At 32.4% G+C, this 72,089-nt stretch overlaps 3 protein-coding genes and 1 pseudogene across 3 annotated transcripts; 2 read left to right on the top strand and 2 right to left on the bottom strand.

Moving 5' to 3' along the window:
- The first annotated feature begins 39,853 nt into the window (after positions 1-39,853).
- On the top strand, positions 39,854-41,267 carry LOC125818827 (zeatin O-glucosyltransferase-like; annotated as a pseudogene).
- Positions 41,268-41,426: 159 nt separating this feature from the next.
- LOC125818617 (zeatin O-xylosyltransferase-like) lies at positions 41,427-43,027 on the bottom strand. The gene is made up of 2 exons (XM_049498119.1): positions 42,334-43,027; positions 41,427-42,251 (listed from the first exon to the last, which is right to left on the bottom strand). The coding sequence occupies exons 1-2, from the start codon at positions 43,001-43,003 to the stop codon at positions 41,509-41,511; spliced, it is 1,413 nt and encodes a 470-aa protein (XP_049354076.1). The 5' UTR covers positions 43,004-43,027; the 3' UTR covers positions 41,427-41,508.
- A 1,091-nt stretch (positions 43,028-44,118) lies between these two features.
- Positions 44,119-57,990, bottom strand: LOC125818611 (nuclear pore complex protein NUP93A-like). The gene is made up of 15 exons (XM_049498111.1): positions 57,810-57,990; positions 57,631-57,722; positions 56,609-56,675; positions 55,890-55,949; positions 54,216-54,305; positions 53,677-53,946; positions 52,734-52,829; positions 52,502-52,636; positions 52,095-52,148; positions 51,860-51,943; positions 47,079-47,165; positions 46,102-47,001; positions 45,560-45,741; positions 45,141-45,432; positions 44,119-44,622 (listed from the first exon to the last, which is right to left on the bottom strand). Exons 1-15 carry the CDS (start codon positions 57,909-57,911, stop codon positions 44,545-44,547), a joined length of 2,589 nt encoding a protein of 862 aa, XP_049354068.1. The 5' UTR covers positions 57,912-57,990; the 3' UTR covers positions 44,119-44,544.
- Positions 57,991-63,440: 5,450 nt separating this feature from the next.
- On the top strand, positions 63,441-68,474 carry LOC125818631 (uncharacterized protein At2g39795, mitochondrial). The gene is made up of 3 exons (XM_049498137.1): positions 63,441-63,576; positions 66,470-66,801; positions 68,134-68,474. The coding sequence occupies exons 1-3, from the start codon at positions 63,463-63,465 to the stop codon at positions 68,306-68,308; spliced, it is 621 nt and encodes a 206-aa protein (XP_049354094.1). The 5' UTR covers positions 63,441-63,462; the 3' UTR covers positions 68,309-68,474.
- The last annotated feature ends 3,615 nt before the right edge of the window (positions 68,475-72,089 follow it).

Here is a 72,089-nt window from a genome sequence, read left to right as displayed (position 1 = left end):
GAGCCTCCAGTATGTATTCACCCAGAAAGAGTTGAATCTTCGCCAGAGAAGATGGCTAGAGTTCCTCAAAGATTATGATATGAGTGTGCATTACCATCCTGGTAAGGCAAATGTAGTAGCAGATGCCCTTAGTAGACTATCTATAGGTAGTGTAGCACATGTTGAGGAAGAAATGAGAGAGCTAGCAAAGGATGTTCACAGACTTGCTCGCCTAGGAGTTCGTCTTATGAGCATATCAGATAGTGGTGTAACGGTTCAGAATAGGGCAGAATCTTCTTTGGTAGTAGAGGTTAAGGAAAAGCAAGACAGTGATCCAATCTTGCTTGAACTTAAGGGTGCAGTCCATAATCATAGAGTGGAGGTTTTCTCCCAAGGGGGAGATGGTGTACTTCGCTATCAAGGTAGATTGTGTGTTCCTGATGTGGGTGAATTGAGACAGGATATTCTCGTAGAAACCCACAATTCCAGATATTCTATTCATCCAGGCGCCACTAAGATGTACCGTGATCTACGGGAAGTCTATTGGTGGAATGGTATGAAAAGAGTTATAGCAGATTTTGTGGCTAAGTGCCCCAATTGCCAGCAAGTAAAGGCAGAACATCAGAAACCAGGAGGTATGACTCAAGAGATTGACATTCCTAATTGGAAGTGGGAAGTGATCAACATGGACTTCATCACAGGTTTACCTCGTACTCGCAGACAACATGACTCCATTTGGGTGATTGTTGATAGGGTTACTAAGTTTTCTCGCTTTTTGGCGATCAAGACTACAGAATCGGCGGAGGATTACGCCAAGCTTTACATTAATGAGATTGTAAGGTTGCATGGAGTTCCTTTTTCTATCATCTCAGATAGAGGTCCTCAGTTTACATCTCATTTCTGGAAGTCATTTCAGAAAGGTCTTGGTACTCAGGTTAATCTTAGCACAGCATTTCATCCGCAGACGGATGGTCAGGCAGATCGTACCATTCAGACCTTAGAGGACATGTTGAGAGCTTGTGTGATCGACTTCAAGGGTAGTTGGGATGATCACCTTCCTCTAATAGAGTTCGCCTACAACAATAGCTACCATTCCAGCATTCAGATGGCCCCTTATGAAGCATTGTATGGGCGTAGATGTAGATCTCCAGTTGGTTGGTTTGAAGTAGGTGAAGCAGCCTTGATAGGACTAGATTCAGTCCTTGATGCTATGGAGAAAGTGCAACTCATTAGAGATAGACTTAAGACTGCTCAGAGTCGCCAGAAGTCTTATGCAGATGTGAGAAGAAGGGAACTAGAGTTCCAAGTTGATGATTGGGTTTTCCTGAAAGTGTCACCCATGAAGGGAGTGATGAGATTTGGCAAGAAAGGGAAGCTCAGTCCCAGATATGTAGGCCCTTACCGGATCTTGAAAAGGATTGGTAAAGTGGCTTATGAGTTAGAGTTGCCATCAGACTTAGTAGCAGTGCATCCATTTTTTCACATTTCTCTTTTGAAGAAGTGTGTGGGTGATCCAGCATCCATAGTTCCATTAGAAAGTGTGGCCGTGAAAGATAGCCTTTCTTATGAGGATGTACCAGTTGAGATTCTCAATCGTCAGGTTAGAAGGTTGAGAAATAAAGAAGTCGCTTCAATCAAGGTTTTGTGGAGGAGTCAGTCAGTAGAGGGAGCTACTTGGGAAGCAGAAGCAGCCATGAAGTCCAAGTATCCTCACCTCTTTCCTTCCGATTCCATTCCAGCTTGAGGTAATAGTTCCTCATCAGTTTTTCAGTCATTCATGCGAAAATTCAGTCTTAGAATTATGTTCCTTCAGTTTGTACTTGCATTTTCAGCGTATTTGCATGTCCTTGGAGCTCAGTTCAGTCAGAAATTCAGTTCTCAGTGTTTAGTGGTAGGGATTGCAGCCCTTTCCCTACATTTCAGCTAGATTAGTTTTCATTCGAGGACGAATGGTCCCAAGGGGGAGATAATGTAACACCCCGTATCCAAAAATAGAGATTTCAAATTTCTGGTGTCACAGGTGGCACTCACGGACACCATCCATGGACCCTAGATGGACTCACGGTCCGTGGCTCGTGACAGAAAACTTCCCCAGAACTCAGTCAGAAAATTTGGCTAAGTATTGACCCACGGCTGGACTTACGGTTCGTAAGTCAGGTCACGGACCGTAGTTCGTGTCCGTGGATCGATGCCCCAAAAGCCTAGCTTCAGTCCCGAACTACGGTTGACCAGCACGGACCGTCATTCGATCCACGGTCTATAGGTCTGACCGTAGATCGAAGGTTAGCAGCAGTCAGCTGAAAATTCTGATGGGTCAACTTCAGATGGTCATAACTCTTAGCACAAAATGAATTAGGTGTTCCATGACATATTATATGATAGATAATTGAATTATCTTTCCAACGCCACCGAGTTTGCTAAATTCCGACCTCCGAGTAAAAAGTTATGCTCGTTTTAGTGAAGGCCTGTCGAGCAGGCTTGACTTACGGACGCAATCTACGGACCGTAGATTGACCTACGGCCCGTAGGTCCAATCCGTAGGTCACTCCGACAGCAGTTAATTCAGGGGTCCTTTGGTCTTTTCCTATTTTGTTTAACCCCTAAGATACATCGTTTAGACCCTAAATCATGAGGTTTTAATTAGTTTAAGCCTAGAAACATAACTAGAACTTACCTAAGTCAAATTCATTAATCAAAACTTAGAAAGTTAGAAGCAAGAAGGGAGAAAAAGGTCAAGAACCCTAGTTCAAGAACGCAACAAGGTTCCATCAAGTCCAGCCTCGAAATCGAAAGATTTCTCCGTGGAATTCGTCACCAGGTATGTGGGATTTCACAAGTGGGTTCCTTTCGCCCATTAGGTCCCTAGAATTCAGTCATATTCTTGATTCCATGATTATGAACAGACCTAGGGTTTCTAGAATTATAGCAGATCATCATGAATTAGTTATTTAAATGTTCAAAATCAGATTATCATGTTATTGCTCAGTTTATCGCATGAATTTCAGAACCCTAGCTATGTATTTCTTTAGTTCTTGAATTACACATGCTAGGTCAGATATTTCAGTATTCAGTTTTACATGCCTCAGTTTATGAATGCATCATTATCAGATTAATTGTTGCATTCTCCGTTTGCATGTTCAGTTTCGAGCTATCCAGTATTTACAGAAATTCAGTCATAACTAGTTAACCACTTAATTCATTGGGAGTAGCATAATACCGAGTTGGACTAGGGTTTCAGCGTACCCATATAGTCCCAGAACTACGAGCCACGTAGGTGTAAGTCCCCTCTGTGGGCAACATCAGTTTAGTGATCACGCCAGCATGCCTCTATACCTCTGGCAGGGTATATTGGGTCCTCTCGATGGGGCGTATACATCGGACTCACATTTATCTCATGTGGTTTTATGTCGGTTATTAGTAGCTCCCACAGTTCAGTCAGACTCTATTGCATTGACCACATTTACAGTTCATTCAGTATTCAGTCAGCATGTTATAAATTGGTCATTGCATTCAGTTAGCTCAGTATTCAGTATCTATATCATGTTCAGATTATTTCACTGCTTTATTGCTTTGTTCAGTTATATGTTCTTTCAGCTTTACTCTATCCTGCATGCTCAGTACCTTACAAGTACTGACGCATACGTGCGCTACATCTTCTCGTGATGTAGGTTCAGGTCCTCAGCATCCAGATCACGCTTAGATCAATTTCTGATCTTCAGTTCAGCAGAATCAGTTGGTGAGTCCTCATTCTTCGGGGACAATAGTCATGAGTTTCTTTTCAGTATTTTAGTCCTTTAGTTTCAGTTTTGCTAGACTTAGCTGGGGCCTGTCCCAGCATTTCTAGTCAGTTTAGAGGCTTATTTCAGACATAGTTAGATTCAGCTTAGTGTTTTGAGTTTGATATTTCTTTTGTATTAAACTCTCAGATTTGATATATTCAGTTATAGTATATGGGTATTCCCCATCTTTTCAGATTTAATTATGAATTAGCTTCCGCATCAATTTATTATCTTTAGTATGTTCATGATCATGCCAGCAGGGTTAGCTTGGGATCACTTGTGGTCCTAGGTCCCGTGTCCGCGTCTCGGGGGTAGCTCGGGGCGTGACAAAGGGTTTCATTGAATCCCAAAATAAATATTAAATGAAAAAAATAATAATTTAAATAATTTCAAGAAAATAAATTAATAGTTAAAGGGTATTTTCGTAATTCAACTTTTGACTTAGGTTCTTCCCACTTTTAGTATAATATGATATGATATGATATGATGATATGATATATGATATGATACACAAACAAACGAATCATATGACACAGTACCGTCTCATCACTTCTAAAAGTACATAGAATTGTACTTGGTGCTTCTCAATGGCCCTTGAACCTATATGGCTCTTACACTACCTTTAGAACATTGAAAACACCTGAACTTTAGTTACAATGTATTGAAAAATCAAGAACAAATCAAACTTTAGAATTTTCTAATTGAAGGCAATAAAGATTGGGGAATTGGGTAACATAAGGCATCTTAAAAGATACAACTTGAAAGTTTCAATTGTGTCAGTGTTTTTTTTTTTTTTGGTAACAAATGTATATACTACCATTAACAACACAAAAACAATACACCTAAAGAGAACCTAATCGATCTCATGACCATCTTTTAGGAAGAGTATCATAAGAATTAATCCTCCAACAAGTCACTAATTACACAAAGAACTTTTATCATTAGCCATGACCAAGTGTTACATCAACCCGGCCACCAGTAGTGTGGTTAAACTGTTTGATAAATACGAATGTGGTGAATATTTACCGTGATAAATGACAGGAGAGGCAGAAAGTAGAGTAAAGCCAACCTACAATAATGCATTGTCTGAAATGCCTTATAATCTGATACCTACAGCCACAACTTATGAGAAAAAAACACAATTAGGTAACCAATAGCTGCACCAAATGCCAACCACAATTACTGAATATATGCACATAACCAAGAAATTAACATACATAAAAGTCATGAAAATGTCTGAACAGCAACTCGAGTACATCCTTAGTTCAAGGCATATATTAACATTTTTTGAATATTAGCTGCTGAGATCATTTCTTTAGCATCAACATAACACATGAATCAACAGGCAAAAATCACATGATAATCAACCCATGACAACACAATTATACACAAAGCAACCAGATGATATTCATCTCTATTCATCCAATACCATCAATTACATACAACTTTATATCCATAAATACCACAGAACACATCTTACGTCGCTTGTTTATGCTTGGTAAAGTCTTCTAGGTTCCTGCCTCTGAATTGTAAAGTTCTGCTGAGCTAAGTATATATCTCTGTGAGTCACAATGCAACTACCAGCTAGAATGACAATCTCCTCAAAGTTGGCAGAGCCAAACAAACACAAGCAGTTATTTCTCAACTGCCGAAGACTCTTTGTATGAGAACACAAAGCCTTCATAGGGATTAAATAATGGTAGATGCATCCAACGGCAACGACTGGGGTCAAAAGCTTCCCATTCAAGTAGATGACAAGAAAAATAAACCCAATGCTCAACCCCACCATGTTGATGTCGCAGCCTGTAAATCTACCTGACTCCTAATTAAAAAGTGAAAGCTCTGATTCAAAGATGCAATAGCTGCCAATTACTAGTTCCATTGTTTAGAATTGATTCCAAAAAGAGTCTAAGTTACTAAGTTACTGAGTAGGATAAATTATTTACTGTGAGTTTGAATAAGTTTTTTACTAGAGTTTAAAGAGTCTTTGTTAGGTTGCTATTTAGTAGTTATTTTTCTGGCACTTTCCTAGTTTCTAGTCAAGTGGGAGAGATATTATCTTCCTGAGTCTAAGAACCTCTGTTTTTCCTACATCCATTGCGCGGTTTCATCGTATGACTTCATCTCGAACTTTAACCTTGATTTCCCATGAGAATTTTTGTTAAAGTTTCCCATGTCTCTTTTCTCTGCCATTTAACCATAAAGCTTATGTATCCCACACGCATAAGTGGCTTCAAAAACCAATAAATTGATTCCAAATCCATCATTTTGATCTGAGTTGTTGAACAGTCTCGACTTTCTAGCGCACACTATCAATCCATCATTCATTTTGTTCTGAATTGAAGTCCAAATCTCCAACACCTTTGTTGTGGGAAATCATACTTGGATGAAACTAAAATAACCCTAAAGGGCCGAACCCGGTCCCTCCATTAAAAGGCCAGGCCGGTCCAGGGTGGAACGGTGAACATATTGGAAAAAATCCGGCTTGTGCATGGTAAGGATATTTCGGTCGGGCCTGATGGGCCGAGCCCAAATTCTATTATGGACCGGGTCGGGTCGTATTGTTCTTTTTTTAAAAAAAATCGGTTTATTAATTATTAATTCAAAGTTTGAGTCAATTATCAATATAGTGTATTGTCATCTATTTAATTTTGTAATAATTATAACTATTTATGACAATATACTATCTAAATATATATATATATATATATATATATATATATATACTTATAATGTATACCAAATACAAAAAGGCATACACGCTATATAGTATATAATATCTATTATAGTAGAATACTTATAATGTATACTAAATATACTACTTAATATATAATATTTTCAAGTATTTGTTTAAGTAAATAATTGTTAACTTTATTTTTTCAAGTATTGACTTATTATAGTGACTACAAATTTAATTTCAATATTAAGTAATAAAAATTATTTAATTGAAGACATAGTAATTTTATGAAAAAAATAATAATTAAGAAATGCAAAGACTCCATGAACAATTGACTTTATTAATATATTGATAAAATTCAAAACATACAAAGTTAAAAAATTACAATTATTTGTGTCTAATAAATTGTAAAATGTAAATTCTACCTATTTCGAATCATTTTTTCCAATTCATATGTATTAACATTAACAGGAATTGACTCATAATTTTCAAAATCAACTAATCTGCAATTTGGACTTGCTTGTGATGAAGGATCCCCAATTGACATTATTTCTTCAAGTTCTTCTTCTCCCGTATTTTGTGTTTTTCCTTTGTTTCTTGCTCTGATATAATCCAATTTCTGAGGCAAACTAAAAAATTCATGGCATTTCTTCCCAATGAATGACGATTATCTTCGATCTGTTGTCTTCCTTGACTAAATGCACTCTCTGATGTAACAGTTAACATTGAAACACTTAGCACATCCCTGGCCAAGGGGGAAAGTACTGGAAATTGTTTTTGGTTGTTCTTACACCAATTCAGTGTGCTAATATTATTTTGATAGTTCTCTGAGGCCTGTCTCAAATAATAAGTAAGCTCGTCCCGATTTATGCTACTTTGAGATGTAGGTTGTATTCTATTCCAAACAGATAAATTAGTAACACAATTGGCAGGCATACCATATGCCTGTCTTTTAGAAGATGATGACTCGTTTGAAGGATGAGATAGAGGAACAGTATAGCATAGCATTATCAAGTAAAGTGACATAATGATTATATAAGGATTGAATATGATCATTTGTATAACTCATAGTCTTAAACATACTAGGTTCCTCATCAATTTGAATATCTAAACCACTATATATAATACGAACAAATTCAGACGTAGTAGCAAATTACATACACGGCATAGCATCAACCAAATAAATAGGAAGAATAGGGGAAAAAATTGAATTTTTCAATCATTTCAGGAATAGCCATTGTATAATCTTCATTAAGTTTATATTCACTAAGCAATATAGCAAGGTCGACTACATAAGCTAAAATACTTCAAACGGTAGGATAATAAGCACCGAAAAATACAACAGTATCGGCATAATTTTTTTGTAAAAAACAACATCATTAATTTTAACCCAATCAGATTCTTGCAACATGACTTCAGGAAATTATATGCATATTGGTTAAAGTTATAGTTATAGGCAATATAAATGTAGCAAGTTTTTAAAAACCATATGTAGAACTCCACATAGTCTCTATTTCTTCGGGCATTAACCTTGCTCTAAGATTATTTTCCTCACATTTTCTTTTGAATTCTTTAAGTCTAACCTTTCTATTATTCTTCTATACCATAATTTTTTTGTAACTCGCGTTCATTCATATCGTGTGCACCTACACTTATTTCTCCAATTTCACTAGGTGGTGCGTTAGGCATACGAGCACAAAATTTACTTGTACAACCTCTACTAGAAAAAAATTTTTCTTACTACTACCTCAAGGACACAAATTTTTAAGATTTCTACCTACTTTTTTTTATTGTTTCCATTATACAAATTAAAATAATACAAATTATAAACACAAAAATAATATAATTAAATATTATAGAATTTAATATACTAAATAAAAGCAAGAGAAGGAGCGGATATACCAAATTGCCGGAATCCAAAATTAAAGAAAGAACCGTAAAATTTATGAAATGTTGAACACTTGAAAGTTGAAAACTTTCACTTGATATTGTTGATTGCAAAATATAATAAAAAATTGTTATAACAAGAGAGAATTGAGAAATTGAGAGAGAATTAGAAGATTTGATGTAGGAAAACTAAAGAAATGTGTTGGTATTTATAGAAAAATAAAATTGTGTATTAAAATATTTTTTCAAAAAAAAAATTCATTTGACCACTTTTTCCAAAATTGGCCCAACAGATATAACCCAATAAAAGAATTATTTTTTAAAAAATTACTTACCGGGTCAGTGCACTGGTAGGTCGCATACCGATCCCTTACCGGGCCGCCTAATCGATCTGGGCATATTTTTTATTCGGACCGACCCACCCAACTATTATAAGGGGTCGGTCTGGGCCTTACCGGTCCTGGGACATTATTGGGTTTGCCTTAATAGGCCAAAACCAGACAGACCTGCTCAATTGACAGGTTTAGCAAAGCAAGTAATCAACTACATTAGTGATTCAAGCATTACCAATTACATAGTAAATTCGAGACAAACAAAAGCAACTAATTATACATGAATAACCCATGAAAACAAGTAAATGATGAAATGAAAGTAAATTTATCTTTCATTACCCCATTACCAGCTAATTAAGTATCATGAAAACAAGTAAATTCATTTTTCCCTCTTCCACAACTACTTTTTCACTGATAGTGGAAAGCAATCAAAAAGCAGCCACAAACAATTGTCTATCCTATTTAAAATATTTACGTATTTAACCCGCAAACGCAGCCACAAATATGATTTCCATTTGTTTTCAATTTCATGCGCGCCGGTCAAATAAATATAAACTTTTCCATTGTGCTTGTATAGACTTGGATAGGCAATAATATTACAAGCTATCCAATATTACAAGTTTTTGAATAGATCGTCCCTATTCAAAAGGACCATAAATATGAGAGTTTACCCTAACTGCATCACCAAGACATTCACAAACACCTCTTTCCATTTTGAAGGATACCTATCCTCTTCCACAATGTCGTGATGCATGGCAAATTCGTATGCCAGTTGAGTGTAGGGCTGGGCATTCGGTATTTCGGTTCGGTTTCGGTTCTTTTTTTTCGGTTTTTTCGGTTTTCGGTTCTTGTATCATGTGTACCGAACACCGAACCGAAATAATTCGGTTCGGTTTATATTATTTCGGTTCGGTTTTTGTTAGTTCGGTGGCTGGTTGTTGCTGGTCGGTCGCTGGTGGTCGCCGGTGGCTGCTGCGTGCTGCTGGTCGGCTGCTGCAGTGCTGCGTGCTGCCTGCCTGCTGGGTGTCGCTTGCGTGTTGGCCTGCTGCGTGCTGGTCGGCCGGTCGTCGTTGGCTTGTTGCTAATCGGCCAGTCGCCGGAATTGGGAAGTGGAACTGGAAAGTGGGAAAATAAAGTGACTGATGTGCGGCTAACAGCTAAGAAAAGATTGAAAACAAAAATCTGAAAAGTCAATAGTTTAAAAAGTAAAAGGCTAAAAGCTGAAAAGTGAAGTTTGACCTAATTTTGTCTATATTTTTATTATTTAATATTACTAATTAATATAATATTAATAATATTATAAATATAATATAATATATTTCGGTAAACCGAAATACCGAAAAATACAAAAATTCATACCGAAAACCGAACCGAAATACCGAAAAATATAAAAACTCATACCGAAAACCGAAATACCGAAACCGAAATACCAAAATTCTTCGGTTCGGTTCGGTATTTCGGTTTTTCGGTGTTTATGCCCAGCCCTAGTTGAGTGGGTCATTTCTTTTCCTTTAACTTTTTTCTCAATCTCAGCATTTGGAAATATGTGAAGCACACAATCGATTAAGTTTTATTTGGATAATGTTTTATAGCATGTAGGGCAGTTATTGTACCAATAGTGGCACATGCCCAGCAACAACCTTCAACTATGTACGTAAATCAAACCCAGTGGACTATTGTTACTTATTTTCTGTCATCATTCATACTTAATTTGGATTTTCATTACCTTTACAAAGTATTCATCATCAATAAATTTTGGATTTTCAGCACATGAGATTTCTCTTACTGTCATGACTACGAAGGCAAAAAAGGAAGGAAAATGGTACATATTTACATGTAGAAAAAACATAATCACATAAAATAGATTTACCATGCATAATGTTGCTCTAAAAAAGTGAAACTTAAGTGGTTGATGTAGTTGCATGTGGTTGAATCACATTCAATGTAATACATAAATTAGAGATTATAGAGATGGGGAATTGATCAATTAATATCAAATACATGTATTAAGGATCGATAAATATAGACTTAAATATGTTCACTAAACCATGAAAATGTTTTTAAACCCGACATTTGTAAAAACAACATCAAAGCAAGTAAGCAACTAATCGAGCCCAACGGATATAACCCAATAAAAGAATTTTTTTTAAAAAAATAATTACTTATCGGGCTGGTGCATTGGTAGGATGCGTACCGGTCCCTTACCAGGCCGGTCTGGGCATATTTTTTATCTGGACCGACCCATCCCACTATTATAAGGGGTCGGTCCGGGCCTTACCAGTCTTTGGTCATTACTGAGTTGGTCTTAATGGGCTGAAACCAAACGGACCGGCTTAATTGACAGGTTTAGCCAAAGCAAGTAAGAAACTACACTAGTGATTCAAGCATTACCAATTATATGGCAAATTTGAGAAAAACAAAAGCAGTTAATTATACTGAATAACCCATGAAACAAGTAAATGATGAAATAAAATTAAATTTATCTTTCACTACCCCAGTACCAGCTAATTAAGTATCATATGAAGTATATACATACAAAAACCTAGAAAAACAAGTAAATGATGAAATTATGGAGGAGCATTTAAAAACCTGTGGAGGTAGAATGAGAGAATGAGAGTGAGTGAGTAATTTGCCCCTTTGGATTGGAGAGCAAGTTAGGAGTGTTATTTGCATTGATACAAAAAAACATGAACAGAGAGTGAGTGGAGGTATTTGTAAGTTTGTTAGGAGAAATCTACCTTCTTTTTTTCTTTTCTTTTTTTTTCTTTTTAAAATATGAATTGTGTAAAAAAAAATCTTTATTTTAACTCAACATTCGGACACACAACCTTTAAGATTTTTGAAATATGATTTATACATTTAAAAATCACATAAAAAGTAAATATAAGTCACAAGAATTAATAATTTAAAATATTTAAAGGGCAAGGGAGTAAATCGTGATCAAATTTGATTTTTTCCTCTCAAAACTTAAACAATGTGATATAAATTAAGACTAAGAGTGTAATATATTATGAATCATCCAAATTGAATTGTTCTCGGCTTTGATATATCACTATAAGAAAAAAGAAATGAATCTTTCTTTTCAACAGGAAGAATATCAAATGATTAGAGTGCTACCAAGTTTGTTTTTGGTTGCAACCAAATCTGCCAGACAATGAAATTCTAAAGGTTGAAGAAAAAAAGAGAAATCAAATGCAAACTAAGGGTATGTTTGGTATGAAGCAAAATGTTTTCTAATTTTCTCATGTTTGGTTGACTTAAATATTTTGGAAAATACTTTCCAAATCAATTGATTTTCCTCAAATTTAAGAAAAAATGACTTCCCTTAAAAAGGTACGGAAAATATTTTCCAAAATTATTTTGAACCTTAACCTCAAATTTCCATCCGAACTTGAGTCTCGGGTATTGATTCTCATTATTAATCCTAGATCCGACTCTTAATTCTCAATTCGAGACTCAACTCTTGACCTCGATTTGAAACCCAACTCGCAAGTTTTGAACTTGGGCTCAAATCTCAAATTAGAATTAGAAGACAAATTTTTGGTCGAGTCTAGGTTGAGTCTTGGTTCAGGTTTAGGTCTCGAATCTCAAGTTAGAATTCGCATGCACTATCATTGAATCTTAATGAAAGAAGGCTCTTTCATCCCAATCCCATATTTACTGAAAAGAGGGCAAGGGAGAAGCCTGATGAGATAGACTCCCTCGAAAACTAGCATCTTGTAAGTTGCTGGGAGAAAGACTCGAAAGTGGGTATCAATAAAGGATAAAACCTCATTCTCCGGTGATATCCATTCTAATTGGTTACTATGAAGATGTTAGTCACCACAGAATTTTAGTTATAAGGATGCAGCAAATTGTTAAAGCATGTATTTTGTATAAAAAGGACAACTTAATTGTACATACCTTTAGTAGGAATTGCCATTTTTAATTCTCCATTAGAATTTAGAAGCATGCCAAGGCCATTAATATTGAAATATTATATTACTATCACAGTTACACATTTTGTACTTGCCTATTGTAAGTTAACTATATTGCTTATCGAACTAATAAAGATAGTATTGAAGAAAATCTTGAATCAGATTGAAAATAAAATTACTCAAATCTGTTGTCGGGAAAGAAAATAAAGATTCCTTCACAAAATAGGTGGGTCTGAGATCTGGGAAGGATATCGAGCCCAAGGCCTGTGTAGTTCTTTCTGCAACCTTAAACTTTGCATCATAAATAAGAGACCTCATAGAATATGATATGTTTTTGGACATTACGTTAACGAAGTCTTCTTATTGATCAAGCCTTATGAGGACATGTCTATTGCGTAATAGACCTATCTTACATTCATTCCCTTTTAATGTTGCATTGTTTTGGGATAAGCATCGTGAGTTCTTCCAACTCCGGCCAGCCATATGAGAATTTTCCAACTATTGTGTATTAGAGATTCTCAGTGATGTTCATCCTCTTCACTTCATTCTCCGTCCATACCACCCGACTTACCATGTCTTTAGTTGCTTAGTCTTTTTAACTATTTAACTAATAATAGGAGTAGATTCATAAATACATATGTATAACTAACATAAATTCATTTTTCCCTCTTTCGCAGGTACTTTGGAAAGCAGTCAAAATGCAGCCACAAACAATTGTATATCCTATTTAAAATATTTATGTATTTAAACCGCAAACGCAGCCACAAATGATTACCAATCATACACGCGCACACACATTTAGCTCACAAAGATGTTTCAACGCCATCTCTGCCTGGTATATATATAAATATGGTTGGATTTTAGCAAGGTGTGAATGGAAAATAAGAAGAGAAAATGAAAAATGTGGGGGAACCAATTTTGTAGGGAAAATGAAAAGTCATTGCAAATTGCAAATGAAAAGTCATTTCAAATTGCAAATGAAAAGTCATTTCTCCCATATTGGTAGAAGAAAGGAAGATTGTTGTCCTTATATTAGGAAACACTTTCTTTAGTTCTTAAGGGTTAAGAAGAAGGTGTCCCCTCGTGCCGTCGTCTTCGGCTTCGGATTTGGCAAATGATGTGATTGATTAATAATATTTTTGGACAAAATTTATTTAATCAATCTCATTAATTGATTTCCTTTCTCTTATAAATTAATTCAGGATGTTAGTTAATTAACAAAATTAATTTCTCGTAACGGGATTTATTTGAAATTCGCGTGTAACGATAACGTCGTTCTGAAAGGACCTGTTCCTTCCGAAAAGACGTTATTTTTTTCCAAAAGACACAACATTCTGGAACGACATGTCTTAATAGAAGCGTTCACACCATTGTCGAACAGACGCGTTCCTTGTTGCAAGTGGCTATAAATAGAGACTCTTTTTCCGTTTTTCAACACTAAAATTTTTTCCTCTCTACATACATTTTCTTACAAAAACAAAATTGTCGATCGATTGAGTCTGTGTGTACTCTCGTTGTTGTTCTTGCGTTCGCTGAAATTATTGAAGTTTGAGGTACCGCTACTTCTCTAATAGGTTAATATGTTTTTATCTTTGGAGGAATTAATCTGCAACCTCGGGTACTTGAGGGGATTAAATTTCTTAGGGAAACATAGTAGGTTCTGTGGACTCGGATTATTTATACTCTGTCTGTTCATCTTTTTTCTGTTTCTGTTTTGCTAACCTTAATTCAGGGGATAACTAATATGTAAACTCAAATCTCAAATTTACCATAAATTTTGTAATGGTAGTTGAATCAGCATCACCACAAACATTAAACTCCAAGAAGAAACCAATCAAGCTAAGATCTATCAGATTTCGAAGACTGTCTTTCTCGAAGAAAAAAAAAACATCTTCAAATTGCTCAAAAAAATAATGGAGAACTTTGATAGCACAAGATCATCAAGAATCATAATCCTCAAAATGCATCTTCAGTTGGTTTTCAGAATCATCATCACCACATTACAGAAAATCAACAAGTTCCAAGTTCTCAAAATCATCAGCACCACAACATTACTGAAAATCAACAAGTTACAAGTTCTCAAAATCATCATAACCACAAAATTACTGAAAATCAACAAGTTACAAGTTCTCAAGGTAAAAGTAACAAGTTGTCAAGGTCATGGGTGACTCAATGCCTTTAAAAATGAGGCATATGTTTTAGGCTCCCAAAATCGAAGGGCCTAATTTTTTAGTAATAATAAAATTATTATAAGCTTTTTTTAACAAAAATAATATAATATATTTTTTAATTTATTTGTCATTTTTTAGTTTATTTCGAAACATTAAAGAATGTTTATTTTTTATGGATCAAACTTTAAATTTAACTTCCACATGATATGTTTAAGACCACAAGATTAAAAAATATTTTGGTATATATATATATATATATCTTTAGTTTAAGACCATAAAAAAATAAAAATAAAAATTATTAAAAAGAAAGAAATAACTTGAATCTCAGATATAAAAAAAATTAAGTATTATTTGGATAATGTTTTATAGCATCTGGGGCAATTATTGCATCAGTAGCGGCACATGTCCAGCAATAGCCTTTAATTATGTATGTAAATCAATACGAGATACAATCAGATCGGAGTATCATAATACATGGTATTAATAAAGACAGACTTAATTACCACAATATGGTTGATTATAAATGCGCAGGAGGACCTCGTTTCCCACCCATGTAAACTCAAACCCAATGGACTATTTTACTTCTTTTCTGTCATCATTCATACTTAACTTGGATTTTCATTACCTTTACAAAGTATTTATCATCAATAAGTTTTGGATTTTCAGCACATGAGATTTGTCTTATTGCCATGACTACAAAGGCAAAAAACGAAGGAAAATGCTACATATTTACATGTAGAAAAACATAATCACATAAAATAGATTTATCATGCATAATGTTGCTCTAAAAAAAGTGAAACTTAAGTGGTTCATGCAGTTGCATGTGTTTGAATCACACTCAATGTAATACTTAAATCAGAGATTATAGAGATGAGGAATTGATCAATTAATATCAAATACATGTACTAAGGACCGATAAATATATACTTGAATATCTTTACTAAACTATGAAAATGTTTTTAAACCCGACATTTGTAAAAACAACGCCAAAGCAAGTAAAAAACTACACTTGTGATTCAAGCATTACTAGTTACATGGTAAATTCCAAACAAACAAACAAAAGTAGCTATTTATTAAAAGACCGGGTAAGAAATGGGGTATCAACTTGTTTGTATTGCCAACAATACAAGCATATCAACTTATACGTGGCTTATATCTCTACTGACTATAGCCACTTCATGTATGTATGTATATTAGTCTCTGGACACGTGTGTTTTATGTAAATTTTTATAGATTCGTTAGAACAATAAAAAATTTATGTAAATCGTGAGAAGTGAGTCTATTTTTTTAATGTGCTTCAAGAAACACCAAATGAAGGACACATTGTAATGTTTAAAATCAATTTCTTTGAAGCTATCATCGGTAAATCAATTTCGTTGAAGCTATTATCGGTAATTTTTAAAGTTTGTTTAGTAGTTAACACACTTTCAATAAAGTCACAAATGACTAATTTGAGACAAATATCAATACAGACTTATGATAATGATAAAAAAAATTCATAAAAATTAAATTGGTGAAGTCTAATAGAGAAAAAACACACAAAAAAATAGAAGAAAAATACAACATACACATCATTCGTAAGACTTTATTCAATAGATTATAGATAGAAAATAAATATAGAATCAATAAGTTATCCATATATGAAATTCGGAAGCTACAAATTTAAAGAGAAAAAACAAAAGGCACAAATTAACCATGAGAGGAAAGTAATTGCACTGATAAATTCTATAATTTGCAAATTATGTATAACGAAGTATGCATCATATTTTTCTCCAGAATAAGATAATACTTATTTCTAAGTAGAGACAAAATTTACAAGCACTTGACATCATATTCATTGCATCACACACCACACACCCACACGCACGCACGCGCGCGCTATATATGTATAACATGCTTTGCATATAGATTTTCAGCTTTTATTATAAAATTTGTGTAACAAAATATATTTTAAAATCTACGTCACTTGAGAAAATATTTGTTGTTATGATACGGAGACACCACTTAAAATTTGTGAATTTAAAATTTGAACTTGTATTGTGTTTACTGTAATTCATTACTTTAGTTATTTATTTACTGAATAGAAATAAGCTCGAAAAAGCGGACAAACACAGTTACCATCTAGCAATAAATACGTGAAGAAAATCAATATCATATAGCCCCATAATGGTATATAGAATGCTCTAAATTACTGTAAATACATGTAAATACCTCTAACTTTAAACACTAAATTAACTAACATAATTGAAATTTAAAGATAAAAGAAATCTTAAAAATTATCAATAATTGATCAAACAGGATGAATAAATATATTTCTCAACAAAACTTGCTAACAAAGCAAAATAGATGTACATTTATCAATTCAGCCCAAACGTTACATTTATCAATTCAGCCCAAACGTCTAATTTTGTTGTCTGATTTTATAGCTATTTCTTTTATAACAATAACATATCTCATGAAATTCGTCTAGGGAGTGTAGGGTGTGCACAAACCTTACCTCAATTCAAAAGACCCTCAACATGAGTCAAGTATAGCAAATCAGAATAAATATGAAAAAGAAAAATGACAATGAAGAGAATATAATATAATATAACAACTATTACGAAAACAGTAACAACAACAAAAAAAAGTGCAATAAGCGAAACATCATAAAAACAATTGGTGGTAGAAAGCATAAGCAAGACAGTACAGACACCACTAAGCCTAAACCCTTCGGAAAGCAAGAGAACACTCCACTACAACCTTCTACCTTAATCGACGATCTCCATGCTTAAGCATTTTCTGTAATTGATGAAATCAGATTCTTTTTTCTTATGGGCTTTGAAAGGTGAATTAGCTATGTATTTGCCAATAATAATTTTACCTCATGCACATGATATTTATAAGCCAAAAGTTTGCCTAGAATTCTGTAGAAAGTTCAAAAGTTATGTTGGAGAATGGAGAGACATAAAGTTTGCATAGAATTGTGTAGAAAGCTCAAAAGTTATGTTGGAGAATGGAGAGACATTCTTAAAATGTCTTTTAAAACACCTTCTCATTTTTAGTATTTAATATAGGGTAATGCCAAATGGCCAGGATATTTCGTCAGAATTTGGCCAGAAATTTTAAAAATTTACAATTTTTTTAAATTTTAAAATATACTGATCTTTTTTCAATTTTTTAATTAAAAGATATTAAAGTTAAAAGGGTAAAAATGTTCAAAAAGATAAAATAACATAGATAAAATATCATTCTGGCCAAATTTTCTGGTAAAAGGATTTTTCCTTTAATATAATATAATATGATATAATTATTATTTAATATTTAATTGCTTAAATATTTTATAACATTTTGAATTAAGATAGGGGCAAAATATGTTAACTCCTTAGAATCGGTTGGTTTTGATAATAGACATTTAACATTATACTCACAATCCTCGCAGGCATTGAAATCAAAAAGGAAGTATCTATGCAGACAACACCAAGATGGAAAAGAATATTTGATTACACCAAAATGGAAAATAATATTATGCAGACAACACCAAGATAGAAAAGAATATTTGGTTACACCAAGATGGAAAAGAATATTTGACTGACTTAATAGAAAGGACAATATCTATCTAGGAAGTTAGAATCAACATACAGATAGGCCAAATCCAGCATACAGCTCACCTTGATTGACAGACGAAACCAAACTATCCATATAAGGAAGAGATACAATTTAAGTCAAAGATCCAAGATACAAGCCAGCCAAGTTGAGCAAGATGGAGCAGCAAATCACGCCAAGGACTCAAGATCTGCTGATCAAATCACACTAGCAAAATCGAGAAGGATAATAAGCGATTTACCATGCACATATCTTATATGGACATGGATCAGCAAATCGCCTCAATCAAGGAATATCTCAATTATCCTTAATTGAGATAAAAATCCCTTGGGTTATTCCTTAACAAGAGCAGTCCTCAGATACTCCTCGCCTAAGCCTCAGTTGTGTAGCACGCACTTCACTTGAACTTATATTGTAATCTTCTTTTATCTTTCATAAAATTTTGTACACCCTTGAGTGAACAATTGAAAAGAAAAGAGAAAGAAAGATCTGAGTGTAGGTTATACAGGTAGAGGTTGTGTCGAAGAAGAAGATCTGATTTGCATATCAGACGGGACTCTTAATTGTAACATTCTGTAACACTCAAGTTCTCAACAAGCTCTTAAGGAAACCCTTGTAACCCAAGAGGACTGGACTAGGCACCACATCGGTGATTCGAACCAGTATAAAAACACTCTGTGTTATTTACTTACTGCAAGTTATTATTACTGTTTATCTGTTTTACTAACGTACAGGTGAGTCGATTGATCAGAGTAGGAAGTCGACTAAAGGGAATTTTAATTCACCCCCCCTACAACTTGACTTTCAAAATAGTATTTCAACTTTTACTTTTGTAGCTTCCCACTTTTATTTAGTATATATGATATATGATAGATGGATTTCTAATTAGTTTCTCTTCTTCTTTTTATTCCAGTAATTTTTAGTTTCACACGCTCTTCCTGATTTCGGTCTCATAAATCTCACAAGGAAAAACATGAAGTTCTATTATTAAGTCATTTAATCCAACTAATCAGAGAAAACTCAAATTTTAGATAATTAGAGTTGGTTCTGATAAGACAGCTTAGATGTATAAATCATTTATTAATGGAAAAATCCTTTTAGCCAGAAAATTTGGCCAGAAATGATATTTTACCTATTTTATTTTATCTTTTTATACATTTTTACCCTTTTAACTTTAATATCTTTTAATTAAAAAAAGAAAAAAAGAACAATTTATTTTAAAATAAAAAAATATTATAGATTTTTTTAATTTATGGACAAATTTTCTAGTCATTTATCATTACCCTTTATTAATGTTATCAACCGCAAATGCTTGATGAAATTACCACAATTAATAAAGACACACGAAAGTGTCATTCAATGGGATTTATTTTTTTGAAGTACTACAAAAACAATTGTTTAAGTATTAATTAATTAATAACAATAGTTTAATTGTAGTTAAATAGTATTCCCTTCGTCCTATTTTATATGTCACATTTTTACTTTGCACTTGCATTAAGAATGATGTAACTTTACCTTTCTGCCCTTATTTAATGTTTTCTTAAGTCAACTTTATAATAAATGATGAATACATTTTCAAGATTAATTAATTAATTATTCTATCAAGGGTATAATAGGTAAAATATGGTAATTTATGCATAAATTTTATAAAATGACAAGTATTGTAGTCTAACTATTTATATAAAAATATGACATATAAAATAGAACGAAAAGAATATATTATTAGAGGCAATTAGTATTCTGTAAATGTTTCTAAAGTCTATAACGATAATTTGATTCAATCACAATTAGCTAATTTCTTAAAGACTACTCTGTATATTTATTGTCCTTAAAGTTGATTTTTCTCGATTGAAACGAAAAGTTGATTTTCCATCTTTGAAACAAATTGTGCAAGTACAGCAAGTGTGGGCCGTGCTTGCACGGGTTAATTCTTATCTAGTCCGAACCGGACGTGAGGGTCTCCCCTCATCCGGCTCTCTGCAGGGGAATCTCCACTCACTGCTTCCCCTAATATCCTTCCTTTTCCACATCATGGGGGTTTACAGGAGATCCCAGAGGCTTGCTCGGAAAGGCTGCTATACCATACATATATATAGGAAAAATCTTTTAATTTGATCAGAATGATATTTTATCTATGTTATTTATCTTTTTTAAATATTTTTACCCTTTTCATTTTAATATCTTTTAATTAAAAAATGATAAAAACATCAGTTTATTTTAAAATAAATAAAAATATTATAGTTTTTTTAATTTTCTGATCAAATTTTCTGGTCATTTAGCACTTTCTATATATATATATATATATATATATATATATATATATATATATATATCCCTTTTTCTATAGATAATTAATGTTATTAATTGAGCCACTGCTTTAATTAAATTCACATGCAAAATTCTTTTTCACCTAATTCCAGAAGTTTAGACATTAAAGGCAATGGAAGGTGTGCCCATGCATCAAATCTTATTGCATTAAATATGGAGGAATGTTCATCTTCCAATTGTGTAATTGAAGACTATACTTGTGTGAATTTTTCCACTAATGTGGCATCTGTGGGAAAAATCTTTTTGCCCAGAAAATTTGATAAGAATTTGATCAGAATGATATTTTATTTATGTTATTTTATTTTTTAAAACATTTTTACCCTTTTAACTTTAATATCTTTCAACTAAACAATGGAAAAAAGATCAATTTATTTTAAAATTAAATAAATATTATAGTTTTTTTTAATTTTCTGGCTAAATTCTGACCATTTACCATTTCACTAAATAATAATCACGTATAGCTTTTATTTATTTTGTCTTTTGAGTTTCCTACAATCATATATAATATTTCCTTCATTTCAAATTAATTGAATTGTTGAGACATTTTTCATTTTTCAAATTAACTTAATTGTTCAATTTTCAAGACTATTTTTAGAATGTTTTTCCAATTTTACCCTTCATTAGTTAGTATTGGAATTAGTTATTAATTAATACTTAGTTATTTTAATCATAAATTTGACAATAATTAATAAGGGTAAAAATGGAAAGTTATGCCTAATTTATGTTTTAATCTTCTTTTCTTAAAGGGGGTGAAACACCTCAATAATTCAATTAATTTAAAATAGAGGGAGTATTAATCATTTCACAGTGTGTAGCTTTTATTTATTTTGTCTTTTGAGCTTCCTCCCGTCATAATAATATAATAATAATCATTTCATAGTATGTAGCTTTTATTTATTTTGTATTTTGAGTTCCCTCCAATCATAATATTGTAATGTAGTACAATTATATTTACATATTTTATTCCACTATATAAAGTCCACAATAGAGTGATATTTTTTACTTGCTTTTGTTCGGTCAAAGATTTCTTCTTTCTCAGCAACATATGAATAGGTATATTCATGGTGTACATTAATTTCTCCTTTGCTGCTCATCAACATTAGTTGCAAATATAGAAAATATTTACTTTTTTTGTTGTAGTTGGTGGAAAACATTCTCCTTTAATTTTCATACTATTTGAGTCTCTTATTTTATGTTATGACTGTCAGTTTGATTTGTGATTTTGAAAGGTAAACTGTTAATATCTCACAGATAATTGAGTTATATTTTATAATACAATTACATGTAATTATGATAATCAAATCTTTTAACAATTATTATTTCTGTAACAAATAATAATTCATTTATTTTTTGTAGGTGTACACCATGAAATGGATAATGATTTACTATCCATAATAAGGAAGACATATGTTGATCGAATTTATGTATAACTTTTACAAAATACTACTCTTCTTCTACGGCAACTTCTTAATAATATATGCAACTGTAAGAAGGTGGAGGTTGTTGTTTCTTAAAAAGGTCAAAACTTTAAGACATGAAATATTTACAACCATGATGCCAACATTTAAATTATGTATTGTGACATATTAAATAAAACTTTTAATAAATTGAATACTCAATGTATATTATAAGAATTGCATAGTTAAAGTCGTTAGAGTAATTTATTTTTGAAATTCAGTCGATAGCAACATATATATGATGTACCTTGCAATTAATAATTTAGGTTGAATAGACTCATCATTCAGTAATTTGAGCTTGTATTTATTCTTCAAATTCAACGTAATTCATTACATATATTATAAAAAGTAAGAAGTTTTAAAATGCAAAATTAAATTACCATTTTTCCCCTACACTAAATTATAATATTATAAATCATTCAATTAATCATTAAATAATAAATCATGTATCATATAACAAGTGTAAAGACCCTAAATAAAAAGTTACATTACAATCAACCATAATATCATATTTTTGCATTTTTTACACCATTTTTATAAATATTTACTGTCTTATCCCTTAATGACTTAATAAAATCCTCACATCATAAATGTTGAAGTAATTCCACATAGCAATATCTCTAAGACAAAATGCCAAATAACCACTTAATAACACATATAATACTAATTAAATTGGTTTGCATTTAAACACAATTAAGAGTTTTTTTTCTTTTGCATTATCTTTTTCAGGTGGACAAGGAAGCATTTACGTGTAAATTATTATAGGTAAATAAATATATCTCAAATCTAGTATAAAACACATTTTAAAGAAATATTATATTCTTTTACATCATAGAGTAACATGTATGAATGTTTAATATAAAGTAACTATTATAATAGTATCAAAACTAACTTAATTTATATTTTAACTCTGCAAATATTAAATCCATTTTGAATGCAAGTGTAAGGAGATTAAAATATAAGATTCATTATCTTTAGAAACTTGTATTTTTTGATATACTTTAATATCTATTTTTATCATCTAACATATCAGTTGAAATTGTATAGAAGATTTTGATACCAACTAAAGGAATATACGTACAACGCACATAAACCAAACTAATATTTAATTAAACATGATCGATCAGTTACACATTTTGATTTTAAAAATTTTGGAGTATTCATTCAACGAAAAAAATCAATCACGAATAAAACATAGTTTGACTTAAGAAAAAAAATGGCACATCCATTTTTTAAAACAATAATAACTTATAACTTAGATATCCTTCCTGAAATTTTTGACTATGTCACTGATTAAGTATTATGTGAAGTATATACATACAAAACCCTAGAAAAAACAAGTAAATGATGAAATAATGTAGAAGAAATTAAGAACCTGAGGTAGAAATAGCGAGATTGAGAAAGTTATTTTAATAAATAAAGGAGGAGTGTTATTTGGATTGATAAAAAAACGTGAACAGAGAGTGATCGTAGATGTTTGTAAGTTTGTTAAGGGGGGAATCTACTCTCTTTTTTTCATTTTAAAATATGAATTCTGTAAAAAAAAAAAAAATTATTATTATTCTATTTTGATTTGTAAATTAACAAATATTTTGGTCTAATTATTAATAGTAATCATGATAGCACCGATAGAATAGTCATCTTTGTATTACCAAACTATTTTTACTTACTTTTGTTACAACATGGAATAGGTAAAAAAAAAGGAAATGTTACCCCTTTTGTATTTTATTTAGAACGAAACTAAACTGAAATTATAACATATTTGTACTTTATTTTGTTCAAAGGAATATACAATTATTTAGCCATTTGTAGAAGAGAAAATTGTATGAAATAGCAAACTATTAATTCAAATTAAATGTTATAGCCATAGTTTATTTTAATTGTAATTCGCAGCAAACATCCCTTTTTTTATCCATCTGATTCGGTATACAATTAGCCATTTTCAGAATACAATTAGTCATTTTATACATTTCAGTATAAAATGTGTTTGTATAAAGCAAGAGAAAAATGTATATACAAATACAAATACATATATTTTCGTCCTATACACTTATAATTATACAAATACAGATCTTATTATACAAATTACTATGTATAAATGAATTTATACAAAACTGAACAATTTGTATAAAATTGGATGTTTGTAGCGAATTATACAAATCAAAAGCTCCAGAGCAAACATAAAATTTGCTATAGAGCGCAATTATGCAACCTAGGTATAACATACAAATATGATTTTTGTATTTGTTATATGTGAATCACAATGAAAATTATTTGAATGTAATTTTAAAGTTAACACGCTTATTTTATCTCCTCAAAATTATGAAATCTATATCAAATTATGGTAAGAAGAACTGTAATACTATTAATTGAGATTAAAGAATAATTATGAGTAATTAAGATCATATTGTACTTTCAATAAATATTTTCTTAAATAAGTGTATAAGGCAAACAAGACAAGAAAAATGAATCAGAGAAAGTAGTAAATATCAAAAAGAGTTATTTCATCCGTCTCAAATTCCTTTACTTTAACTCGGCATTCGAACACACAACCTTTAAGATTTTAAAAATATGATTTATACATTTAGAAATCACATAAAAAGTAAATATGAGTCACAAGAATTAATAATTTAAAATATTTAAAGGGCAAGGGAATAAATCATGATCAAATTTGATTTTTTTCTCTCGAAATTCGAACAATGTGATATAAATTAAGACTAAGAGTGTAATATATTATGGATCAACCAAATTGAATTGTTCTCCGCTTCAATATATCACTATAAGAAAAAAGAAATGCATCTTTCTTTTCAACGGAAGGCAACTTTTGTTTTTTCATTTTTTTTTTCTTTCTATTATTTTTTTTAAAAGCAAATTCTTTGCTTCACTCGCTTTATGAGTGTGATACCACGCACTCTAAGGGGTCGTTTGGTACAAAGATGAATAATGCAAGGATTACTAATGATGAGATTAGTAATGCAAGGATTAATAGTGCAGAGATTAGTAATGTGAGGTTTATTTTTATCAAGTTTTTGGTTTATTATTTCCCAACTCATCTTATGCTTGGATTGAAACTTTATAAAAAACTTCTTTCCAATTATACCCTTGAATTATTATGTAATTGAGTTAATGTAAATAATTGCCGGACAATATTATTTTTTATGGCCTTCTAACTAGCTATGAGAAGAATAATTTTGTTGTCATGTTTGCCTTTTTTTTTCACATAAATTATTTGAGGATAAATAATTGTCATCTTAGTATTGATTACTTACAAAATGTCAATTTTCAATTAAAAAAAAAGATAAACTATCAACTTTTAAAAATTGAAAAGACGGCAAACAATAGTAAAATTGAATAAATCATCTACATTTACACATAAAAATTGCAAGTTGTAGTTTTAATATGTATGCAATTTTATAAATTGTTCAAAAAAACAAATAATTAGAAAACCACACAAATATTCATATACATTCAATTAAGATCACAAACGTCATGTGGTGATATATTTGCCCTTTTAATTAATTAATGTTAAGCAACTGACATTTTAAATATTGTATCAATTTGTATTGGATTTATTTAGTGACAAACAACTTGTGTGGGAATGCCGTGTTAAAATAAAGAAATTTGGGACGGATGAAATAATTCTTTTTGATATTTACTATTTTCTCTGATCCATTTTTCTTGTGTTGTTTGTCTTATACAATTATTTAAGAAAGGATAATATGATCTTAATCACTCATACTTATTCTTTAATCTCAATTAATAGTATTACACTTCTTCTTATCATAATTTGATATAAATTACACAGTTCATAATTAAAAAAGAATAGAAAAAAAAAAGAAATGAAGGTACATTCGTAACATACAAACCCCTGTTCACGTTTTTTTTCCCATCAATGTTAATTACATATCCTTATATAATAATAACTTGCTCTCCAATTCAACACTTTATCCACTCACTCTCTCGTTCACTCTACCTTCAGGTTCTTACTTCCTTTTGCTAGGTTTTTGAATGCTTATAGGTTATTCATGAATGTTGTTTTCTGGGTTTTTGAATGCTGCTGGGTTATTCATGAATGTTATTTTCTTGGTTTTTGTATGCTGCTAGGTTATTCATGAATGTTATTTTCTGGGTTTTGAATCCTGCTGGGCTATTCATGAATGTTGTTTTGTGGGTTTTTGAATGCTACTGGGTTATTCATGAATGTTGTTTTCTGGGTTTTTGTATGCGGCTATGTTATTCATGAATGTTATTTTTCTAGGTTTTTGAATGTTGGGTTATTTATAAACGTTGTTTTCTGGGTTCTTGAATGTTGGGTTATTCATGAATGTTGTATTCTGGGTTTTTTAATGTCGAGTTATTCATTAATATTGTTTTCTAGGTTCTTGAATGTTGGGTTATTCATGAATGTTGTTTTCTGGGTTCTTGAATGTTGGGTTATTCATGATTGTTGTTTTCTGGGTTATTCATGAATGTTGTATTTTGGGTTTTTGAATGCTGGGTTATTCATGAATACTGTATTCTAGGTTTTTGACTACTGGGTTATTCATGAATTTTGTTTTTTGGGTTCTTGAATGTTGGGTTATTCATGAATGTTGTTTTCTGGGTTCTTGAAAGCTGGGTTATTCATGAATGTTGTTTTCTGTGTTTTTGAATGATGGGTCATTCATGAATGTTGTTTTCCGGATTATTGAATGCTGATGGGTTATTCATGAATATTGTTTTCTCGGTTTTTCACTTGAATGATGAAAACTTTCACTTGATATTGTTAATTTCAAAATATAATTTAAAATTGTTGTCACAAGAGAGAATTGATGAATTGAGAAATTGAGAGAGAATTAGAAGATTGATGTAGGAAAAATAAAGAAATGTGTTGGTATTTATAGAAAAATAAAATTGTGTATTAAAATGTATTTTTTTTTAAATTCCATTTTGGCCACTTTCTGACGGAACCCAATAAAAGAATTTTTTATTAAAAAATTACTTACCGAACCGGTGCATTGGTAGGCCGCGCACTAGTCCCTTACAGGGCTGGCCTTACTGGGCATAATTTTAATCCGGACCGACCCACCCCACTATTATAAGGGGTCGGTCCGAGCCTAACCGCAAGTACTTTTTGCTCAACGCTCACTGACACTGGAAAGCAATCAAAATGCAGCCACAAACAATTGTCTATCCTATTGAAAATATTTAAGTATTTAATCCGCAAACGCAGCCACAAATGATTACCAATCATATACGCTCACACACATTTAGCTCACAAAGATGTTTCAACGTCATCTCTACCTAATATATATATAAATATGTAAACTCAAATCACAAATTTACCATAGATTTTGTAATGGTAGTTGAATCAGCATCACCACAAACATTAAACTCCAAGAAGAAACTAATCAAGGTAAGATCTATCAGATTTCGAAGACTATCTTTCTCGAAAAAAAATATATATTTTCAAATTGCTAAAAATAATAATGGAGAATTTTCATGTCACAAAGTCATCAAGAATCATAATCCTCAAAATCCATCTTCAGTTAGTTTTCATAATCATCATCACCACATTACAGAAAATCAGTTCTCAAAATCATCATCACCACAACAACACTGAAAATCAACAAGTTACTAGTTAGCAAGGTAAAAGTAACAAGTTACAAGTTTTGGACTGAGTCAGGGTCAATCTCAAATTAGAATTAGAGGTCGAATTTTGGGTCGAGTCTGGCTTGGGTCTAGGGTCAAGGTTAGGGCTCGAATCAGGTGTCGGGGTCAAGGTCGGGTTAAGGTCGAGATCAAGGACAAGTCTCAAGTCAGGTGTCAAGGTTTGGTCTCGTGATCGGGTGTCAGAATTGGGTCTCGAATTGGGTGTTGAGGTCGGGTTCCACGTCAGGTCTGAAGTCAAGATCGGGGTCGAGTCTCCGGATGGGGTCGAATTTCAAGTTAGGTGTTAGAATTGGATTCAGGTGTTAAAAACCTGAAGGTAAATTGAACGAGAGAGTGAGTGGGTAAAGTGTTGGATTAGAGAGCAAGTTATTTTACTATATAAAGGAGGTGTAACTAGCATTAATTGGAAAAAAACATGAACACTGAGTGGAGGGGTTTGTATGTTAGGGAACCTTCTTTTCTTTTACTTCTTTTTAAAAAAAATATGAATTTTGTAAAAAAAATATATTCTATTTTGATTTATAAATTAACAAATATTTTGGTCTAATTATTAAGGGAAAATGGTTTGAAAAATACTTCAACTTTGGTCGAAATTGTTGTTGCGATACCGAACTTTGGGCAGGACCTATTACCCTTGAACTATTTAATACTGTATTATAAATATATATATTTACTTGCCCAGCTGGTCAAGTGCGTGAATACACGAGGCACAGGTGTGTCGTGCACGAAATAAAAATTTATGAGTCAATCAATAATTGCCACGTATCAATACAGTCATTAATCTATACCCATTTCTTTTTACCCACTTTCTCTTTCACTCAAATACAAATCTGAAAAGATCACCATTGAAGGGATTAATAGGTAAACTTTAGATTAAACGAATTAGTTTCTTTAATTTTGGATTATTATTTTTGTTGTTTTTGTTTATTCTATTGTTAATTAGGGCTTCTAATTTCTTTTCTCTGATTTCTAATACTATATTTTAGGGCTATCCATGGAAGATGTAAAATTGGATTTGAATAGCATTTGTTTTAATAAAGATGATCCAAAGTTGAATGAGGAAGTGTGATGCTTAAAAAGCTAACACGCTATCAAGAACTATCAATATCTAACAAGAAATATGTTTGTCTTTGATTTCTTCTTTGGCCTAAGGGAAAGAGAACGTTTTGGGAAAGAGAAAGGTTTGATTTCTTCTTTAATGACTAACTTTGGGCAAGTATATATATATATATTTAAAATACAATATTAAATAGTTCGAGGTAATAAGTTCTGCCCAAAATTTGATATCGTAACAGCAATTTCAACCAAAATTAAAGTATTTTTCCTAGCCTTTTCCCAATTATTAATAATAGTCATGATAGGCTGATAGCACCAATAGTATAATCATCTTCGAATTTTTTTTACTATGTATGAGGTATAACTAAGGCAAGCAATTGGACAAGTTTTTGGCCGGTCCGGTCTGGTTTCCGTACCGATAAGTCCGGTACCGATTGAACTGGTAAGGAACCGGTCTTATAAGGTACCGGAATGAAACCCGATTTTTTATCCGGTTGATCCGATTCGGTAAGAACCGGTTCCGGTCCGGTTGATCCGGTTTAACGGTTACTTTCCCATAGCCATTGGGCTGGGGCCCAAAACGGCTCAACTTTGCCCCCCCATATTCTTTCATTTAAATCACAAATTCACAAATTATTTCATTAACATCTTACAAAATCTCTCAATTTTCAATCTCTCATAAATTAATAATTATTATTTTGTGATATTGACTTGGAGTTCGGATTTTGGAGATTTATTTGAAGTAAATCGGAAGCTTCAATTAGCATCTCTCAATTCCGGCTTTGGTTATACATCTACTTTTACGTAGACGTTCGGTACATTCGTTCCAACTTTAATTTTTTATTTGTTTATTAATTAAGTTATTTTATTTTTTTATTATATTATCTTGCTTGTTTTTCGTAATATTTAATTATTTTAAACTTGAACATGAATTCGAAAAGAAATGGGGGTAAAAGACCAATTAATATGGGAGGAGAAAGTAGTTCTAGTTCTAAACATTTGCCACCTAGATTTAGAAATAATACTAACGATTATACTCATGTTGATGAAACTTCTTTTATGTCACGAGTACCTATTGAATTTAATTCGGAAAATGAAGTAGATCATAAGACTTTAAATAGATGTTTTACTAATTTTGAGGAAGAATTAGATGAGAAAGTAGAAATAAATGACGAAGATGATAAGACCCCCTACCCCTACTAGTCCGGCTACCGAATTACTGGAACAAGATGAAGTCCCCCCTTTACCTACTTTTTCAAAGGTCGTTGTACGTGTTAAAAGATCTCTAGTACGAAAATTTTTGGTGCAAAATGAGGAAAAAAGTACTGATACCTGCACGAAATGTAAATTAACCATGAAATATGTAACTACGGGTACACAAGGGGGAACGGGACGATTAAGAAAGCATTTGAGAAAGTGCAATAAAGAATTTACTCGCCTAGATGATATAGAAAGGGATAATAGAAATGAAATATCCATACCTGAAAATTCTATGGGAGTTGGAGGTTCTAATAGTTCAAAGTGTATTAAATATGACTAACCCGGCTGGCCAGAGCACACACCGCACATATAGTAAAGAAAAAGATCGTAGAGAATTAGCTAAAATGGTTGTTGTTTGTGGTTTGCCTTTTTCATTTCCTTCACATCCCGGTTTTATTCATTATATTCGAGAATTGTACAACCCAGATTATGAAGGTATTCCAAGAAGTACAATTAAAAGTGATCTTTTTAAATATAAAAAAGAATATTGTTATTTTCTTTGTTGTTTATTTGTTTATTATGATGGTAGATTATCTATTACTTCTGCTATGAGGCGTAGTCTTAATGGTAATGATTATTTTACAATTATTGTTCATTGGATTGACCATGAATGGAACATGCAAAAATAAATATTAGGGTATAAATATGTTGAAGAAACTAAAATCGGTTCTTATATAGCAACAAAAATAAGCTCTATTTTACAATTTTATGAAATATGTGATAAAATAATGAGTGTCACTTTAGATAATGCTTCTAATAATTTAAAAGCAATTGATTTAAAATGTAGACTTTGTCCAATTGATAATGATTCTTTTCATGTTAAGTGTTCCGCACATGTTTATAATTTGGTAGTAAAAGATGGTATTTCTCAATTTGGAATTTCTTGTGAAAAAATTAGACTTGCTTGTAATTTGATTTTTAAAGCTAAAATTAAAGCTAGAATTACAGAATTTTAAAATCATTGTAAAGAATGTGGACTTGCATATAGAAAAGTTCCAAAAGAAGTATGCACTAGATGGAATTCTTTATTTGAAATGCTTGAAGTTGCTTATATTTATCAAGAGCCGATACAATTAGTTTTTAATGCTCATAATGCGGACCCGAATTTAAGAATTGGCTATGAAGATTGGGGAAATACAAAATAACTTATTAAATTTTTAAGTGTTTTTTATAAAGCAACAAATGTTGCTTCTGGTCAATATTATCCAACTATTTCTTCTGTCTTATTAAATATTTGTGCTATTTCATCTGAATTTGCAAAATATAAAGGAAAAGATCGATTTAAAGTTTCACTTGCTTTTATGATTGAAAAATTCAAAAAATATTTTTTCCCTATTCCTCAAATCTATTTGACTGCTACTACATTCAACCCAAATTACAAATTAAAAGGTGTTGAAAGAGTGGTTGAAAAGATTTATGCAAATTTAGAAATTAAAGATGATGAAGCTACTAGTGTTAAAGATTGTAAAAGTAGCATATTTACAAAAGCTAGAGAGTTATATAATACATATAAAGCTATGGAAAAAAAATATTTCAATAGTTGAACCTCCATCTTGTAGGCCTAGAAGTGATGATATGGACGATTTTATGGATGATTATCTTGAGCTTGAATCCTCTACTAATAATGATTTTGATTTATATTATTCAATCAAGCACGGGAAAAGATTAGGCGTGAAAAAGGACAACTCCAAGCTCAATTATTAGTATGGTGGAAGAATCGTGAAAATCAATTTTCGACCCTTGGTACGTAGGGTTGTTCGAGATGTACAAGTGATTCAAGCATCATCGGTCGCTTAGGAGCAAGCCTTTAGTGCAGCGAAATTTATGATTGGAGATCATCGATATTCATTAGCAAAGGATAGTTTGGAAATATCAGTTTTGTTTCGAGATTGGGTCAATGCCGAAAGAAGAAATATCGGACTACCACAATTAAGTAGCCAAATAGAAGACGAAATAGATGAAATATTTGGTGATAATATTAATGATGGCATGGAAGCAATGGAAGAAGAATGACAAATACAAGTTCTAAAAAATGTTTCTTTTGAAATGTACAAAAGTTATGAAGAGATTTTCAAAAAAGTTTCAATTATTAGTACAATAATTAATAATCAATACCTAGATTATGTACTCTTTCTAATATTTGTATTTGTACAATTTATTTATTTGAATAAATATACAACTATTCGCCTTGATTTTCTTTTAAAATAGTCTCTTATATTTAATCCAAGTCATTTTACAAAATTAATTTTCAACTATTTTAATATTAATTAATTTAATATAAAATTGACTTTTAAGGTTTAAACTTTAAAGTCAATTTTAAACTTTAAAGTAAAGTTTAAACTTAAATTCAATTGAAACTTTAAAGTTTAAAGTTTCAAATTGAGGTTTTTTAATAATATAATATTATTAATTACTAATATATATTATAATTTATATAATAATTAAAGTTAATAAAAAAAAAAAAAAATTACCGGTACACAATGATCCGGTAAGAATCGGTTCCGGTCCGGTCCAAACCGGTTCCTATCCTGTTACTAAGGGACCGGGTGGAACCTTCGGAAAATTGCGATAAGACCCGGTTTCGGTAATTAAATCTGGTAACGAGGACCAGTTTCGATATCAATTCTGGTAAAACTGGTCCTGTTTATTCGATCCTATTCAATTGCCAGCCTTAGGTACAACTAGTACTAGTTGTATGAGGAATTATTTTATTGAAGATATATTTTAATTTGTGGAACCTTTTTGGGTTTTTCTTCTCTTCCCTTTTATTTCTCTTTCCTGCTCTTCTCTAATCTTTCCCCTCGTTTTTTTCTTCTTCTAATTTTATGTTTTTCTTAAATCTATATACAGTTACTCCCCCAAATAGTATAGATGAAAATATTTTTTATTTATTTATTTGTTTTAACAAAAAATACTTTATATAAATTAAATTTTTATTATAACTACATATGATATTAATAATTAACATAATTTTTTAGATAAATAAGTTTAAAAAATTATTTTCATGTGTACAAAATGAGAGTAATTAAATTGGTTTCAAAATTAATTCAAGAAAGAAAATAGATTATGAGAAAAAGGAGGAAAGAGAAAAACAAGAAAGAGAAACAGGAGGCAAAGAAGAAAAACAAAGGGTAGATCCCACGAGTTAGAATATATTAGCAATAAAATAATATCTCATGCAACTAGTACAAGTTTTTCTCATCTTCTTATTACCAAACTGTTTTTACTTACTTTTGTTACAACATGGAATAGGTAAAAAAAATCTTACCCCTTTTGTATTTTATTTAGAACGAAACTAAACTGAAATTGTATCATATTTGTACTTTATTTTGTTCAAAGGAATATACAATTATGTAGCCATTTGTAGAATCAATTAACCAATAAAAATCACTATGAAAAATTAATTGAATGTAATTTTAAAGTTAACACGTTTATATCATCTCCTCAACACTATAAAATTTATATCAAATTATGGTAATGTAACACCCGAGAAAATTTTTGAGCTAAACTCGAACCGTTCTTCGTAGTGAGTGAGATTTTTGCAAGGAATTTAAAATTTCTTGAGTATTAAGGTCACTAGAGGTAGCACCTTAAGTTTCAAGAAGAACTTAAGAGAAAAGCATTCAAGTCATTCCTAGTTTTTCTTAAGTTTTGGGTCAAATTCAAACGACCATAACTCCTAGTACAGGATGAGTTAGGTGAGCTACAAGATAGAAATTTAAAGCCCTTCTAGTCCTCTTTCCAACGCCACCAAGTTTTCTCAATTCCGAGCTCTGAGTATAAATTTATGATTGATTTACTAACAACGCGCAAACCTGACAGCAGCTCTGCGACGAGGAGCCAATACGGACCTCACTGCCTGGTGAAAAATCATTCCAACTCCCAGCTCATTTTAATTATTTCTTTAAGGGTATTTTAGTCCTAAAAACCCTTAGAAGGTCATCTAAATTGCCCTAAACGTGTAGAAAACCAGTTTTTCATAAATCAAACCCTCTCATCCACTCCAAAGATTCTACGCTCAAGAAAATCAAGAAACGCTAAGGCTAAGTCCATCTTCCCAGATTTTCCTTCAAGTTCTTCAAGAAGATGATTCTTTCAGGTATGTAAGCTTCCATAGTGTTGGGTTTGTTCACCCACACGCCAATCATGTTAATTTCAGCGTTAAGTTCATTCTAGAAAGTTGAAAGTATGATGTTCTTGAAATTGACTTTAGTTCTTGAGTTTAGATGAGATTATTGAGTTCTTGATGAAATCATGTCGATTTTACAGTTGTTTATGAGTAGGCTCTTGTGTTCATGTGTTGGGTATCTAAATCTAAAGAGGAATTGAGAAAAAGAACCGAGTTTAGGTGAATTGGGGTTAGAAAACGAAGAAGGAAAAAGTCGGGCGAATCTGGCACTTGCTCCGCGTCGCGGACCTGCCTCTCCATTTCATAAAGTTTGTCTTCGCGTCGCGGAGAGGTCACGGACCTCTCTGCCTCAAAAGTTAATTCGCGACCAAATATTTTAATTCATCTTCGGACTTGCTTCCATACAGTGATTTCTTGATCGTTTTTCATGTTTAACTATCTAAAAACACTCCTAAACATCACGAGATCATTCCTATCACAAATCACAACCTTGAATTCATAAATCACATTCAAGGTAGAGTTGAGAGTCAAGTCTTGAGAGTTCTCTCAAACATATTTTAGAAAGTCCCTTTGAGTCCTTTTAGGAGTCTTCTACAACTTCTAATAATTTGTTTCAAGACTCGAGTAAGTGAGCATGAGAGTGAGGAGAATGTATTCATGAGTCTACACTATCACCTAGATCCTTCATATCATGAACCATAACTCTTGAATTCATAATTCACATTCAAGAGAGAGTCAATAGTAGAATTCAAGAAAGCCTTTGAGTTCAATTGTGAATCCTTTGAGATTCATCATCAATTTGAGTTAAGTTTTGAGAAGTAAGTATGAGAATGAGAAGAGTCGTATACCTGAGTTCCTTATTGATATTTTGACCCTTGAGTCAAGTCGTTCATGCCCATAACTTCCACATGAACTCCATCAGTTTAGTATCTTTGAAAGGATTAGTATCTTCAAGTTCTAAGTCTTGAGTATCGAGCTCCTACCCCTTCCGGGATTATAATCCTAATCATGTGACTATTACCTATTACCCATGAAGTCCATGAGTTGAGTTGTTCACGCCCATAATTCTGCATGAACATTATAAGTCGATCAATCTTGAGATGAGAAGTAGTTTTAAGTCCTTGAGTTGAGTAGTTCATGCTCATAATTCCGCATGAACCCTCCGAGTTGAGCATTCTTGAAATTAGTAGTATCATTGAAGTTCTTGAGTTTCAAGTATTGAGATCTATCTATGGTAATTGAAAACTTTGCATCGAGTCGTTCACGTCCATAATTCTGCATGAACCATATTTTATGAAGTCTTTTACAAATGTTTTAACTTTGTTTTAAGACTTAAGTTTTGAGTTCAGTAAAGAGTAAAGTTGAAGTTCATTTCTTCAAAAGTATATGGGGACTATGTATTCCCAAAAGAGTTTAAAATGTTTTCACATTTAAATAAGAACGGAAAACTGAGATTTTCAAAAGAGCCTTTGAGCTACTGTTTCAGTAAATAGCCTTTGAGCTAGTTTTTCAGTAAAGAGTATTTGTCCTAGTTTTCAGTTAAAGAGTAAATGCTTTCACAATAAAGCAAGAGAGGAAACCTTGATTTCCAACATAGCCTTTGAGCTAAGTTTTTGAGCAATTATCTCAAATTACAGAAAGAAGTATGTTTTAAACATAAAGAGCTCGTATCATATTTTGGGAGTAGTATTGAGCACCGACATGGGGACGAGCTTGAGTTCAGATAACTCGCGTCTCCATAAACCATGTAGCCATCATGGGTAGAAAAGGGTCATACTTTTTAGATAAATCATTTTCGCATAGACTAGTGGATCCACTTAGTAGTTCAGGTCCTATACCTATGGCAAGGTATAGGATGTGTTGGCAGCGTGAAGAAGATCGTTGTATCATCATAATAGCTCTGATGTGATAGTTTTCGGTTAGAGAAACATTAGATTATTTGTATTTTAACATACATCTCAGAGTTATATGTATCTTTGCATACACACAGAGTTGGCATCATGTTTTTAAACAGTTTTTCTTTATATTGCACATGTTTTAAATTGCTTTATATTGAAATAAGTTCAGTTATGTTGAGTTGAGTTGAGCCAAGTAAGTTCTTCAGTTCCTTTCAGATTCTTTTCAAGCTTATGTTTATGCTTTAGAATTCCTCTTACATTCTCGTACATTCCACGTACTGAGCCATTTGGCCTGCATCTTCTCATGATGCAGACACAGGTACTCAGGATCATCAACATGAGATTCGTTGATACATCCGGGAGTTCGAGTTAGCTATGGTGAGCCTCCTTATTTTTTGAGGATTTCATTTACTTTTCAGTTTAGTCAGGATGTCGTGGGTCTTGTCCCGACTTCCATCTTTATCAGTTAGAGGCTTCATAGATAGTCAGTATAGTTGAGAAGTCTATATTATTCATTTATTTTATTAAATGTTTTAAAGACTTAAGTTGCCTATTTTATGGCGAGTTGAACAATTTATTTTATTCAGAGTTTGAGTTAAAGCTTTCTATTTAAGTTTCATGAATTTTATTCAATTTTTTAGCTTTTGCATGCTTGAGTTAGTTTTTCGCTTGTAGTCAGCCAGGATGAGGGTTCGCTTGGGGACCAGCAATGGTCTTCGAGTGTTGGCCACGTCCAGGGTGTAGACTTGGGACGTGACAGGTAAGAAGAAGTGTAATACTATTAATTGAGATTAAAGAATAAATATGAGTAATTAAGATCATATTATCCTTTCAATAAATACTTTCTTAAGTAAGTGTATAAGACAAACAAGACAAGAAAAATGGATCAGAGAAAGTAGTAAATATCAAAAAGTGTTATTTCATCTGTCTCAAATTTCTTTATTTTAACTCGGCATTCGGACACACAACCTTTAAGATTTTTAAAATATGATTTATACATTTAGAAATCACATAAAAAGTAAATATAAGTCATAAGAATTAATAATTTAAAATATTTAAAGGTCAAGGGAATAAATCGTGATCAAATTTGATTTTTTTCTCTCGAAACTCAAACAATGTGATATAAATTAAGACTAAGAGGGTAATATATTATGAATCAACCAAACTGAATAGTTCTCCGCTTCAATTTATCACTATAAGAAAAAAGAAATGCATCTTTCTTTTCAACGGGAGGAATACCAACTGATTAGAGTGCTAGCAAGTTTGTTTTCGGTTGCAACCCAAATTTGCGAGAAAATGAAATTCAAAAAGTTGGAAAAAAAAAAGAGAAATCAAATGCGAACTAAGGGTGTGTTTGGTATGAAGCAAAATGTTATCTAATTTTCTCATGTTTGGTTGACTTAAATATTTTGTAAAATGCTTCCCAAATCAACTTATTTTCCTTAAATTTAAGGAAAATGATATTCCTTAAAAAAGTACGAAAAACATTTTCCAAAATTATTTTGAACCTCACACCTCAAATTTCCATCCTAACTTGAGTCTCGGGTATTGATTCCCAATAATAATCCTAGATCTGACTCTTAATTCTCAATTCGAGCCTCAACTCTTGACCTTGATTTGAAACCCAACTCCCGAGTTTTGGACTGAGTCGGGGTCAAATCTCGAGTTAGAATTAGAGGTCAAATTTTGGGTCGATTCTGGGTTGGATCTTGGGTCAGGGTTAGATCTGGAATTGGGTATTGGGGTTGGGGTCGGGGTCGGGGTCGATATCAAGGACGAGTCTCAAGTCAGGTGTCAAGGTTTGGTCTGGTGGTCGGGTGTCGGGATTGGGTCGATCGAATCGGGTGTCGAGGTCGGGTCTCGGGTCAGGTCTCGACTCAAAGTCGGGGGCGAGTCTCGAGATGGGGTCAGGTTTTGAGTTAGGTGTTAGAATCGGAGTCAGGTCTCAGATAAGGGTAAGGTCGCGGGTCAGGTCTTGGGTCGAATCTCGAGTCGAGGTTTGGTTCAAGTCTAGGATCGATTGTTTGAATTAAGGTTGGGCTTTTGTCGAGCAAGGGTCAGGGTCGAGATCGAGTCTCGGATCGGGGTCGGGTCTTGGGTCTGGGCTGGGTCTCGAGTCTTAGGTTGGGGTCGAGTGTTGGGTCAAGGTCAAGTCTTACGGTTAGGGTCAATCTCAAATCAAGTGTCGGGGTCGGGGTCGGGGTCGGGTCTTAGGTATCGTATTGGGGTCAAGGTTGGGGTCGAGGTCAGGTTTTTAGGTCAGGCGTCAGGGAATTCAACTCCAGTTGAGAAGTACCTTCTTTCTCTGTGGATTCCCTTACTGCTGCTCCCAATTTTTCTGCTCTTTTCCTAATGTCGTCGCCTTCTTCTGATGCCATTAACTTCCTCACGACATTCTCAATGGCGGATGTAGTGACAAGCTCCTCGAGTTTCTCCCACTCCCTAATAACGTGCAGGCCTATTTTCCGAAGGATTTGAGGAAAGAATGAAGAGGGTTAGGCAGCACAACCAGATATCTCTTCGTTCACAGGCGGATGTGGTTGCCAGTAGCCCCTTGGTCTATGGGGTTTGACCAACCAAAAAATGGTTTCTTGGTGACAGATGGAAATAGGTCTGATAGTTTGAGAGTGAGAGAAATGCATCCACCATTGAGAATGTTGTGAGCAAGTTAATGGCATCAAAAGAAGGCGATATCATTAGGAAAAGGACAGAAGAACTAGGAGAGACCGTAAGGTAATCCATAGAGAATGGGGGTGCTTACCGAATGGAGTTGGATTCTGTTTAAAAAATGACAAAAGTCTCACATTTGTGGTTAATGAGATGGGTGGACTCTTTATAAGGTTTGAACAATCCTCCTCCCTTTGAGCTAGATTTTGGGGGGTGAGTTAGGCCTAAAACCTAATTTAACAGATTCTGTCATGGCGCATATCACAAGTTCAATTTTGTTCGTTCATCCATATTGGTTATATACCTGATACTTTTTCTCAACTTCTGTTGTGTTGCACAGCTTTTTTTACTTTTTAGTGTGTTGAAGTAAGACAACAGCAAGAAACAGACATCAGTTAAATATCACTAACTCATCTATCTTGTAATATGAGCAATGAAAAAATCAAGGTGTTGAAACTAAGTGAAATATTAGGACCTTTTTCATAGTTGAAACTAAGTGAATTATTGAAAGTTCATGAGAATTATTGGTTCTTTACATTTTCTAGGAGAATAGTTTGAAGATAATCAAAAGGTAACTTCCTCACAACATTCTCGATGGTTGGATGCATTCACTACCATCTCCTGTTTCTTCCACTCCATAACAAGCAGACCTATTTTCAATATTTCTGAAACCAAGGAACCATTTTTTGGTTGGTTGGTAAAAGTGCATAGGCTTTTGTCTTGCGACCATGTTCATCTTATGCAGTTGTAGAGGACAAAAGAAATGATATCCAACCTTTTCATGTAGATGGTACATCAAAATCATATAGTCATTTGAGAGTACAAAATAATCTCATGTTGGACATATGGATTAATAAGAAAAGATTATGATAAAAGTTTTCATGCATGACTCAACACATACTTTTATTTAATCTGCATAAACAGCATCCAATAATTCAAAAATAATAGTACAACAATTAGTAGTTACAAAACTAAAAGATATGTGAAAGAGATGGATTTGCTACTCACTCCTCCTCTTAACTTCACACATTTGCTATATAACCCTGCTTCTTCCACAAGAAAAAACTCAATCACGACACATGGAGGATCCGATAGAAACACGAAACTCCAATCTTTCTACTTCCATGTGTAGCTATGAGAATTTACCAAACCATGAACTTGATCATGAAGTAGTTATAGTCATGGTTCCATTTCTAGCTCAAGGCCATCCCAATCAACTTCTTCAACTAGCCTGTTTAATCTCCTCATCATATGATCTTCCTATCTATTATGTTGGCTCAGCTACTCATAATCGTCAAGTTTTGGTTCGAGCCAATGCTTTAAATCCTTTAGACATAGCAATAATCCACTTCCATGGCCATTCCACTTCCTGAATTTGCCTTACCTCCACCTGACTTTAATGCCTTGAGAAAATTCCCATTACATCATCAGATGCATCTTTGCTTCTTCGCGAGCCCATTGCTTCATTTTTACGTGACATCTCCTCAAAATCGAGACGAGTCATTGTTGTTCATGATTCTTTTATGTCATACATTGTTCAGGATGTTTCTTCCTTTCCCAATGCTGAATCCTATATATTTAATTGCATTTCAGTTATCACTTTGTACTGTTCTTTATGCTTATTTAGTGGAAAGTCTATCCAACTTGGAGAAGAATTGCTTAAAAAGCTACCGCCCCTTGAAGGAGCGCTGCCTGATGAAGTCAAGAACTTTATGGATTTTCAGAGTCATATATGGATATTAAATCAGGTGATATCCATAATACAAGTAAAGTAATTGATGGTCAGTTTCTTGATTTACTGGCACAAGTAGAAAGTAAACAACAGTGGGCAATTGGACCAATTCTGCCAACTAAACTCCATAATAATATCTCGAATAACAACAATATATGTTTGGAATGGCTGAACAAACAACCTCTGAGATCAGTTCTTTACATATCATTTGGAACATCAACTATATTTTCCGATAGAGTAGTCACGGAGCTTGCGATGGGACTTGAACAAAGCAAACAGAAGTTCATATGGGTGTTGAGAGAAGCCGATAGAGGAGATGCCTTTACCGAGGAAGCTAGAAGATTTGAGCTTCCAGAGGAGTTTTGAGGAAAGGGTAAAAGAAGTAGGCCTAGTGGTAAGAGAATGGGCACCACAACCCAAAATCTTGGCTCATTCTTCCACAGGCGGGTTCATGAGTCATTGTGGATGGAATTCTTGCATAGAGAGTATTACCATGGGTGTACCTATAGCTGCTCGACCAACCGAGAAATGCTGAAAATAAGCCTGACTGTAAGGGAGTGGGAGAAACACGAGGAGCTAGTAAGTGCATCCACTATTGAGAAAGTCGTTAGGAAGTTGATGGCATCAGAAGAAGGTGATGCAATTAGGAAAAGAGCAGAAGAATTGGGAGAAGCCGTTAGGCATTCCACAGCGAAGGGGGGTTCTTCTCGAATAGAGCTGGATTCTTTTATCGCGCATATCACAAGATAGACTTGCTTTTCAACAGATTTTTCAAGTTTACCTGTCACTTGTCTGGCTTCTATGGCTATCAGTGAGTTATTGCTTTGTATTTCTCTCTTAATAGTCCTGTTTACATTTCTCAGTTGGTATGTACCAGAGTTATAATCAAGAACCACATATGATGAATTAAGGTTACTCCATAAGACGAACAACGTATGTTTTCGATTATTCAGTAGTAGTAGAGCATTACAAAACAGAAATTTTTAGTTCTGAAAAGCAAGTCTATCTAGTAATATGAGCAATGAAAGAATCTAACTCCAGTTGAGAAGCACCTCCTTTCTCTATGGACACCCTTACTGCTGCTCCCAATTCTTCTGCTCTTTTCCTAAGCTCGTCGCCTTCTTCTGATGCCATTAACTTCCTCACGACTTCCTCAATGGCGGATGCAGTGACAAGCTCCTCGTGGTTCTTCCACTCCCTAACGAGAAGGCCTGTTTTCAAGATTTCTGTCACAAAGAAAGCATTAAGTGGCTGTTCAGAATGCATAGCCCAAGCAGCCATTGGTACCCCCGCAGTAATACACTCTATGCAAGAATTCCATCCGCAATGACTCATGAACCCCCCTGTGGAAGAATGAGCCAAGATTTCAAGTTGTGGCGCCCATTCTCTGACCACTAACCCGACACCTTCTACTCTTTCTTCAAACCCGTCTGGCAACTCAAATCTTCTAGCTTCCTCACTAAAGATATTACCTCTATCACCATCTCTCAACACCCATACAAACTTCTGTTTGCTTCGCTCTAGTCCCATCGCGAGCTCCATCACTTCTTTATCAGAAAATGTAGTTGATGATCCAAAAGATACATAAAGAACTGATCTTGGAGGTTGGTTATCAAGCCAATCTAAACATTTGTTTCTCTTATCTGATACATGATCTACTTTAGCAGCCAGAAATATCGGTCCGATTGCCCATTGCTTCTTGTTTTGTGTACTTGCAAATTTTTCCATCAGATCAAGAGAAGTACCTGTTGGGATTGAAATAATCAGACATTTAAGCTAATAATTGCAAAATATACTACAAAATGTAATAGAAAATAAGGGCAATACCTTCAAGTAGTTTGTTTGAATTGTATAAATCACCAGCTCTAATATCTCTATACTGAAGTTGAAAATCTACTAACTTTTTGATCTCTTCTGGTGCATCAGGTCCAAGTTTAGGTAACTTTTTAAGTAAATCTTCATCAAGTGGAATAGGCATTCCATTAGGTACACATATAAAACTAGAATACATACAGAAAACAGAAACACAGTTAAATATATAAGACTCAGCATTATGCAAAGAAATAACATCCTGAACATTATATGACATTAAAACATCATGAACAACGACAACTCGTCTTGATTTAGAGGAGATGTCACGAAGTAACAAAGATATAGGGTCGCGAAGAAGGGTGCAAGCATTATAAGATGGTAAGAGTTGTGATGGGAATTTGGTGAATGCATTAGGATCAGGTGCAGGGGAGGCAAAATCAGGTGTTGGGATATCATGGAAGTGGATTTTGGCTATGTCTGATGGTTTTAACCCGTTGGCTCGAACACGAGCTTGATGATTATGAGTAGCTGAGCCAATAAAGTGGACAGGAAGATCATATGATGAGGAAAATATGCAGGCTAGTTGAAGTTGTTGATTGAGATGGCTTTGTGCTGGAAATGGAACCATGATTATAGCTACTTCATTTTCTTGTTTTATCAACATTTCATTATTCATGTTATCCATGGAGAAATTAAGGAAAAAAAAACAAGTTTTGAGAATTGAAGTATAAGTAAATGTATGATTGGTGTTTGATGAAGTTTACTGTATTGAAATGTTTATATATAGTTTTTTATTCTTGTCATTATGCAAAGATGCACATGGACAATTTAGGATGATTATTGAAAATTATTCAATTGGAAATAGAATTGATATTTGACTCATTTGTCTGTCGTGCACTCCAAGGTCATTACTGGTCAAAAACAGCTGATCAAATAATGCGTGTTTTAATATAAAAATAGTAATAATTGAGGTTGCAAAAAATGATAATTTGAATGTGTTTTACAACTCATTTTTATTTATTGAAAGCCACCCAACTCATTTTTTATTCATTGATAGCCGCCTAACTTTTCAAAAAGATCTTCTTCTTTTTTTGTACTTTTAGCTACTTCCGTCCACTTTTATTTATTATGAGTTTGCTTTTTAGAGTCAAATTATAAGAATTTTAACTAATATTTTACGACGTATTTTTTCATCATATTTGTCTACAATATTGAAATTCAAAAAATTGCAATTTATAATATTTTTTGTATAGTTTTTGAATATCTAATTTTTTTTTGTTTAAAATATCAAATTAATGCAATCTAATTTAACTTTAATTTGACTGCTAAATGAGGGGTTAATTGTGTTAATGGGATGGTTTGGTAGATCATTTTTAAAAAATTATATTATCTCAATTTTTGGGTATTTTATAATGTATAACCAAAATTAAATTTTTAAAAACAATCCTGATTTTCTTCGCTACGATTTGATTAATTTTCATTTTTCTTTACTTATAAAATATCATCTCAAAATATATTATTATTAAAATATATCTTTCGCAAATATATTTTTGAATAAACACTTCAATTCTTCTCCAAGAAGCCATGAATGTAAAACCTTTGTTTCCGTATTGTTTGATCTTTAAACATTTAATAGGAGTGCTTGCATGGCTAATTAAAGAGCAAAGACAAACATATAAAATAATATTTACACACACATAAGGTTATTCAATTGAATTCGGAATTTTTTTGATTTTTTACATAAATTAAAAAGACCATCTCCATTATTCGGGACAGATACACTTAAATAAAAGTCCACGATTTTGTTGAAACAATGATAAATCGATTCAATTCGGTCAATTTTCATATTCTTTTGACACACCTAGTAAGTATGTCAAAAGTGAAAGAAGAGGTCTGCCCCACAACTCTGATCTAGTAGTAATAGCGTAACACATAATGTGTAGGTTAAAGCACACGTCCAGTGTTCAAATCCAGTTGTAGACAAAAGCGAGCAAAAAACATGCTCATTAACACCGAGACACACTTATCATTAAGTACTCGAAAAATTTGAAACTAATGCACTGGCAATACTTTGCATCTTCACTGTCTAGAAGATTGCCATTGTGGACACCAAGTAGTAAAATCTAACGACGTGGATGCCCGGACTTCGCCTGTTCAATGATATCTTTGTACAATGCTGAACATCTAAAGTAAACAACACCAGAGACGGACTGTGATTCTTCAACTTCATAAACTGCGAGCAACCTTGTCATACAGATCGCGAGGCCAATTCTGATTCAAATTGCTTGCAAGGAAGTTTGCAATCTGCAGAACCAAATTCACATCAATTATCACAAGATGTTATTGTTAATCAAAAGAAGTTTGACTTAATATATGATAGGAATCATTGTCCAATATATGTTCTCAGAGATGCACTAAAGAACATCTTCAGAAATAAACATTGTACTAGGCTGCTGTTTTTATCTGATTTAGTTAATGAGATTTAGAAGCAAAAGCAGATCTGTGAACACTTGGTTCATGATAGGTGTCACATGTAATCGAAAGACCAATATTACATCTAAATAAGAGGAAGACATAAGAGGAATGTCTTCCTCTTATTTAAAGTCATTATTCAAAGAGTTGTTTTCTTCTTCGTCAGGTTAGGTCTTCATCATATTTAGCGAAAATCTGAACTTAGCAATACATTTTGTGAAGGACAAGCACACAACATAACTGGAAAGTGGAAATAATAAACAAAGTGGGCATAACTCCAAAGGGAAATAGGAGCAAAGCCACAAACAGTGAAAGAGAATGAACATGAATATGTATGATGTAAAATTTACCTTGGCCCTTAAAGCACGAAGTGACCCATCAGTATCTTTAACATTGTCCAGACAATGAAGCGCAACTTTTAGGAGGTCAGGTACACAAGCTTGGACATGATGAGACAAATTTTGAAAGATATCCGTGGCGAAATCCGGCGCCCTTGGGTCCAAAGGAAGGAATGGGAGCTTTGCCACTTCTTTTATAGCATCCAAGTGATTTCCAAGTCTTGCAAGCTTATGAATGGATAGCACAGCCTCAAGCTGTCTTAGAACAATTTGCTGTGCCAACACATTTTCTCTCTCTTGGGGACTGCAAAAATGGATTAGATTAGGCTTCCATTCCAGAACAGCAAAGAGGCATTCAAAAACATCATTATAAGAAACTATTTATAGTGACAACAGAAAATGTTTGACTACTGGACAAATCTGCATATTACCTGATCTCAGGGTAATATTTGAACATCTCCAGGATCTCATTTCCTGAAAGAATAAGCCCAGAAGTCTGGCTTTCCCCGTCCAACCTTCCACGTGCCAAGGCACATATTGCATCAGAAAGGCACTTGTTTATCGTATCCAATGCAGCTGAAAATGCCCCCACTCTCTTCTGAATCTCGATGGACTGAAATTATAAGGCGCACAAAATTCACAAATTGATGGCATGTACATCAATGAAATTTATTACTTTATCAACAAAAAGAAAAAGATTCACTACTACAACTTATTCAAGAATCCTTAAAGGAGAATTTTCTTTGTCAACTGATAGACCAACTCAAAAGTACATGACAAGACATTATTCACTAAGCACAACTATTACCCAAAAAAAATGACTTCAAATCTAACCCAAAATAGATCTCATGCTATAGAGATAATTTACTGTCAGTGACTGAAGAAATGATTATTATGTCTTATGTCGAACTACACAAGTTAGAGCAATAAGTTCATTCATGTCACTATGTAAAAGGAAGAAAGAAAAGATTACCTTGTCATAGAGCCCCGCATCCTGATACTGCCGAGCAGCTTCAAGCAGAAATTGTTGTCTAGTCTTTTCATCAGTCAAAAACCTTCCAAGTTGACCTTCTTCTCCAGTACCCCTGGGACCAAGTAAAATATCAATACCACCATCCCGCGACAATAGCTCTGTAAGAAGTTGTTTCAACATTGAGCTCCTTTGCCTTTGCTGATCAATATTACCACGTCCACTCCACGACAACTGCCCACCACCCACTGCTGCTGCAGCTTGCACATAGTACTCCAATGACATTAACAGATCACCATGACGCAGGTAAAATGATCCATACTGCCTAATTATGCTAGAGGCTTCAGCAAAAGCATCCATGACCCCAAATTTTTGACCTACCCATGTACCTTCAGAGAGGACCCCATAGTCCGCTAAGACAATAGCCATATGGACAGCATCTACATTATACCCCTCGTCTCCCATGTCCTTGGACAAATATAGGACGGCTGGAAGAAGTTGAATGCTTAAAAGTAAAACATATGGATAAACCAAAGGATCCTTTCCATTCTTAGTATAGTGTGACGACTCAAACTTGTTTAGGTAAGCTTGCAAATCATCTAAAGTGTAGGGTGCCAACCCCTCACTTAGGACCTCAGAAGACCTGTCAGGAGACTCACGTACAGCAGATAATTGGAACCACAAGAAATCCTCTATAGTAGAGAAAAGTGTAGGGAATTCTCGAAGAAATCTGTCAATTTGCCTGCGAGAACCAGAAATTATGGTGTAGAGTAGCAACTTTTTCTTATCATATGTGGGTCGACCCCCTCGATCACCCAACCTAAACATCTTCTCACATTCTTCTGAAGCAACCGCCGCTATCTCTGCTGATACCATGCCTCTAGTGGAAATCCACTCTGTAAGCTGCAAAAAACAGGGAATGTTGAAATGAAAAGAGAATGGACAACGTACAGAAAATATCCAATCCACAGAACACATACCAGAGGTGCAAACTGGTGGGACATGCGAGATTGTTGGGAAATCTCTCTTGCTTCATTGTAGTAGCCAGTTCTCATGCAAAAGTATATCTATTTTAAGATATAATAATCAAAATCAGTTTGAGCTACACATTTTCTTGGTAAAGTTACAGGTGCAGTAAGAAGCCCAAGTAGTTGCAGAAACAGGATAAACACAGGAAGTATGCACATATAGAAATTAGAATAATTCATGACCAAGAGCAATACCTTCTACTAGTATATCTTTTATTCTACTACTAGTTGCTGATAGAGGCCCTCTATCAGGTACCCCGAGGAATTAGTCGAGGTGCGAGGAAGCTGACCCGGACACCATAGTTATTAAAAAAACTACTACTTAGTTGTTAGATTGATAGTAGATGATGGAAATCTAAGCAAGAAATCTAATTACCAAATATGAAAATAGCACAAAATTACCGTATAGAGAGACTGTAGTCTGTAAAAACTTGGGTGCTAGTCAAAGCAAGAAGTATTAACAAATAAGGGAACAAATTATGAATTTAAGAGAGGCATAAGCATAAGCCAGCAAAAATGGTTGTTAAAAACAATAGTAAGAGAAAAGTAAAGAACCCTTGTTAATTCAAGAATCATATATCATATATATATATATATATATATATATATATATATATATAAAAGAGAACCCTTGGCCCACCTACGTGGCACCACCACAAACAAGGATTCCCTTTTAATTTATTTATTTCCAAAACTAACCTTCCCCTTTCCTGAAAAGTTGTGACTTTTATGAAGAGTTTTTATGAAAGGTTGTGACCTTTCCAAAGACTTGTGACCTTTCTGGTAAGACAAAATAAATATTTGTTCACACTACCCTTTGTTGTCTATAAATAGAGGGTTTCCTCTCATTTTAAAACAACGAAAATTCCGAACTACTTCTTCTACTACACAATTGAATATTTGTGTACTTTGCTCTTGTTGAGTGGCTCACTAACACTATTATTTTTGTATCATTACACTAATGAATAAAATCATTTCATCCCGAGAGGATCTATTTTAAACTTCGGGTACTAAAGGGGAATAATTTCCTTAAGGAGACACTATGCATTCAGTGGGCTTGAGTTTTTCTTTTCTATTTCATTCTATTGTTATAGATCCTGGTATTTTTTTTACAGTCATTAATTTATGCCTATGATATTAATTGTTGTTTTGAGTACATATTTTAAACTTTGTTGTTTATCCCTTAATTCTCTTTTACCCTTTTCAAGGATCAATGTTTTGTTGTGCACAAGTTCAATTCCAAAACACTATCATAACTATATTACATATGAAATATGGATTTTGGAAGATTGCATTTTAATTTTAAAACATAATGACTACATATTACTTATTGGTATATCATATGATTATGGAACCTTTGCTCTTGACTACAAGAAAACTTCTATTCTAATAAATTTAAAAGAAGAATGTTCTAACCACGCGAAGAGCGGGCTTATTTACTAGTCTATATATAAAAGAAAACCCTAGGCTCGCCTACGTGGCGCCACCACAAACTAGGATACCCTTTTAATTTATTTATTTCCAAAACTAGTCTTCCCCTCCTCTCAGAAACCTTCACAACCATCACCACCATCTTACAAATTAAGCCTCCATCAAATCTTCCATATGTATAAATATCAGCCCCTTTGAACTTACTTAAGCAACTGATCGCCAAATAGGAATACCAAGCCACACTTAAGTTTAACCAACTGGTACCAGAATGAAGTATTGGGCCAAACTATGTGAGTTAGCTGGCTCGAATGAATATATAACAGTTATACCTTGAGAATTTTCTTTTTAATTGTGAATGCTTCTTCTTTAATTCTATGTATAATTGCATTGTTGCATGTAGGGGTGTACAAGCCAAACCGTAAAGTCAAACCGAACCGACGAACCAAATCAAACCGAGAAAAAAAAAACCTATTTGTGGTTTGGTTTGGTTGGTTTGGCGTTGAAAAAAAAAAACAACCACTCTTGGTTTGGTTTGGTATTCAAAGAAAAAAAGTCAAATCGAACCCAAACCAAACCAACATAATATAAATATATTATTTTATTTTATTTATAGATAAAAATATTATTTATAATTTACTTTGTTAATATATTTTTAGTTAGTTTATAGTTTTCAATGTTTATATATATTATTTCAAATTTAGGCTTGTAAAATTTTGTAAATATTTTATTTTGTACTAAGATCAGAAGTAACAATAATATTGTTATAGTTTTTCAAATTCGAAGTTAACAATTTACTTTGTAAATATTTCGTTTTGTATTCAAACTTTGATTGTAGCGTTTGATCTTATTAATTTAACATACTGAACGTTGATATTTCAAAAAAAAAATGTACTCATGTGAATTTTATCGTCTTTTCGAAGATTTCTATTCATTTAACATTTTTTAAGGTTAGCTTATCACTCGGGTAAGTGAAAATATATTTGATCCCTTTTTCAAACACCGTATAGTTGTAAAAAACCGAAAAGAACCGACTAAAGCCGAAACCGAAAAACCCAACTTTATGTGGTTTGATTTGGTTTTTAGATTTAATAAACCGACATAATTGGTTTAGATTTTTTTTAATGAAAAACCAAACCAAACCAACCTATGTACACCCCTAGTTGCATGCATTAGTCTATCATTTCTCGGTAATCTTACTTTACCTTTGGTGATTTGAGTTAATAATTTTTTTGTCTACGGGTGGTACAATATAGATTGAAGATCAATGTCATTTATTAGAGCTTTGAATGAAATATGAAGAGTTGCAACTTACATGAAGAGTTGCAACTTTTATGATGAGTTGTGACTTTTACTATGGGTGGTACAATATAGATTGAAGATCAATGTCATTTATTAGAGCTTTGAATGAAATATGAAGAGTTGCAACTTTCATGAAGAGTTGCAACTTTAATGAAAAGTTGTGACTTTTATAAAAAGTTGCGACTTTTATGATGAGTTGTGACTTATATGAATGATTGTGACCTTTCTGAAGGGTTGTAACTTTTCCAAAGAGTTGTGACATTTTCCATAAGGCACAATAAGCATTTGTTCACACTACCCTTTGTTATCTATAAATAGAGAGATTTCTTCTCACTTTAAAACAACGAAAATTCTGAACTACTTCTACACAATTAAATATTTGTGTACTTAGCTCATGTTGAGTGGCTCACTGGCACCATTGTTTTTGTATCAATACACGGGTGAATAGAATCGTTCTATCCTGAGAGGATTTATTCCTTTAAACCTTGGGTACTAGAGGGGAATGATTTCCTTAAGGGGACACTGTGCATTCAGTGGGCTCAATTTTTTTCTTTTTGTTTCATTCTATTGTTACAGATCCTGGTATGTTTTTTACAGTCATTAATTTATGCTTATGTTATTAATTGTTATTTTTGAGTACATGTTTTAAACTTTGTTTTTTATGTTTTTGTAAAGTTATTGTTATAAGTATTTGCTAGTATAGATTAAATAACACACGTTAATTGAGTATTCACGCAAGTTTACTCTATTGCAATTGTTGAGGTACAATGAAAAAATCCATTAAAGATTTGTACTACCATCTCTTGAAGACAAAATTCAAATTTGGTATGACATTGTAAGGACAAAAAGACCTTAAAAATCTTATCATACCTTCATGTGCGAAGTGAACCAAGAAAAGAAGACAAGAATTAATAATTTTTTGACATGGCTTCAAGGATGTTGTGTCGGATGACCTATAGAGGAATATGACTAGACTAGAACCTCTTTTAATCCCAAAAACATAGATAACTACACAATAAACTAATTACTCATATTCAATATAAAGTATGGATAGATTGTCAAGTTTACTACAAGTTGTAAATTCTTTCCTTGAAGTAATAGATGTGTTTCTCGACACTGTGATTAGAACAGAAGTATTTTTAAAAAGCACCCAAAAAAACTGAATAGTTTTGTGTAATATTTTTCCCTTTCAAGTATATATGATAAGTTGAATTGTTGTCCAATATGATACATTCTTCCTTTAATTTTTAATTTTAATAATTTCTTATGATACATTTAAATGGGGAACTTTAAAATGATATCTGTAAAGCAAAAAGTAGGGCTGAACTTTCTACACGTTAAAATTAGAATATTTGTTCACTTTTTTCATCCTTTTACAATCACCAACGATTATTTATTTATTAGAAAATTTAATATCTCAGGTTGATGTTCATTTGATTCCCAAAAATATCAAATAGTAACTCTTCTTGGAAGCAAAAGGATAAATTATTAATGTTCGTTACTACGTGATTTTGTATATAAGATAATATAGTATTTTAGTTTTAATGACCGATAGGTTTTAAGTATTGTTTTATAAATTTCGTCATATTAAATTCCCGCGCGAGGCGCAGGTAATTTTACTAGTTGTTAAGAGAAATCCAAATCTTAAACTACACTAGGATCTTGAAGGATCACAAGACACACCAACCGACCACAACAAAACAAGAAAGAAACTTCTTATCGCACAAAATATAGCCCAATATATGCTTATAAAAGAACAGATCTGTCAATTTTATTTCCAAAACACAAGGAGGTGATCTAGGTTTACACAAGGAATGGCAATTCCTAAAATACAAGACCAAACAAGACTGGATCATAACTTGCTCATATGATAGAATCGATTGATCTAAAACACTGAAACATTACCTATCAAAAAAAACTAAATGGAAACATCTAATAGTTCATACCAAAATGCAAAAGCCTGCATATTGATGGTTTGTGTAATCAGAGTAAAGCATTCAAACCTGCTGCCAGGTGGTATCAACGGGAGGCTGTCTACGGGCATCAGCCGCATCAAAATCAAGAACCCCGTAGTCCCTTAGACGGATCTGAGATAAGGAACAACAATCAGGAAAATCCAGTCATGGAAACTGAAAAGTAATAGGCAAAAATGCTATAATCATGGAAAATGGTACATGCTGCATCCTGAAATGAAGATCGCAGATTAATAATGACATTTAATAATGATGTCAAACTAACCCTGAGAAAGGCGCGGATTCTCTGCAAATTACCAACAGCGCCACCAAGTGCAGCCTATAATAGTCAGCAAGACCATCAATTATCAGTAATGTCAATTTAAATCAAATTGGTGACAAGGCGAAGAAACACCCCCCCCCCCTCCTGCATTCACCCCTCATTGCAGCCCAAAAAAAAGAAGGCAGAACTTTTCCTTTTCTTTATTGGCAAATAAGAAGAAGACAGAATATGAAAAAGACCAAAAAGAACTTCATAAATGTTGAAATCAACAAGCTATCCTTAACTCAATTTAAAGACCCAAATTAACAGTACATTGAACAGATCACGAGTTTGAACTGAAAAATAGAACGTGTGCCGAAGTAAATCATAGAAATGCTTATCAACTGACAACATCAACACTAACTCATTACCTGAGCAGGATGGGCTTGAATTGTCTCCATGATGTACTTCTCATGACCCCATTCTAGGTGACGTCTAGCTCCAATTACTAAAGACATTTTCTTTGAAACATTATGTTGGACAGCTGAATCTTCACCCATCAGAGACTGTTACAAATTTGTTAAATTGATAACTAGTTACAGATTAGAAAATGTTAACAACACAAGATTCAAAGATATACAAAGGTCAAGTTTGACACCATACCGACAATAGATGCCAGATCTTCTGAATGCCAACTGACTTCCCACCAGATGCATTAAGACCCAAACTCTCAAGAGCACACTTAAAAGCTGTAGCAGGCTAACAATAATCACAGCTAATTGATCAAAATTCTAACATAGTATGAATTTTTTTCAAGGCAATTAACAAGACCATTCAATCAATAAAATCAGCATAGTGATACAACCAATGGACATCAAAGAGGAAGCTACCAAGTAAGAGGTTAAAGTGATAATATGCATAAATTCTTAATTTCACCCATCAAGTAGTACACTTTCACTAGTTAGGGATTGCTTGGTTGTCCAACAGCAATACAGAAGTTACTCCCTCTGTCCAAAAAAGGAATGACGGGGTTTGATGCATGACGGTTGAAGCATCAAATTGCCGATGCAAGTTCAAACATCAATTCCTTAATTTTTTTAAAAATAAGATATAACATATAAATACCACAAAACAACATCTTGTATATTTGAAATACTTTGAGATGTTTAAAATGAGGTTTGACTCGTCAAATAGTAATAGCATCATATGAAGCAGGACAGGTATAGTATCACATTACAGTCCGCACATCACAGTATTTCACTTTTTCCTGTGTTTTCCGTCCCTCTTTCATGCTTTTTTACTAATACGCTATTATTTGTCCAAGAAAACTACAACATAAGTGATTCATGTATATTTTCCCTTCTGACCTTTGATTAGATGACTGGATAGAATTCCTAGAATCTAAGTACTTTGTAGCATTCCCTTTTGAGTCCCCACGTCACAATATTCATGTTCTTTTATAGGTGTAAGAACTGGCATTTTAGTCCTCTAATAACTTTGTTGAAGCAATAACCGATATAATCACCAAAACTAAACAGAGAAATCTCACTGGCTGAAGGAAGGAGGAATCAAATCAAGTCGTGAAGAACCAACATGCAGAACTTACTTTAAAGGGTAAACCACGCTCTCTTGCACTAGTGAGATTCCTGACAACTTCTCCATATGCAGCAGCTTTTTTCTCAACGATGGGCCTATTAGCTAATGTTAAAGAATCCACGCTAGAAGGACCAGATGAAATCTGAGGGCTATATGTCAAAGATGCTATTTGTCCCTGACGACCACGTAGAGGGCTTGATTCACTGATATTTGTCCTAGGTAAGGTTGAAATCCGGCTTAGGCTCTGGAGGAAGTCTCTTTTTTCTTTCTTCCAGTCGTTCTGTAACAAAAAGAGTTCCACAGTGCAACAAGACTTAAAATAAGCATGGTAAAGAACACAAAATCAAATAGGATAACTTATCAAAATCAAGATACAAAGAAATATAATATAAGTAATTGACGGCCAATAGGTATAACAAAGGTATCACACTGCTTAAATTTTTCAAGTCAAACTTAGACAGCCGATGATCTATTTTGATAAAGAATCGAATGATATTAGCAACTCACACCACAAAGCTCATCATATGAAAAGCAGCTGGGCAAACTAACCTCCAAAACTTTCATCATGTAATCATTGAAATTTTTTAGGTTATCCTTCTGAGCTTCTTGAACCGCAGAGACCATTGCCATTTCATGGATCTGTTTTGCAGCATTCCAACATAAAAAATGAAAAAAAGAACAATAATTATTAACATTTACACTATGAAGCAAGATACAGTAATGCATGAAATAGCTGATACAGTTGGATATTACAGAAGAGTCAAAATCGGGCAATCAAATTGACAATGAAAAAGAGAAGATCAAACTGCAGAAAAGTGAAGAATCCAGAGACAATGATGCATTTCAAGCAAAACAGAACATAGCACATTGAAAATGCTGAAATTTTTTCCTTTACTCATTGCTGGCAGGGAAACAAAACAGCAGTAGGTAGAGAATATCCACATATGAAAGAATTTAAATTGGAGGAAGAATACAACTGCTACACTATGCATAAAAACATCTAAAAGATCTTGTAAAACACACAAGTAATATGTGGTTTTTACAAGTGCCTTATAATTCATAAAATCCACAAATTAAGAAAAGCATAACCATGAGAATAATCTCCTTTGATTGCTGGACCTCCTGATTGTGAGACGAGTGTTGTAATTTTTTTTGATTAAATCAATTTTTTACCATAAATATGAAACCAAGGTAGTGCTGGAAAAAGTGCCATATGAATAAGTTACTCAACTATCAACTTCGAAACAAGTTGCCCCAAACATCTACCCAAACTGGTATTTTCTCCTTGCACCAAAAGAAACTATGAAATAGAAATGTGTCATCCTCAAACAACAACGGCATCTCTATTCAACATTGACTCTTCATTCACCTTAATGTACGCATGTCGAACTAGCATGAAATGGGTAAAGGTACTTTGTGCAGCTTCATCGAAATACTCTTTTAATTAGCATAATATAGCATGAACTCACATCAGAGACTCAAACACACCATTATCAAAATATACCCTTGAAAGAGAACAAGTAACATGCATTGAAACAAGGAAAGACAAAAACAGAACATCTCTCATAAACATTCATCCTTTGAGTATCCTAGATCCTTCAATTTGGCTATAACTCTTCACCATTCAAAGTTGTGTTAGGTAAAAGAAAAAGATCGGAAAAAAAACATGGCTTGGGATATTCAAGTGCTTTGAAGAATTGGGAAAAAGAGAGTGCATTGAAGAGTGACAACACTGACTACCAATGAGAGCATATTGGTTGGCTTACCAACCCAATTGCTTTCTTCTGCTTGTTGTGTTGGTGGCAAATGATCCTCATATCCTAAAAAAATTGTCTTCCCTTCGGAGACACCCAATAAAATTGGAACAAAAATTGAAAGCATAAAGTGGTCCAATGACTGATAAAAACCCAAATCCTACTGCAGCTGATGCTTCTTCATGTCGAACACTACTTACTTATTCATGATGCTTAAAAATTGTCTCTAGACATTACCTTGCAGGTCAAGCCACCCTACATGAATCTGCTCATCTTAGTCCTTGCTATTTTATCAATATTACAATCCAATCTCCAAGAAGAGGGACAGATCGAGTTGACACATCATTTATTTCATCTACATTAAGTGAATGAGCTCACCCCAAATGACATAACATGATAACAATTAATGCATGATGATAGTAGTACTTACAAAAAGAATATCACCTGCACATTAAAAGATTAAAAATACCTGTTGCAAATACTCTTCAACAGTTGTTGCCTCCGCAGGAAAAACGTCTTCAAATGTAGTCTGGTGAGGAAGGAATAGAGGAATGTGAAGAAAATTAACAAAAGGTAGAATCAGATAAAAACTGTCAGGGAGATTTTTCCAGCCCAATTCCTCACCAAACAAATTTAGAACATCAATAGAATAAAAAATGATCCTTTAGATTCTTATTCAAGATAAAGGAGAAACCCTTTTTTCTAATTCTTACATTTAGAACTACTAATTATAATTCCAGTTTGTTTTCCATTACTATGAGTTGACTCAATTAATGATGGACACATGCAGCAAAAGTTTTGTAGTCATGCAGAATATTAGCCAGCCTCCTTCTCATGGCTTTTTTTTTAAAGCAAAAACCTAAGCTGCCAGGACTCTTCAACTTTGATGCCGCACTCGTGTCGGGCTCACCAAAAGTAGCTATTGACATTTTTGAAGAGTCCTGAGCAACATAGGCAAAAACAGCATCTGACAAATATTTGGCACAACTTAAAGTAACACTATATGTAAGACCAAATACTCGCTTTGATGTTGTTGGATAAACATCTACCAAACCTTTGACTTTTCATCCATTACCTGAAAACCATTCATATGTAATCATTCATTCTGTGTACAAATTCAAAATGTGGAGCACTATCGAAAATAAATAACTGACTTGGCAAAGCTCTAAATGGGAAGGAAAACTGTACCTTTAACTCAAAAGACTTGAGATCACGAGCAAGCTGCTCCGCGTTGATGCCCTCACGAGCTAGTAGCCTTTCAAAGCAAAGGAAACAAACAATCAGACACTACACAACCTACATTTCTGTTAGTTCTTAGTCTCCATATTGCAATCACTAACCCCTGATCTATTGAAAATGTATGTGAATGGATTACAAATAAATATAAAACTTCAAAAATGTTTTGAAAGAACAGGTGAGAGTATGAAACAAAACCTATGTCTGGAAACTGAAAGAAGGGAAATACGGAGATAAAGAGGAAGAGAAGTAAGGTTTTAATCAATATCTGAAGCTAATAACCTATTTGACCAAGCTTCAGGGAAGTCAAAAGTACTTATTTTGAAAGAAAAAAAGTGTTTATGTTAGATAGTTGAGGTGTTTGGACTTTGGCCCAAGATTTTAGGAAAAATAAGTGCCTTTTGAAAGTAGCAAGAGCTATTTCTTAGAAGTTTGAAAGTAACTTCTACCCAGTTTGAAGCATTCGCCAAGCACAGAGCCACAAATGAATGCTCTAATATTAGCAGAAGTACTTTTCAAATTAATTAGTTAAACACAAGCTTCTACTCACTTTTCCGAAGAGCACCTCAGACGAAAAGCATTTTTCAGAATAAGTAGGTTTTGGATGATTGGCCAAAGATGCATTAAATGGTACATGAATTGACTTTCTTTGCAAGAAATTACAACAACATTCGCAATGTAATCCCACAAGTGAGGTCTAAGGAGAGTAGACTGGTAGAGTGTATGCACACCTTTCCCCTATCTACGAGATATAGAGATTGTTTCTGATAGACCCTCAGCTTAAATAAAGCATGCCAAACAGTTTGAAAAACGGGGATTTTGCAAGAAGTTGATATACAAAAAGTAGCACAACTTGAAACTTCACTGTACCAAAACCCCAAATGAATATAGCTAAAATTCATAATCAAAGATCACTTACAGCAAAATAACATAGTATTAAAGAACTACTAGTACTGAATACAAAGAAAATGTACCTGGTTGCTGCAATAGATTGAGTCGGAGCTTCAGTTCTTAAAGTTTTAGCCTTCAATTTCTTCGTTAATGCTTCCAATTGATCCAAATTCCTCTAAATTTCCAAATCAAAAAAGAAAATTCAAAACTGCGATATAATAACGACAATCCAACACACATTACCAAAAAAACTTAACGAAACCTGAAGCGGAGGAAACTGAGCAGAAGGAGCAGCTTGTTCTAGAAGCTTCGAAGAAGAATGTAGAAGCTCACTCCATCCACTCATGTCTACGTCGTTCGCCATTGTTGCACTGAACTTTGAGGACTTTGTGCTTTGCTGAATAAGAAAAGAAAAGAAAAGCCCTAATTTGAGCGGTAAAGTTTCTTTAGGGTCTGTTTGGAAAGTCTTGGTAATTGGAATTGGTGTAATTACTAGGCTAGTAATTACCAGCCCAGTAATTACACTGACATGTTTGGTTGCCACAATATAATTACACATGTCATGTTTGAATGTCATAGTGTAATTACACATGTTCTGTTTGGATGCACAATTGCAATTATAAAATTATAATTAAAAATAAAAATTAATTATTTAAAATTTATACTAGACAAATAAGAAACTTTATAAATGACATTAAATTAAATATTTAAGATATATATTCTATTTTTAAAATATATTAATTAATAAACATATTTTCTGTAACTAATATTATGAAAAAATAATTGATTTATATTTTTTCAAATTAATATATTTCAATTGAATTGATCGTAACAACTAAAAGTATGAAGTTTCTACGAATATCGTGAAATGCATGTTTGATAAAAAATAAAAAAAATAAAAATATATATATATATATATATATATAAATAAAATGTCATAAATTATTAAATGTTTGACAAAAATATAATCTATCAAGTCTAATTAAAAAATGACGTGCAATGTAAATTCAATATTACTAAAACAAATAAAACTGAAAATATAACATAAGTTATAAATTCAAAACAAAAAATTTAACATAATACTCTTTTAACAAATTTCAACATAGCAATAAATATGATTTATTTTTATTTTTTCTTAATAAAGAAAACGTAAGTCTATAACCTTATTCAACAATAAATTCTATTTTAATTTAAAAATTAGAATACTAATAAAATTATGCTAATGAGAAAATAAGCAGGGCATAAAGAAATAGATAATACGAGAAAATTACATAGAATCACGTAAAGTAAGGTTGAGAACAAGAAGATAATGAAATATAATAATATAAAATATAAAATAAACTTTTTCAAAATTTTAGAATAATAAAAATAAAAAAATAACTTAAAATAATAGAAGTAAAAAAAAATAAAAGATAAAAAAAGAAATTACCATGTAATTACCAACAATTCACAATCTCTGCCTATGAATTGTATAGTGTAATTACCCCGCCAATTACCTGTTGACTGGAAGGACACCCTGGTAATTGGATTTGGTGTAATTGGTGTAATTACATTGTCTTGTCATGTTTTGAAAGGACATGTAATTACTTGGTCAACAAGTAATTGTCGTAATTGGCGGGGTAATTACACTCTATAATTCACATGCAGAGGTTGTGAATTGTTAATAATTACATGATGTAATTACCACCTAATTACTTTTAAATTTATTTTTTTATGTCTATTTTAATTTTTTTACTTCTATTATTTTAAGTTCTTTTTTTATTTTTATTATTCTAAAAAAATTTAAAAGTTTATTTTTTATTTTATATTATTATATTTCATTTTCTTCTTGTTCTCAACCTTATTTTACGTGATTCTATGTAATTTTCTCGTATTATTTATTTCTTTATGCCATGCTTATTTTCTCATTAGCATAATTTTATTAGTATTCTAATTTTTAAATTAAAATAGAATTTATTGTTAAGTAAGGTTATAGACTTACATTTTCTTTATTAAGGAAAAATAAAAATAAATCATATTTATTTCTATATTGAAATTTATTATAAGAGTATTATGTTAAATCTTTTGTTTTGAATTTATAACTTATGTTATATTTTTAGTTTCATTTGTTTTAGTAATATTCAATTTACATTGCATGTCAGTTTTTAATTAGACTTGATAGATTATATTTTTGTCAAACATTTAATAATTTATGACATTTTATTTATATATTATTCTTTTTATCAAACATGCATTTCACGATGTTTGTAGAAACTTCATACTTTTAGTTCTTACGATCAATTCAATCGAAATATATTAATTTGAAAAAATATAAATCAATTATTTTTTCATAATATTAGTTATAGAAAATATGTTTATTAATTAATATATTTTCAAAAAAGAATATATATCTTAAATATTTAATTTAATGTCATTTGTAAAGTTTCTTATTTGTCTAGTATAAATTTTAAACAATTAATTTTTATTTTTAAAATTTATTATAATTTTATGATTGCAATTGTGCATCCAAACAGAACATATGTAATTACACTGTGGCATTCAAACATGACATGTGTAATTACAGTGTAATTACACTATGGCAACCAAATAGGTCAGTGTAATTACTAGACAATGTAATTACTAAGCTGGTAATTACTGTCCTAATAATTACACCAATTCCAATTACCAAATGACTTTCCAAACAAACCCATTGTATTCTCTAGAAGCGGGTACACTGCAAGTCCTATAGGGGATGATTTACAAGAATGACCATTATATGGGATGGTCTTGAGTATCCTTCCGTCCTAATTTATATGAACATTATAAATTTTGGGATTTAAATACATTTCTATTTGATTGTAAATTCTTTAGGAAAAGTTCTTTTGGCCAGAAAATTTGGTTAGAATGGTAAAATAATATATTTCACACTATGATATTCTATTTTTTTGAACATTTTTACTTTTTTAACTTAAATACCTTTTAATTAAAAAATGGAAAAAAAAAAGATAAGTTTATTTTAAAATAAAAAAGATATTATAGACTTTTATAATTCTAGCCAAATTTTCTGGTCATTTAGCATTACCCAAATTTTTATATATCTTCTAAATATTTTGGATTGTCAATTATTCTGACTTATAGTACGTTTTACGTAATTTACAAATATATATATTTCATTTCAAAAAAATTGAAGATTTTCTGCGCAAATTTCCGGTCAAATTTAAATAGTTTGACTTTCGAAAAACGACATATATCACATAAATTGGACAAAGAAAATACCGAAATAGTATAATATATAAACATCTTTTTTAATGGGAAAATTACATCAAAAGACTCTTTGGTCAACTTAATTAAAAAAAATGATCACTTTCTTCTTTGATCAGCGGCGATGGTGGCGTCTTCTACTTTGTCCTTGTTATTCTTTGTTGTCATCGTCCTTCTTCTTATCCTTCTTAAGATTTTGATGTGTCGTAAACGTGAATTATTTTGAGTTAATTATATATTAAATGATTCAAAATATTGAGTGTATTTCATCTCTAGAATTTTGGGGCATGCTCCCTTCTCGTGTCCATTAGCGCTCCTGTATAGAGTAAAAAGATTGTTTAGAGATGATTTTGAATTGATTGAGATTGAATAGTCAATGTATCATTCATGTATAGATAAGTTATATCTAACTTTTTGAGTATATGATAATGTAAAGTCAGTGCATAGCTCGTGTATATGTATGTTATATTGTATGGTAAGTGTATACTTTTTATTGGCTACTTTTTAATGTAAATAAAAACATGAGTATATCTATTGTAAATTAACTACTTTATTGTATATATTTGAAAGGCGGAATACATAAACAAACCCCTGAACTTGTTCAGTTTTTCCTCTCAAGCACCTCAACTATGTCACCTCCCTATTGAATTCCTAAACCATCCATAATTTGTACCTTTTAAACACTACTGACTGACATGGCACAAAACGTGTTTTCATGTCGCTTAAGCAATTGAAGATGATTTAAAAGAACTGATGTGGATCCACCATGTCTTTTTTCCCTTTTATCTATGTAACCCTAGTTTTCTCCCTCTTTCTCTTAATTCTCTTTTCTTTCTCTTCTTTCTTCACATCATATTCAAGTTGGAGATGCTCAAAGGATCTCTCTTTTTCATCGATTTTTCTTATAGATTCTGATGGAACTATAAAGTTAGCTAGTTTTGGAGTTTCTGCATCAATTTTTGAGCCAAATTTGGGTTATGAGTCGTCGTTTTCTTCCTTATCTTCGTGTTTAATGTTCATTGATGTGACTGAAACACCATATTAATGGCCCTTGAAATGATACATTCATGTATAGGGTACAATTTCAAATTGTTGTTGGTCCTTCGGTATTACTGCTCTTGAATTAGCACATGGAAGGCCTCTCCTGTCTCATCTCTCTCCTTCAAAGTCCTTGTTTATGAAAATCACAAAGCGATTTCGATATTTTGATAATGAGAAAACAAAAAACAACAAGTATTACAAGAAATTCTCAGAGAGTTTTAAGAACATGGTAGGATTATATCTTGATCAAGATCCATTCAGAAGAGCAACAACAAAGGAACTATTGAAGCATTCATTCTTAGAGTTATTTGGGTTGAACTATTGAAACTATTGAAATATTTTGGTTTTCTAGGTTTTATTTGGATTTTTATTTTGGCAAGATTGACTGATGTGTAAATTATTTCAACGATTTGAGTATTTTGATTGGTTGCACTTTTCACGTGGGAAAGGTGGATTTCACGCGCACAATCTACAAAAAATATTTGTTGAAGTTTTGTGCCATGTTAGCCAATAATGTTTAAAAGGTACAAATTATAGGTGGTTCAGGGATTCAATAGGAAGGTGACATAGTTGAGGTGCCTGCGAGGAAAAACCAAACAAGTTTAGGGGTCTGTTTATGTATTCCCCCTATTTGAAACTATCCTTTTTTAGTTAAGCTTTAGCTCGACAATTTTGAATGTACATAGATCGACATCTAAACTTGTATAAAGTTGAATAAGTAGATGTATCGTATACGCATCATATGTGGCATAATATAGAGGATGTGAACTACCACGTATGACATATGTGCATACTTGTTCAACTTTACAAATTTAAGTGTCTTCTTATGTACACTCAAAGTTCGAAAACATGAATATATGTTAAGGTCAAGTTAAATGATATATTTTTAGATTATACCTTTAAAAATATTTAAAATATATATATAACTTATTCTTTCCAACCCAAATAAGGAAGCAGGATTGTCGAAACTTCAATTGGAAAAAACCTCTCTACTATATAAAGATTTCCCCTAAAGTCCACTTAGAAATTATGTTGTTGTTATTAATACTTACTCCCTCTGTCCCTATTTACGTGTCCACTTTTCCTTTTATAGTTGTCCCTAATTATTTGTCAATTTTGACAAATCAAGAAAAGACAAAAGAAAAATTTCTTATTATACCCTCAATTAATTACTTTGAAAAAGGTAGAACTTTTTAAAAATATTAAATTTTTAACTCATCCTCTTTATAATTAATAGGGGTAAAATGGTAAACTCACTATAACAGTAATTGTTTTCTTAATAGGTGTATCAATTCAAAAGTGGACAAATAATTAGAGACAGAGGAAGTATTAACTAATATCATATAATTAGATTTTTCTCGGTCTAATAAAAGAAATCATATATAATCAAATTAGAATACAATATTGTATGTGCAAGCTCGCCTACATTATCGATCTCAATTCTCAACCTATATTCTTGTTCAGGTTTTATTTATTTCTAAATCGTTTACTTTTAGACAAGTCAAACTTTAAAACTAGCTAAATTTGCAAAAGTGCCTATACCTTAAATAGAGTCCTCAAACTGGTTATTTGTGCAATTTTCAGTTTCTTCAAATCCCCTGAAGTTTTTTGTTTCTTCAATATTCCTGTGGGCGATGAGGAAAGTTCCAGCAGTGTTACGGCAAGCTCGTAAAGCTATTGCAGATTTGGATTTGCTCAAAGTTTTGCAATCTGAAATTAACCATGAGTTTTCAGCTAAACAGTTTCAGGTAACATTCTTTTTTTTGCTCCAAAATCCCATTTTTTTTCTTGGTATTTTGGCTCCATTTGATGGAGATTATCTTTACATTGTTTCTTTGAAACCCAATTTTATGTTTTTATGAAGTTTATGCGAAAAGGGTTAGTGGGTATTTTTTATTTGATCTTGTCTTCTTTGAATTGTAGTACATTTTCTCCGTCAGGCGTTTGGGTTGAGATTCCAAAAAGTTTTCGCTTTTTTGGAATTTATGGAGTTGGAGTTGAAAATGAAGTTGTATTTGGTTATACTTTTTGCAGTGAATAAGAAAATATTTGGAATAATGTTCATGTAAAGTACAACTTTTTGAGTTTGAAAATAGTTTATAAGTTGTTTTTCAAATTTGAAATAAAACTGGTTAGCATTTGAAAATTTCATGGCCGGACACTGATTTCAAATAAAGTGAAAAATTATTCATTTTTCTGGTTGAAGCATTGGCGGAGCCAGGATTTTCAATAAGAGGGTTCAAAATCTGATGACACGAACTAGTCGAAGGGGGTTCGACATCTATTATATATACCTAAAAATTAATTTTAACCATGTATACATAGTAATATTTTCCACCGAAGGAGGTTCGGATGAACCCCTAAGAACATGCTGGCTTCGCCCCTGGGTTGAATGGGTCTTAATCACAATAGTGTGAACAAGTAGAAGGATGTGGGGTTGTAGAAATCATTGTATTGTATTGTTTCAGTATTTTGTCTGAGTATTCTATCATTGTGAAGTTCTACTATAGCTTTTTCCTGGTATTTTGGTCCATTTTATGGGAACTTGTATTGATAGTTTTTCACCCAAATTTTGGTGTTGCTTGAATTTGAAATGGAAAGGGTTCAAAATGGTTTTTTTTTTTTTAAAAAAAACAAATGGAAGATATGTAGGTGGGGGAATAGTTGTATTGTTTAGATGTAGTAACATGGTTAGTGAGGATTCATATAGTTGACCTCAATTTGTTTGGAACTGAGGTGTAGTGGTAGTTGTTTTTGTGTTAATATTATTGAGTATTCTATCATTGTGGAGATTCCTTATTATTTTTCGTACGTGGTGGTTTTTTTCACTTAACTAGTTTGGATCTAGGTACCAGAAGCTAATCTTGCAGTTCGTAGGTGTTCATATGTGTATGTTATTGTAAAGAATACTTATTTAAATTTTAGTCCGTTTTCTCTGTCAGTCGTTTGGGCGGTAGATTCCAAATATTTTTCACTTTTTTGGAATTTAAGGAATCGGAGTTGAAGATGGAGTTGTATTTGGTTATATTTTTTGCAAAAAGAATTTGAAATAATGTTCAATGTAAAGTACAACTTTTGAGAGGGAAAATAGTTTATAAGCTTTTCTGGGTACCGGAAGCTATTCTTGCAGGTAGCTGTTCATATGTGTTTGTTAGTGTAAATAATACTTCTTTATTAACTGCTCTTTGCTAATCATATGAAATTTCAGCTAGCTCTTTTTGTTTTTCTTTATCTTTTTTCATTTCGAGTTAATTTCCATGTCCAGATTTGACCAAAATGTATGTGTTTTGGTTTGTTCTGATTTAGAGTTGTCTTGTGAACAACTAAGCATGTTTACTAGCCGAATACATGATTTCTACGGTTGTTTTTGAATTCCAGGAAAAAAAGAGACTGCATGGAGAGTTCTCGTATGTGATATGCCCATATTTTAGATCGCTCAACTTAGTTCCATCTTAAAGTTGTTTACCTGAATTCCGATTGTTTTGACCCCAGCCAGTTTGGAATTGAGGGTTAGTTATTGATGTTGTTGAATTCAACTGGTTAGAGATGTGAACCTCTCTGTCAATAACTAGAGATTATTCCGTTGTATCATAGTGTAATAGCTTCAGTCTTTGTTAAACAAGAATAACTGCCAAAATTGTAGGGGTAGGAGAACAGGACCACTCCCCATGGTCCCCGAAGGAAAAATGTATCAGCATCTCATTGGCAAGTATCTAGAATACCTCTTCAACTACCATATGTCCTGAAAGTTGACCGTTCCTTTTCCCAGGTTGTTCAGTTTGACTTGTCTCCTAATGAAGCCTTTTTCAAATTCGTAAGTTGTCCAGAAATCACCTAGTGTTTTTGTCTCTGCTAGGATTTGAACCTGAGACATTCTCAACCCACTTCATTGCCACACCCTTGGGTGCCATCAAGATAGTCTAATTATGATGAATCCTCTGAGATTGTATTTTTTAAGGAAATAAAGGGTTCATATATTCAATAGTTGATTGGTTGAAACTGATATTTTTATGTGATCAGTTAACCCAAATGGTAATGTTTTACTTTATCCTTTTTCATACTCTCAGTGTTAGTCCAATGCAGCAGTTTAGCATACTCTTTATCATAATTAATGAAGTAACTCATTCAAATATCCCTTTGTTAGACGGGTAAAAACAACTTGTTAGTAATAAAAAGGCATCAAGATGCTATCAAGTTAAAGCAAGTGTAACGGAGAGAAAAACAATAGCTATCTGAAGGGGAGTAAACCACTAGGAAACCAAAGCCAATATCATAGAGATGAGTCACTTAAGTATTCCTCAAAGTCGTCTGGAGTATGACAGAGGTGTTCCTTTCATCAAATATAAAAGGTTTCCTTTGTCGGAGGGACAGAAAAAAAACAGGTATGAATTCTATTTGGGGTAGAAATGTTTGTGTTCATATTGGCTGCATTCCACCAGATGTCTCATACAAAATTTGATTAATCTGTTTCTATGTTGTCTTTTTCCCTTTCAAAGACAAATTAGTTCTGTCTATTGAAGCTGAAATCTTGAAATCACTTTATTATAATCTCATCCACCGTGATATGAGTAACTAACTGCAATTTATAGTTTGAAATCTGAGCACTTCTTAAGTTTTGCTTTCTTTTTCTGACTTAAACAGAATGATGAAAGTAGTAGCTTTGGAGATTTTGTTGTAGACTGGGATTCACCACAATCCCAAGACGTAGTTCTACGCAGGAGATGCGAGTCAGGGGAGGAAGTTGCTGTTTCTGCTTTTTTGGGTGCTGAGGGCTCTAATGAAAATGCCAAATTTCCCAGGAACGCTTTCATGAAAGTAGGTGTGAAGAAGCCTGGCTTGAGATCCTTGCTACAGTTTGATTGTGTGGCAACTGCCCAAGTTGGTGACGGTTGTGACGTTGAAATTCAAAATGTGAACTACATTCCATCACCAGACCTTGATTCTTCTTCAGCCCACAAAGGTCCCTATATCAGGTATTTTCATCTTCTATAGAAACAATTTAGAACAACTTTGGCTTTTGGGGAGTGAGAGCTCAGCATTTGGACTCATAGATTTAGAAGGAGTTTCAGTCTCAATGCATTGATGAGTTGTCTGGTTTTCAGTATATGGAAAAATAATTCCGGCATAATGATATTATTTTATGCGAGATAACAACAAAAATAACAACATACCCCAGTGTAATCCCACAAATGGGGTCTGGGGAGGGTGGTGTGTACGCAGCCGTACCCCTACCTGGAAATAAGAATACGTATATTACCGATGTCTGTATAAGAATATCTAAAAATAAGACTACCCTTAAAATAGTCAATCTCTACATAACAATTCATGTATTATTCTTTAAATGAATTGGGTGTTGTCTTTAGGAAACCGTATCTTTTTATAGGTTCTCTACTTTTTTGAATACTTCTTGTATACAAGCATTTTTTGTGTACAATCTCTTTAATAAAATTGTTACTTACTTTATATATAAAAAAAAGTACTATTCCTTACCATGTAACAGACACTGTTTTATTGTTCCCAATATAACAATTATATATTATTATTCACCGCACAGCTATCACCACATTATAATCCTTGCATATCCCGTAAGGACCTAAGATCGCTCGATACTTCTAAATTTTAAGCTCACATAAGTATGGCAAAAATTGCTAGAGCATTCTTGCATTTGTCAACTGTTCTCATAGATGGTATTCAATCGTCTAATCCTGTCAGCTAGGTGAACAATAAATTCATTTCTTAGTTTATATATACTGTTGCTGCCTTTTATTACAGCAAATTCATGAAGATATCCTTCGAATTGGATTATAAATTTGTGCCTCGAGTTTGAGCTGTTTGCGTCCTCTTATCGACCCACCTTGAGTACCCCAAGTCATGAAAGGTCAGCCCTCTTGAGTTCTCTATAAAAAGCTTAAAATCGCATTCTCAGGAGGTGGAAAAGAAGCTGCTAAACTTCACGACTATAAGCTTTGTATAGTATCTATTTGCTCGAATCAAAGGAGCTAGTTGTAATCCTCTATTTTTACATTCTTGCAAACACATGTTTTCCATGTCACTTTTCTTTTGCTCTCATTGCTTCCTGTTTAGCAATTTTCTCCTCTGTTTCTCGAGATGCTTTTGATGTTTGTGTGTACCTTTTGTTGCTCCAATAGAGCGATTTGTCTGATTCTCGAGATGCTTATTTTGTGACAATCTCAAGGGTCGCCAATTGCATTTACTTAAAGAATGACCTATTCGGTTTCTTGCATCATATTTCTTTTCAAATATGTATGAATTATGAGTTCCTTTTATTGTGTTCCATTTTTCAGTTTTTTTAGTTCATCAGATGAGAGACTTCGAGATGAGCTCCACAAATATCTAGAAGCAAGAGGAGTTGATAAAAGTTTCGCAGATTCACTCTTACTACACTTACACAAGAAGGAGCAAGGTCAATACGTCGAGTGGTTGCACAAATTGCAAGGTCTTGTAACACCAAGTGAATGACACGGACAACGCCCTATGCAGGATAGTTGACTTGATTCGAGTTCATGACATTAAGGCACTGATTGCTGGAGGGGAGAAACATCTGTTGGTTTACTTGCAATTTTTGTTGGTTTTTGTATGTTTTATTTATACGTAAACCCCTTCTCATTGTACCTGATTTAAACGGCCAGGTGCAACTTGCATGATGGAATTATATCAAAAAAATTGTTCAAGAATTGTAAGTTGAGTGAACACACATTATTTTGTTGAAAGAGTAATTAGGGGGGCACTTGATGTTTTCAGATTACTTCTTTTACAAATTTTATCATCTAGTGATGTTACTTATTACAACAATATGTACGCCTCAATCCTAAATAAGTTGGGATCGGCTATGTGAATTCTCAGCTTTTCATTTAAGTTTATATATATCATCATCATACTAAATAAAATAAAGTTGTTTATTGCATTTTACATGTTTGTTTTGCATATATTTAGAATTTTCTAGTTGATAGTCAAATTTCTCTATGAAAGTCATATGCTATAACAATCATAATTTATGTGGAACTGATCTTTTATGTTATATATACTATATGTTCTCTATAATAACATTTTGTTATAGCAATCAGAAAATATCAGAACAAACAATATCGTTCAAACAAATTTTGATTGTAGTTTCAAAGCAATTTGTATATAGTGTAGTTACTCATACATTGTTTGTATATAGTGTATGAGAAGCCTATAATTATGATATGAAGTGTATTATGCGTGAGGAACACTTTTCTTTGTTTTTTTTTTCTTTTAAAATTAAAACTTCCATAGCATGACCATATTCACATATCACAATCCCATGTGTATCGTAAGTGTTAAGTTTTATATTTTTAAAAGTCTCAATTTTAAGTCTTTGAATATGAAAAAATGCACCTAAATAGGTTAAAGTCAAGTTTACGTAAGGTGTCCATTACAAAATTTAAGTCTTCTTGACCTGATTTTTGTTTCTACCTCCTTTTTTTTTATAATAAAAATAAGTTAGAGAAAAATGTCTGAAATATATTTGAATTTTGATTGAAATTATTGTAACAATCTCAAACTATGGGCAGGACCTATTACCCTTGCACTATTTAATAGTGTATTGTAAAGATATATATGTGTCCACGTGGACAAATTACTATTTATAATGATACAATATTTATGATGTCCACGTGTGCACATATATATTTTAAAATGTAATATTAAATAGTGCAGGGATAATAGATCTTGCCCAAAGTTTGGAATTATTACAATAATTTCGATTAAAAATCATATATATTTCAAATCCTTTTCCAAAAAGTTATTGGTCAATTATAAAAGACATTATTGATGTGTCTTTTTCTTATGGACATCATCATGTTGGGTAATTCCATAAAATTTCCATGAAAAAAAATGTTTGTTTTTCAAAGTCAATGATGTAATAAATCTGAGCATGAAATTACAAAACATATTTCTGATTGACCAATAGTCAAGAAGCAATTGATGAGGACATTAAAATGATTTTTTTCTATAGTTATCTTGTACGAGAAAAGACATAAAGTGACACTTGAAATTGTTCTGAATTTGTAAAAAGACACTTTAACTATGCAAGCATCCTATTACCTTCCTAAACAATCCTGAACTGATATTATTACACTATTTTTTGTCCACCTGGCACAGAGAGTGTAAACACTCTCTTAAAGAACGTGAATAAACTATAATAACGAATACTATAATTTTATTTTTACAAGAATTTTACTATAAAATATATTTTCTTGTTTTTCTTATTATTTCAACTTTTTTTTCTTATTATTTTTTTTCCTTCTTCCTTCTTCTTCAAAAATGCATTGTCATCTCCATTGAAGATTCTCACTTTCAATGTCACTTTTTACCACAATTCACTCCCTTTTTTACTACTACTAGTAAAAGATAGCCCGTATTGTGCACGGGCCCAATAATATACGTGAAATATTTAAGATATATATTTTTTATCATAAAAAACTTCATAAATTAGTTGGTCCAAATTTTTATCTAAAAATTTAAAAAGAAGATTTGCATTATTTTCAAGCCGCGTTAATGAGCATGAGTTAAAAAATTTCCTTTAAATTTATGTGTTGACAATGAAATTAATTTAATTTAATTAAGTATATATTAAAGTAATTTGAATAAGTTATTCTTTATATTTTTTCAGTACTACTTTTTTATCAATATTATTAGGAGTTTATTTTATTAAATTAAATTCACTGAATTAATTTTATTGATTATTTTGGTAAGTAATTAGTAATTAGTTTTATTAGAAAGTATTAAAGTAAGTAAAATAATTAATTGCAGATAGGGGGTGGGTAAACATAATAAAATAAGTAAAAATTTAATAATTAATTTTATTAAGAAATTAAAATAAGCCATTAGTAAGTTTATTATAAAGTAAAATGAAACATTGTCATTTGATAATAATAATAATAATAATAATAATAATAATAATAATAATAATAATAAGAAGAAGAAGAAGAAGAAGAAGAAGAATAACAATAACAATAACAATAACAATAACAATAACAATAACAATAATAACAATTTTATATTTTAGTAAGTAATTAGTAAGTTTTATTAGAAAGTATTAAAGTAAATAAAGTGAAACATTGTCATTTGATAATAGTAATAATAATAATAATAACAACAATTTTATATTTTAGCAAGTAATTAGTAAGTTATATTAGAAAATATTAAAGTAAGTAAAATAATTAATTGCAGAGGGGGTGGGTAAGCATAATAAAATAAGTAAAAAATTTAAAATTAATTTTATTAAGAAATGAAACTAAGTCATTAGTAAGTTTTATTAGAAAGTATTAAAGTAAGTAAAATGAAACATTATCATTTCATAATAATGACAATTTTCTATAAATATTTGCAACGGTTGCCTCCCGTCAACAAGCAACCATGTTGACGGAGAGGAGCTTGCTATTTCCTTTATGAAAAATTTATGATAAGAAATAGACTTATTTAAATTTCAAAATTCGAAATGTATCATATAAATTAAATCGGAGGAAATAATAAATTTTACCTAAAGAAAAAGTTATGCGAAGAGAAGTTCTATATGAGAATTGTTTTGTTGAAGCTTAAAAGTGAAGGGAAAGAGTTGGGAGGGACCATGGTAAGTACTAATAAGCACAATATATGATGTAATCAAAGGCTAATTATGTCAGAAAATTCCAAAAAAATCATAAAAGTTGCAACAAGCTGAACATTAGAAGCTATAAAATAAAAGTCAAGGACAAAAAAATCCTCAAGCTATTGTAGTAATTCCGGGAAGCGCACACATTGACGGAGACGTGTGTGCTATTCCCCTTTCTTATATGTAATAGTTGTTACACTTTATAGTATTTATATAACTTATTTGGAAACATGCATAATTAATTTAGGTATAAAGTATGAAAATTTATATATTATTTTTATGTAAGATAAAAGATGAAATAACTGAAATATAAATAAGTAATACATAAATAAATAAATTTTCATTATTAATATTTACATAAAATTACAGATAAAAGAAATTAAAAATGAAAATTAAAGAGAAGGTGTTACCTAAGTTCGAAACTGGGACCTTGAACATAAAAGTGAACCTTTGATCAATAAGCCAAGCTGATAAAATTTTCTCAATTTTGTTTTATTTGTCTAATTTTAATTATTTTAAGTATATCATATATAACTCATTCTTAAAAATTAGAATAATCAAATTTTTATGGCCCATAAAAATATTTCATTTATGTTTACTAAATTTTCAATAACATTGTGGAAA

This window comes from Solanum verrucosum, unplaced genomic scaffold, assembly GCF_900185275.1.
Source record: "Solanum verrucosum unplaced genomic scaffold, falcon-dt-bn FXZP01000252.1, whole genome shotgun sequence".
Classification (NCBI taxonomy): domain Eukaryota; kingdom Viridiplantae; phylum Streptophyta; class Magnoliopsida; order Solanales; family Solanaceae; genus Solanum; species Solanum verrucosum.
This window is presented reverse-complemented; position numbering and strand designations above follow the sequence as displayed.

Bases quoted from the DNA above. Each gene is read 5' to 3' on its own strand.
- LOC125818617 (XM_049498119.1), bottom strand. From the start codon at position 43,003: ATGGATAACATGAATAATGAAATGTTGATAAAACAAGAAAATGAAGTA. The intron at 42,252-42,333 runs GTATTGCCCTTA...CAATCCCAACAG, and splicing joins TTCAAACAAACTACTTGAAG to GTACTTCTCTTGATCTGATG.
- LOC125818611 (XM_049498111.1), bottom strand. From the start codon at position 57,911: ATGGCGAACGACGTAGACATGAGTGGATGGAGTGAGCTTCTACATTCT. The intron at 57,723-57,809 runs GTTTCGTTAAGT...TTGGAAATTTAG, and splicing joins CTCAGTTTCCTCCGCTTCAG to AGGAATTTGGATCAATTGGA. The intron at 52,830-53,676 runs GTAAGTTCTGCA...GATTATTGTTAG, and splicing joins AGCGTGGTTTACCCTTTAAA to CCTGCTACAGCTTTTAAGTG.
- LOC125818631 (XM_049498137.1), top strand. From the start codon at position 63,463: ATGAGGAAAGTTCCAGCAGTGTTACGGCAAGCTCGTAAAGCTATTGCA. The intron at 63,577-66,469 runs GTAACATTCTTT...TGACTTAAACAG, and splicing joins TTTCAGCTAAACAGTTTCAG to AATGATGAAAGTAGTAGCTT. The intron at 66,802-68,133 runs GTATTTTCATCT...TCCATTTTTCAG, and splicing joins CACAAAGGTCCCTATATCAG to TTTTTTTAGTTCATCAGATG.